The following is a 52021-nucleotide window of genomic DNA, read 5'->3' as shown; positions in this document are numbered from 1 at the left end:
TTTTAGATGCACAAATCGTCTCTGATGATACACAAGAACTGACATAGTGTTCGCCTGGGAGAAAGGAATTGACTCACTGGGGCTGCTCTGGGAGAGAGGCTCCCGTGAATCCTTTGGTACCTTTTAAGATTTATTCAGAGTACAGGTGTTGTCTCCTCAAACAATAATACATATTGTGAGATGGTGTCTAGCTCTGACGCCCAGGCTGGAGTGCAGTGGCGTGATCTCAGCTCACTGCAAACTCTGCCTCCCAGGTTCAAGTGATTCTCCTGCCTCAGCCTCCCAAGTAGCTGGGATTACAGGCACATGCCACCATGCCCAGCTAATTTTTGTATTTTTAGTAGAGGAGGGGGTTTTCACTGTGTTGGCCAGGCTGGTCTCGAACTCCCAACCTCATGATCCGCCCACCTCGGCCTCCCAAAGTGCTGGGATTACAAGCGTGAGCCATCACACCCGGCCAATAATTTATTTTTTAAAAACCAGTTATTTAGAAATCATGAATTCACAACTTTCTCTAATTGCCTATTCTGCCATTTTATTTTTGGGTCTTTAATAAATATTTCTTACGGCCAATTTTTTTTTTTTTTAAAGGCAGCAGAATCAGTTGGAACATAAATGATTCAGTGGGATGATAATTCAGAGCCCAGTTCCTGCAACTCCTGTTTGGACTCTGCTGTCCTCGAATGGCAAGCAAGTGACTTAGTTTAATGATACTCAGCCTCACTTTCTATTGCGATCCGTTGCCCCAATGCTGAATCTGCCAGCCAGCCTAACACATTCGCACCTTCTGCACAATGGCCAGGCCAGGCGAGTCGCAGCCTCTGGGGCTTGCCCCCTCCTCCTTTGGCTCTTGGCAGCTTCCCACCCCACCCCTGCTCCTGTCTCTGTCTCCTGTTCTCCTTCCTGCTTCCACCCTCCAGGGCTGCACTGGAAGAACCTCGGTTCCAAAACCTCTTTCTGTTCACCTCAGGTTGACCATCCTGCCCTATTTCTGACCCCAGGGGCCCAAGCCCCATGCCAGCGCCTCAGCTGACCACTGGCAGAACACTGGCGAAGCCTCCATGCAGGGTCTTGGGGTCCTCCCTTCACAGTCACACGCGTCCCCTCCCTGCCTGGTTTCTCTTTTTCCCCACTGCCTGCTTCAGCCTGGCTCTTGGCATGGCCCACACAATAGATAAAGAGGAATAGGATAGCCTGGGAGGGTTTGGGAGGCTGATGTGCAAATTCAGGTGGGAGCTGGCATGGCCAGAGCAGACACTTCAATGGGGCATGCCAAGGGTCATTGAGTGAAGATGGCAGAGGCTGGACATGAGTACAGGGCCGAGGAAGGGCAACCAGGTAGCCAGAAACGTCTCAGAGCCAGGGGCATGGTGAACAAGCAGGTAACATGAGGATCCACATCACCCTCAGCAGCTCTGATCTGCTCTTAGAGATGCTCTTCCTGGCCTGGGGCTCCCAACCAGCCCACAGCAGCTCTTGTTTCTAGTAGTTTCTGCCTGTCCCTGCCCATGATGCATCTCTCCTACCTAGAATCATGCTCAGCTCCTTATTCCCACTTGAGACAGTGCATGTGTAGCTCCAGCCATTGGAAAAGCAAGTACAGCCTGGTACTGAATTTCTCCCGATTCGCTTTCCGCAGTTTAGAGGAGGGGCGTTTACCTGCCACTTTGCAGAAGGTGAGAAAGGCACCTCAAGAAAAGGAATAAGCCAAAGTGAATACAATTAATATTCACATGCTTTCTTGTTTTTATTTTCTTTTTATTTATTTTTTTTTTAGAGACAGGGTCTTGCTGTGTTGCCCAGGCTGGAGTGCAGTGATGCAGTCATGGCTCATAGCAGCCTTGAACTTCTCCTGGGCTCAAGTGATCCTCCCGCTTCAGCCTCCTGAGTACCTTGGACTACAGGTGTGCACCACCATGCCCAGCTAATTTATATTTTTGAAGAGATAGGGTCTTCACTTGTTGCCCAGGCAAATTCCTGGCCTCAAGTGATCCTCCTGCCCGGGACTCCCAAAGTTCTGTGATTAAAAGCATGAGACACCATGCCTGTCCTTGCTTTTACTTTGAAGTCAATCAGGCAGCATTAAAAAAAAGTCCAGGAGAGGCTGGGCACGGTGGCTCACGCCTGTAATCCCAGCACTTTGGGAGGTTGAGGTGGGTGGATCACAAGGTCCAGAGATCGAGACCATCCTGGCCCACATGGTGAAACCCCGTCTCTACTGAAAATATAAAAATTATCTGGGCGTGGTGGTGCGCACCTGTAGTCCCAGCTACTCGGCAGGCTGAGGCAGGAGAATCGCTTGAACCTGGGAGGCGGAGGTTGCAGTGAGCCGAGATTGCACCACTGCACTCCAGCCTGGTGACAGAGCGAGACTCTATCTCAAAAAAAAAAAAAAAAAAAGTCTTGGAGAAACACATCAAAGAGCATACAGCTAGCCAGGCAAGTAAATCAGCCTTTGGTTGCCCTGTTCCTCACCTGTGTACAAAGGTGTGAACGTGCATGTGTTTGTGTGCATGTGCATACATGCCTATGTGTTTTAGGGGGCTTATGACACCTCCCCACCCAGAGAGAAGCCTGCTCCCTCTTCTGTGATCCCCTTCCCAATTCTGTCTTGCAGTGGACAAAAGTCCTGTGGTCATTCTGTCCAGGATTCAGAGCCCAGCCCCAGATCTAACCTCTCCTGTCATCTTGGGCAAGTCACCTGAATTTTTTTTTTTTTTTTTTTTTTTTTTTTGAGACGGTTTCGCTCTTGTTGCGCAGCCTGGAGTGCAACGGTTCGATCTCGGCTCACTGCAACCTCCGCCTCTGGGGTTCAAGTGATTCTCCTGCCTCCGCCTCCCAAGTAGCTGGGATTATAGGCGCCTGCCACCGTGTCCAGCTAATTTTTTGTATTCTTCGTAGAGACAGGGTTTCACCGTGTTGGCCAGGCTGATCGCAAACTCCCAACCTTAATCACCTGACTTATCTATGCCCCTCACCTGTAAAATGGAGAATAATAACACCCGTTTCTCCGAGTTGTTAGAGTAAATGGAGGCAGAGCACTTAGCATCCTCTCTGGCATATGGAGACAGTAAACAGGAAGGACTATGAAGGTGTCTCTCAGCCCTGACGGTGTATTTGTGTATATGTTAAACATTCATTGGCCCCTGCAGAGACAAAGGGAAAGCTTCCCTTTCTCCTCATGAAGGCTCACTGAAAATCGACAGACAAAAGGAAGATTAATTGGAGAAAAGGCAAAATGTATTTCAACGTGCAGAGCATGAGGGAATCACAGAATGGTTACCCAATAACCCAGTGGGGTGCAGGTACATACGCCCTTCTTCGTGGGGGAAGGAGAGATGGGGGACACGTGGCGATTTGAAGGACAGTCAATGGTTTTTAGGGGGAAACGAATGAGTCCAATGTCTAGACGATAATTAATAATTTCTTTGGACCTTGAATGGGAAAGAGAGCAGATAATGGTTTGGGATGAAGTTTGGGCTCTAGGTGTGGTGTTTAATGTTCAGTCTCATATCCTCTGGGATATGAGTTTTAACCTCTGGCTAATGATATTCCAGAAAAGGTAACTGTGTTCCCCTTTGGCAGGTCCAGTTTCTAGGAAGATAAAGAAACTTCAGAGAACAGCGTCATCCTGCACTTTGAGAGAGACAGAGAATTCAGAGAAGGAGGCAGAGAGGTCAGATAGACCTCGAGGCTGCTTCATGTCAGAGCACCGTATTTTAGGGCAACGCTTTCTGAGCCCCAACACCCCCATCCATGTCAGTTGCTGTGCTGGTGCCAGGACAGGAAATATGAATAAGATACGTTACCCCTCAACGGTTTACAGCCCAGCCAAGGGAGGCAGGCAGGGCAGGTGCAGGGCAGGAGAGCGGTAACTGTAACAATACAAAACCGTGGTCAGGCACAGTGGCTCAGGCCTGTAATCCCAGCACTTTGAGAGGCCAAGGCAGGTGGATCACTTGAGGTCAGGAACTCGAGACCAGCTTGTCCAACATGGTGAAACCCCGTCTCTACTAAAAATACAAAAATCAACCAGGTGTGGTGGTGCGCACCTGTAATCCCAGCTACTCCAGAGGCGGAGGCAGGAGAATTGCTTGAAACTGGGAGGCGGAGGTGGCAGTGAGCCGAGATCACACCGTTGCACTTTAGCCTGGGTGACAGAGTGAGACTCCATCCATCTCAAAACAACCAACCAACCAACCAACCCGTGGATTTGGTGCTTATCGGGTCAGTTTCTGCTCTCAGTGCTATGTATGAATCAAATCTTTTCATCCTCACAGCAATCCTATAAAGTGGATTATTGCCATGTCACAGATGAGGAAATCCAGGCCCCTCTGCCCACACTCACGGCCAGGGAGTTGGAGGTCAGGGTGCTCCGGAGGCTGCCCTTTGAACCGTCCCCTGCTGCAGCTCTCCCTGGAGCAAGGGGGCACAGTCCAGGGAATTCATAAAAGGGACTATGTGCAGGTGTGGAGGTGCCTCTCAGACCCAGAACCAGCCCCCCCAACTCATGGTGGTTCTCTGTGTTTCCACTTCTCAGATACTCCTCGCCACGTTGTTGCCAGGGTCCATGTCTATCCTGCCCCATGAGGCGAATGCCCCCTCTCGGGGCTGGTCTTTTTTTTTTTTTGAGACGGAGTCTTGCTCTGTCGCCCAGGCTGGAGTGCAGTGGCGCGATCTCGGCTCACTGCAAGCTCCGCCTCCCGGGTTCACGCCATTCTCCTGCCTCAGCCTCCCGAGTAGCTGGGACTACAGGCGCCCGCCACCTCGCCCCGGCTAGTTTTTTTGTATTTTTTTTTAGTAGAGACGGGGTTTCACCGTGTTTGCCAGGATGGTCTCAATCTCCTGACCTCGTGATCCACCCGTCTCGGCCTCCCAAAGTGCTGGGATTACAGGCTTGAGCCACCGTGCCCGGCGGGGCTGGTCTTTATCCTCCATGCCCCCAGATCCTGCCACAGGGCCTGTCCCTAGGAAGTGCCCTGGAACGAATGGAGGAGACAGGCTGAGTGTTGGGAGTGGGCTGGGTGGGGGACCTGGACAAAGGCAATGGGAGTAGAGGTGGAGGTCTGACCGGCTGTAGTTAAGTGGGACAGAGTCTCAGGTTGCTTGCTGCCAGGTCTGGGCCTGGGTGACCCACAGGTGGTGACTGTGCATGCTGAGACAGGGGACACAGGTGGAGGAGCAGGGTTGGGGCCTGGCAGGCCACGACTCAGGGGTCTGAGTTCAGGAGGAATCCAGTTGCGGGAGGCCCCGATTCCAGAGTCACTGGCTCAGCACAGTCATTGAAACCATCCGAACGGTGGCATTATCTAGAGAGCAGGCCCGCCTTGAAGTAGGCCGAGGCAGACTCCAGAGAACAGGGACAGGAAACCAGAAGGGCAATCAGCTAGGATTCAGTATCGAGGACCTGAGGACCCCAAAGTCCTAACAGTTTAAGGGCAAGGAGCTCCTGCAGGTATCGCTGTGCAATCAAGGGATCAAACAAAGCCACTGGAAGTTCAGGCAAGATCAGCCTACCACATTCCACCCCTACCAGGTTAATAGGCGAAAAATTTAGTTGCTTAAAATAACACTTTCTGTTAACCTGAACATTTCAACATTTCATCTTCCCCCAAATGATTCATCCTCCATAAGTTAAGGATAATAAAGCTCCACTGTGCTTATATAGCTGAGGTTATTTCAGTAGGTATGACAGCTGACTTCATTTTGAGCCTTACCTGATGTGACATCACACCCACACTGGGCATGGCAGAACTGAGTTTGCTCCCATTTTTCAGATGAGAAGACTGAGGCCCCAACAGGAAGGCTCTGGAACGCAGACCTTCTGGGGCCTGGTGCAAAGCTGATTCCACAGCACCAGGACCAGATCACTGCATAGATCCATATTCAGCCCACTGTGTGGATGGGGGCTTTGATCCCTGGCGGCAATGACCCAGGAAGTGGAAAACATTCCAGCGCGGCTGGTTAGGTGAGGTTGGGAAACGCATTTCCAACTGTTCCTGACACAGAGGGGGCGCCAAGCAAATATTTGCCAAGTGGATAAAAATTTCATCATTCTTGTTGCTCAGTGTTGCAAGCTCCTGCCTCGAACACACAGGGTGGGTGGGGCAGGCCCTGGCAAAGGCCAGGATCCTGCAGTGAGTGGTTAATTATTCTAGGAGTTCAGGCTTGCAGGAGGCCGGACAGAGCTGGGGGGAGGGTGTGTGCCTAGTTCATTCCTAACAAACTCCTGCAAAGTTAAGCTGAAGTTCTGTGAGTCCTAGAAAGGTACAGCTAGATCTCCCACCTCTGGGCAGGTCACCTCCGAGCCTGTCCATACCCAACGAGGACCATCCCAGGAGAAAAAAAGCCCAGGGCTGGGATCAGCCTTGGTTTCCTTGCTAGAGGTTGGACTAGGGTAGGGGAAGGGCACCTAACCCAAACCCGTTGATTGAATTCCACTGCTCAAGGTTTCCCTGTGGAGCTGAGAAACATGTGGCCATCTTCCCTGAGCTTCTCACGTGTTTCTGTTCTTACTTTGATCCCGGAATCTGGAAAACCATGGCAGGCAAGATCCGCTGGAGAAACTCTTTCCCTGGAGAATTCTAACTCCAGTTAGGTTCTTCTAGCAAACTAGCTGTGTGCCCTGAGGCGAATCACTGAACCTCTCTGAGCTTGTTTTCTCACCTGTAAAATTAGTCTGTTGTGAAATAGATCATTTCACAGCACCCCCTTCTCTCTGGAAATGTACTCGAAAAGACTAGTTTCTCCTCCCTAGTTTGAAAGCTTTGAGAGGGCTGGGACACAATTCTATTTGTCACTCTCTCTCCTCCAGGGCCAGAAGTGCAGAAGGCACTTAACAGGCTGAATAAATAAAACTCCTTTAAAACTAACGGAAAGAAACACTTGATGTTTACTCTGCACCAAGCGAAACAGTTTCTATGGATTATCTCATGTAATCCTCATACTGCTCAAAAAGGTACTCTTTTTTTTTTTTTTTTTCTTTTTTAAGATATGCTCTCGCTCTGTCTCCCAGGCTGGAGTGCAGTGGTGTGTATTCACAGCTCACTGCAGCCTTGACCTCCTGGACTCAAGCAATCTTCCCACCTTAGCCTCCCAAGTAGCTGTGACTACAGGCATATGCCACTCTGCCTGGCTCATCTTTTTTCTTATTTTTTTGCATACAGATGAGGTCTCACTATGTTGTCCAGGCTCGTCTTGAACTCCTGAGTTCAAGTGATCTTCCCACCTATGCCTCCCAAAGTGTTAAGGTTACAGGCATGAGTCACCATGCTGGCCAGGAATGTACTATTGTGCCTGTTTTAAAGGTGAAGAAACGGGTCTGGGCACTATGGCTCATGCCTATAATCCCGATGCTTTGGGAGGCAGAGGTGGGCGGATCATGAGGTTCAGGAGTTTGAGACCAGCCTGGCCAACATGGTGAAACCCTGTCTCTACTAAAAATACAATAATTAGCTGGGCATGGTGGTGAATGCCTGTCATCCCAGCTACTCGGGAGGCTGAGGTAGGAGAATAGCTTGAACCTGGGAAGCAGAGGTTTCAAGGAGCTGAGATCGTGCCATTGTACTCCAGCCTGGGCAACATAGCAAGACTCTGTCTTGGGGGGCGGGGGAGGGGAGGGGGAAGAAATCAAAGCCTGCAGAGGCTGGGCAGCATGTCTGAGGTCAGGCAGCCTTGTGTGGAGTGGCTGGGACCAGAAGCTGGATCAGAACCTCACATGTTTGCAGACAAACTTGTCTCCTCCAAGGGGCAGATCCATTCCAGGAAGAAAAAATAAAGCTTGTCTAAGACCGGCCAGCAAGAGGGGAGTGTCCAAATTGCTTCATTTCCACTTCTGGGAGAAGGTGCTCATGATGGGGATTGGGCAGCCCCTCCACGTTGGGTTCCCTGTCTACGCTATTCCTGACTGCAGTGGCCAATGGTGTTATTTGCCCCTAGAGCAGTGGTTCTTAACTGGGGGTGATTTTTGCCCCCCAGGAGACAGCTGGCCACATCTGGAGACTTTCGGTTGCCATAACTGGGCGGCGTTACTGGCATCTAGCGCAGAGGCCAGAAACGCCCTCTCTGGTCTTGTTTCCAAAGGAAGGGCCAATAAGGTATCTCCTCAGTGCTGCCTGGCAGGACGCTGCCCCTGCCTGCTGAGATGGTGCCTGGGGGCTGGGAAGGCGGGGAGGGGTGATCCAGGTCGTGATGGGCAGGGGGGAATTTGGGGCCTTCTCAGACACCGACATCCACCTCTGCACAAAGGATAAATCCAGGGCAAGGACTATGGAGCCCCTATCCTTGGGAAATGGGGAGAGATGTTCTCCTTGAGCAGAAAGAATCAAACTCCCTGGGTCCACCCACTCCGGGAATTCCAGAGACCAGCCTCCAAGTGTGCGCTTCCAGAGTTTAGAGCCAGGTTCTCCTCTAATTCAGCCCAGTCAGCCCTTCCCTAGAATATCCCAGCTGGGCTGGAACATTCCTCCTTGGCATGGCACAGGCTCCTGTTAAGCTCTGGACCCATTTCCTTCTGGAGATGAGATGTACTATTTACCTGCTAGAAGGGCAGGTGGTGGGAGAGTAGCTTTGGGTGGGATCACAGACATGTCACAGCAAAATTCACCTTAAACAGGCCAGATGCCAGAAGGGAGAACGCCCGGGATTATGGGCTAAGGGAGAGCTTGCTAGGTGCTAGCCCAGTCACGGGAGCGGAGAGCTCTGGGGCCCCAGCACTGCTCAGAAGGCAGAGACAGGATGTCCAAGACCCTCAGGCTCCCCAGAGTGACCTTTGCTGGGCATGACAGAACCCCTGGCTCCTTAGGAAAACCAAGGCAGCCCCAGCGCTACAAAGATTTAGCACTTGTTGGTTTTATTTCTTCAAAAATAAAACAGAAAGGAGGCGGGGCCCCACCTCAGCACCATGTGGGCAGCTCAGAGTTGCAGCCTCCCTCCTCCAGGGCTCGCCTCTGCCTTTCCTCCCACCCCCACGGGCAGCCAACAAGTCAACAGGATTCCTGGCCTTTGAGATGTCACCCAAAAGTCACCTGAGTTGAATGAAGAAACACTCCCTCGGTTAAAGCAGAGCCAGAGCTACCAGGCCAGGCATTGCTGGTGGCCAGCATCACTCGAGCTTGCCTGCGTCCTGCCCAGCCTCAGTGGCTCTTCCCTCGGCCCTCTGAGATGATATCTTCGGGCCGGGCACGCATGTACCACTCCACCCAGGAGCCATCATAGATGGGCACGTCGGGCTTGCCGCAGAGGTATGCCCCTAGTGCCACGTGGCAGGCCGTGACGCCAGAGCCACACGTGGCCACCAGTGGCTTGGACAGGTCCACCTTCTTCTCCTGGAACAGATGGCGGATCTCCTCAGGGCTCTTCTCCAGCCCCTCCTGGGTCAGGAAGTCTGTGAAGGGGATGTTCACGGTACCCGGGATGTGGCCAGGTTCAATGCCTACAGCAGGGGAGCAGGGAGGAGGCGACAAATAGAAGGGTGCTATGAATGGTGCCTCGTATTTGTGGTGCCCGAGATATTGAGATCATGCTGTGCAAGCATGGTGCTAAATCCTTTCTATCCACCATCTCATTTAATTGTCACAACCATAAAACTCGAGCACTGTTTAGAGGAGTCCCCATTTTATACACGGTGATACTGACGTTAAGTACCACCTAAGGCTAATGCATCTACCAAATTGCTGACTGAACTTTGAACCTAAGAATTGGCCCCCAAGGTTTCCTGACTATACACCCTAGGGACAGCAAAGCAATAAACAAGACCCCTGCCTAGCTAGAACGTGCAGCACCTGCAGGCAAGGAGTTTTAATCTGACAGGGCAGACAGGCAACTGAATACTTACAAGCATAATGGGTGTTCCAAAAATGCCCTACTGGGTGGCCTGGGGCATGTCAAAAAAAATAACACCAGTAGTAGCAATAGCTGATACTATTACTGAGACAGGGTCTCATTCTGTTGCCCAGGCTGAAGTGCAGTGGCATAATCATGGCTCACTGCAGCCTCAACCTCCTAGGCTTAAGCAATCCTCCTGCCTCAGCTTCCTCCTGAGGGGCTGGGACTACTACAGGCACATGCCACCATGCTCAGCTAATTTGTTTTTTTTTCTTTCTTTTTTTTTGTTTTGAGACGGAGTTTTGCTCTTGTCGCCCAGGCTGGAGTGCCGTGGCACGATCTTGGCTCACTGCAGCCTCCACCTCCTGGGTTCAAGTGATTCTCTTGCCTCAACCTCCCGAGTAGCTGGGATTACAGGCTAATTTTGTATTTTTGGTAGAGACGGGGTTTTACCATGTTGACCAGGGTGGTCTCGAACTCCTGACTTCAGGTGATCCACCTGCCTTGGCCTCCCAAAGTGCTGGGATTACAGGCGTGAACCACCGCGCCTGGCCTAATTTGGTTTTTATAGACATGGGTTCTCACTATATTGCTCAGGATGGTCTTGAATTCCTGGCCTCAAGCAATCCTTCTGCCTCGGCCTCCCAAAGTTCTGGGAATATAGGAGCTTTGCCTGGCCAATAGCTGATGTTACTGAATGCTTACTTTGTGCCACGCACTGTTTGGAGATGGTCAGCTATTGTTTCTCCTTTAATACACCCCAAAATTCTCTGGGAAAGAAATGATTATCCTCTTTTGTACAGATGAAGAGAATGAAGTACAAAGACTAGCTTGTGCAAGCTAGCAGAGGGCAAGGAGGAGTAAACCCAGGCAAGTCTATGCCTCCCACCATCATGCCACACTGGCTGGGGGCTCAGCGGGTGGAGGAAGTTTCTCTGAGAATGCCCCGAAGGATGAGCAGGATTCAGTCACATAAAGGGGTCTGGGTGGATGGAGGCCTAGAGCATCCCAGGCAAAGGGAATCTGAGAGGCGAAGTAACCACCTGTTGCTCGGAGGGGTTTTAGGTCATTGTAGAGAAAGCCCAGACAGTGAGGAGGCAGAGGCCCAAAGGGGAAGCCAAAGGGGATGGAAACGCCTTAGCAGGCCTGGAGTTAAGACTTGAGGGCTTTGACCTGACTGCAGGGGGAACTCAGGTTTCTATGTTTACTTTTTTACTATTACTTTTTCTTTCTTTCTTTCTTTCTTTTTTTATTGAGAAGGGGCTTGCCATCATGTCCAGGATGATCTTGAACTTCTGGGCTCAAGGGATCCTCCCACTTCAGCCTTCCAAAGTGTGAGAATTATAGGTAGGAGTTACCTTGCCCAACCTAGATTTCCATTTTTAAAAGATCATTTTGATTGTAGCAGAAAGAATGAGATGGGATGCCTGGCGCGGTGGCTCACGCCTGTAATCCCAGCACTCTGGGAGGCCGAGGCGGGAGGATCACGAGGTCAGGAGATCGAGACCATCCTGGCTAACACGGTGAAACTCTGTCTCTACTAAAAATAAAAAAAAAATTAGCCGGGCATGGTGGTGGGCGCCTGTAGTCCCAGCTACTCGGGAGGCTGAGGCAGGAGAGTGGCGTGAACCCAGGAGGCGGAGCTTGCAGTGAGCCGAGGTTGCGCCACTGCACTCCAGCCTGGGCGACAGAGCAAGACTCCATCTCAAAAAAAAAGAAAAAAAAAAAAAAAACAAAAAAAACAAGAATGGGATGGGAAAGGCCCCTGCCTCTGCAGACTCCCAGGGTAATTTTTGTTTTTACTGCCCTACCTTGAGGCAGGGGTTACTAACATTCCCATTTTCATGCAGGACTGGGATTTGCAACAAAATAAACATTCACAACTAATGCTTGGACCAGGCACGGTGGCTCACGCCTGTAATCCCAGCACTTTGGGAGGCTGACGGGGGTGGGCAGATTACCTGAGGTTGGGAGTTCGAGACTAGCCTGACTAACATGGAGAAACCCCTTCTCTACTAATAATACAAACATTAGCCGGGCGTGGTGGCACATGCCTGTAATCCCAGCTACTCGGGAGGCTGAGGTAGGAGAATCACTTGAACCCGGGAGGCGGAGGTTATGGTGAGCCGAGATTGTGCCACTGCACTCCAGTTGGGCAACAAGAGCGAAACTCCATCTCAAAACAACAACAACAAAAAACCCAAACAAACACCCCCCCCCCAAAAAAAAACTAATGATTCAAATCTGAGCCATTCAGACTCTTGTCCAGCTTCTGCCTTGGTTTCCCTCGGCACTGGAGTGACAGCCCCATGGGAGCTGCTGGCCCATGTATCGGTATCTATTCTCAGACCCTGGCATAGAGACGGCACTCCCGAGTCCACGGAGAGGCTGCAACGGGTTACGCATCCCACTTAACAGACACAGAAACTGGGCTTGGTCAGATATCACATAGAGACCAGCTCAGAGCAAGGAAGAAAACAAACTCTCAACCCAGGGTGGTGACTGTAAAGGGAGGGCTGTCCCTACACCTTGAACCCCCACCAAGCAAAGCATGCTTCTCCTGCCTGCTGGACTGGTGTGGCACATCACAAAGGCCACTTGGCCAGGCCTCAGAATGTGGAGTGGGAATGATGATGACAGTGATATTCATCACTGATCCAGCTGCATTGAGCTTAGTTTGTTTTGACAACAAGCCCGCTAGGCGTGTATCACCTCCCATTCTATAGATGAGCCAGTACGACTGAGATGTGTTAGGCACCTTCTTGTGTGCAGCACACTTGTGCATGAAAACCCGGAGCCGAGTGCTTTACACACTTGCTGTCCTTGCCCCTACCATGTCTTTATGCTCTGGGTTACTGCTCCCAGTCTACACAGGCAGAAGCTGCGGTTCAGAGATGAGATGACCCATCATGTGTCACAAAGCCCACGTAAATGTGGCACCACCAGCTAGCTCCCCTGTGCTGCTCAGCCTCCTGGGGCTGAGATGGAGAACCCAACAGGATCAAGGTGGTGCTCTCATTAGGCGGAACCACACGAAACTGACACCTGTGTAGGTTCAAAAATGGTTGGATATCAGCTGTTTCCTATGGTTCTGATAACATCAACATTGCTTTGCAGGATTCCATGTGACAGGGACCTTCTGAATTCACCAGACCTCTCTGGCACATGGACTCTGTGCCAGGTACTGAGCTAATCTTCAGGATGCATTAAGAGCAGGGACAGTCCTTGCCCTCAGGCCATCCAAAACAATGCTGGTGAGCCCAAGCGGCTCCAAACCCAATCTGTAGGCCTGGTAATGCTATTCAGAGAGCTCCCTCAGGGCAGTGGTCAGTTTCTTGCACTCTTGAAGGCACAAGAGAAAGGGCTGGGGAGTTCCTGGTTGCTCCCGAGTCTGAATCCTGACTGGGTTGTTTCTTGAGACACTGGGCAAGGCTCCATTTCCTCCTCTGTACAATGACAGTATATACTTACACGGGATGTTTGAAAGACTCACACCAGTGTGACCACTGACCAGTCTGCTTTGTGGGGACCCCTCCCCGCATTATATAGAACTTACCCACAGGCTTCTTGCCTGAGGAAATCCAGCCCACAGGCAGAAGGGTCTGCCCTACCCACTTCTGTTTAATCCCCCTTCCGCCCTCAGCTCTCCAAGCTTTGGTCCCTGGGAGAGACTTCCTCTTATGCAGCCCCCGACGCTGCCCTCATTCCACCATCCTCAGGGGCATGGGCAGCCCTGATCAGAACCATCCCTCTGGGGCTTTCTCTCACACTGGGGCCTGCTCCCCAACATTCCACAGTGATCCCCCACACCTCACTCACAGTTCGAGGGAAAGCTGTTTGGGCAACCAGCGTTCCCAAGGAGCCAGGGAGAGTCACTGGCCAAAGCCCAGGAGGGGTGTGGCCAGTATTATTGCTCTGCTTAACAAACGAAGTCACCCAGGCAAGTGGAAGTCAAATCTCCTTCCCCATCTCATGCAGTGGCCTTTGAAGGCGAGGTCAGGCTGAGGGGCAGGGTCACCTGAGCCCAGGAGGTTGGGGTTGCAGTGAGCCATGATTGTGCCACTGCACTCCAGCCTGGGGGATAGACCCAGACCCTGTGGAAAGAAGGAAAGGGAAGGCAAAAGGGGAAAGGAGGGAAGGGAAAGAAAAAGGAAATGAAAGAAAGATAAATTTAAAAAATAAAAGAAAGGTCAAGTCCAGGAAAACGCTCAGGACACAGGCCATGCCCCCGACTACCTCCCGTCCCCTTCTCCCGCGTTACCGTCTCGGGGCTCGGGCTCTTTGCCGCGGAATCTGCCGGCGGCTCGGGAGTCCACCACCTGGAAGCGCCGGGATTCCAGGTTCTCCCTGATCTCCTCATAGGTCTTGATGAAGGCGGGGTCGAGCTGAGCGCGGAACTCGGCGGGAGCAGGGTAGCTCTTGCCGGAGCTGAGAGGGAAGTTCTGGCGCAGCCAGTGGCGGAGGCCGCCGTCAAGCAGTGACACCGCGCGGTGGCCGAAGGCGCGGAACATCCACCAGACTCGCGGGGCGGAGTAGAGGCCCTGGTCACTGGCGTCGTAGATCACGACGTGGGTGGTCGCGCCCACGCCCAGGCGGCCCGCGTAGTCTGCGAAATGCTGGGCGCTGGGCAGCATGTGGTCGTAGGGCGAGGTGCGGTCGCTGCACTGGTCGATGTCGAAGAAGGCGGCGCCCGGGATGTGGCGCTCCTCGAACTCGCGTCGCGCATCGCGCCCCAGCTTCGGCAGGTACCAGGAGGCGTCCAGCAGCTGCAGGGGCTGCCCAGCGCGCGGGGTCTGCAGCGCCTCCACCACCCACTGCGCCGACACCAGCGCGCGGAAGAGCTGTGGCGGAGCCATGGTGGCGACACTCGGACTACGGGCCTGGGCGACAGGGAGGATGTCAGGAGGGAAGCAAGGAGAGGCTGCCGATGGGGCTGGGGCTGGGGCTGGAGCATGGGCGAGGGCCGGCACAGGAGGTGGGGCCCGTGCAGGGCAGAGTCCAGAGAACGCAGAAACCAGCGGTGGTGAACCCGGGCACAGAGGTGGGTAGCCAGCGGCCTCCCTCTGCCAGGCTTCATATAAACACAAGCTCCGAGTGACCCAATGACCATGACCTCATGGAGAGCCCCAGGATGCGCCCCTCACCTCCACCTGCTGGGCAGGAGTGTGGGTGGAGGTATCCTAGGGCAAGGCTCTGCTGGCTTCAAGGCACAAGCAGGGGCAAAATCTCCACTCCTCTCTAAGATGCAGCTCGGCTTTATTTGCAACCAAGTCCCAAATGGAAGTCATTCATTCACTCATCAAACATTTATATTGGCCACCTAATAGGAACAGTAGCTGGAATTTACTGAGTTCTTGCTGGGCACCACTAAATCCTAACAATATCCTAGAACAATGCCTGACATAGTAGACTCTCCAGTATGTGTTGAATGAGGGATCTTAAGAAGCTTGGTATATTATTGTCACCGTTTCAAGGAGGACACTCAGGCTCACTGAAGGGCACTAACCTGGCCTCGTGCAGTGGCTCATGCCTGTAATCCCAGCACTTTGGGAGGTCAAGGCGGGTGGATCACCTGAGGTCAGGAGTTTGAGACCAGCCTGGCCAGCATGGTGAAACCTCATCTCTACTAAAAATACAAAAAATTGGCCGGGCGTGGTGGCTCAAGCCTGTAATCACAGCACTTTGGGAGGCCGAAATGGGCAGATCATGAGGTCAGGAGATCGAGACCATCCTGGCTAACACGGTGAAACCCCGTCTCTACTAAAAAATACAAAAACAAAAAAAAACAAAAAAAAACAAAAAACTAGCTGGGCGAGGTGGCGGGTGCCTGTAGTCCCAGTTACTCGGGAGGCTGAGGCAGGAGAATGGCGTAAACCCGGGAGGCGGAGCTGGAGTGAGCTGAGATCCGGCCACTGCACTCCAGCCTGGGCGACAGAGCGAGACTCCGTCTCAAAAAAAAAAAAATACAAAAAATTAGCCGGGCTTAGTGGCGGGCATCTGTAATCCCAGCTACTCAGGAGGCTGAGGCAGGAGAACTGCTTGAACCCAGGAGGCCAAGGTTGCAGTGAGCTGAGATCGCGCCATTGCAATCCAGCCTGGGGGACAAGAGCGAAACTCTGTCTCAAAAACAAAAAACAAAAAAGAAAAAGTGCACTAACCTGACCCGGTGGTGCCAGGCTTCTCAGTAGGCAGTCAGTCCGGCACCAGAATCCGGACTTCTCAGCCACACACTCTGTGCAGGCTCCGGGAGTCTGGTGAGGCCAGGTTTTGTCTGTCCAGCCTGGGCTCTCTCTGGCCCTTAGAGCAGCAGCAACAGTGATTTCGAACCTCCCTCCCTCTCCTCTCCATCTTTCCTGCACGCCACAGACTGACAGTGTACCAGCTCGCCAGCCCGCTATGCTGGGCCAGCCCACAGCCTTCCTGGGTGTAGACTCCCCAAACACTTTAAGCCCTTCGTGCTGGGAAGCCACCACTGCGCAGGTGAGAGGAAAGGGCCCCTTCTGCCAGGCAGAGGCTGAGCCCCCACCAGGGCACATGGCTGGGTGTGTGGAGTAAGGGCTGCAGGTCAGCCCTCACTTATCCCCTGTGTGAGGTCCAACCTTGACACCCATTGCAGGCAGTCCTGCCGGTGAAATGAAGGGGGCAGGTAGAGAACAACATCTGTGGACTGAGTGCCTCTGTGGGCCAGGTCACATGTTAGGCACCGAAGCCTTGGGCAGGTATTAGGATGCCTGCTTTATGAATGAGGCCACTGGCAATTAGAAGAATAAGTGCCCTGCCTGTGGTCACAGAAGGCAGCCTCAGGATTGGCAGCCAGAATCTGACCTCCTCAGGCTGGACTTCCCCTGCCCCAGGTGCCACGATGACTAGGGCCTAATGAGTTCTAGGGTGACACCCTGTGCCCATCCCCACAGTCTCGCGGCAGCTGGCTTTTAGGAACCCACTTCACCCATGCAGTCAGGCCCTGTGTGGGACACTGAGCCCTCTTGCCTTTGCCAAGCCCTGGGGGTAAAAATCAGGCTGCAGGCAAGAGACAGTGAAATTGAGGACAGTTTAGAATTCAGTGTTGAGCACAGAGGGCCCCTGTGTCAGCCTGGGGTGGCAGCAGAAGAGGTGGGAAAGCTTCCTGGAGTAGGAGGAAGTCCAGACTAATCTGACTTTTCCAGGGGCCCAGGAAGGCTCAGCATGGTCTTTAGAGTAGGGAGGCTGCCAAGGGATCTTTGGCTAAGGGGCAATCCCCATTATTTGCGTTACATCTCAGCTAGGGGGCGCTGTGCTGGCAGCTGCTGCAGGTTCCTTCCTGAGGAACCCTATTGTGGGAACCACAGCAGCCCTGGTGTACCCCCCAACACTGTCCCCCATTCTTGAGGATCCTTGTTTCCCTCACCCAATTATCCATTTAGAGTAGAAAGAGCCCTGGCTTGGGAGCCAGAGAGCCCCCAAAATCAATGTAAACCCCACTCCACTGCTTAACTGGTTGTGTGACAGTGGCTGTGTAGGGTCTCTGGGTAGTTTCTGTTCCTTATAATGGAGCTTCCCACCTCCACCTCTTAGAGCCAAGATTAAACAATAAAGGTAGAGGGGCAACCGTCATGCATTACATCTGGCTGGTTTTAATAATCATTAAAAACGGTTTAGGCCGGGCGCGGTGGCTCACACCTGTAATCCCAGCACTTTGGGAGGACAAGGCGGGCAGATAATGAGGTCAGGAGTTCGAGACCAGCCTGACCAACATGGTGAAACCCCATCTCTACTAAAAATACAAAAATTAGCTCGGCATGGTGGCATGAGCCTGTAGTCCCAGCTACCCGGAAGGCTGAGGCAGGAGAATCACTTGAACCTGGGAGGCAGAGGTTGCAGTGAGCCGAGATCGCGCCACTGCACTTCAGCCCAGGTGACAGACTGAGACTCCATCTCAAAATAATAATAGTATTGCATTATTTCTTCCATTACTCTCATTGGTGGCCCTGGAACTGACAGCAGCAAATCTAAAATCTTAGAATTTCAGGGCTTGGTGGGACTTCAGAGATCTGAGGTCAACCTGCCCCAGTCTCCCTGCTTGATTGGCACTTCTCACAAAGGACTGTGGGCCATAAAGGAGGGTGTGAGGGCAGGCTGTGGGTGTCAGGGAGGGGTAGAAACCAGGTGCCTGTGTGATTCAGGAGCCAGGATCACCATAGGTGGGGGTGCCCTGGGAGTGGAGGACCCTAGGACATAACCACCCCAGGCTCATGTCAGGAGGGTACACAGCTGCACTGAGGCAAGCGTGAGTAGCAGGCTGGATCCAGGGTACCCATTGAGGAGCAGAGCTTGGGCACTCCTCTAGGACCTCCCTACCTGGTCCCTCCTGCCCACCCCCTCCCCCAACCACCAGACACTAGGCTTTGAGGATTGCTGTGAGCATTTTAGAACAAAACCTTTTTTAAAAAAGGGGGATGAGGCCAGGGACCGTGGCTCATGCCTGTTAACTCAGCACTTTGGGAGGCTGAGATGGGCAGATCGCTTGAGCCCAGGAGTTCAAGACCAGTCTGGACAACATGGCGAAACTCCATCTCTACCAAAAATTTAAAAATTAGCCAGGCATGGCGGCACATGCCTGTGGTCCCACCTACTTGGGAGGCTAAGGTGGGAGGATCGCTTGAGCCTGGGAGGTGGAGGTTGCAGTGAGCTAAGATGGGGCCACTGCACTCCAGTCTGGGCCACAGAACCACAGCCTGTCTCAAAAAACAAAACAAAACAAAACAAAAGGTCGGAGTTGGGGAACAAGGAAAGCGTTCCAGGCTAGCCTCTGCAAAAGCTAGGGAGGAGCAATGGAGTCCCCCACGGTGAGCTTTTCAGGAATTTTGCCAACTGGTTGTTAAACACAGCTATTATTAAAAATTGAATTACATCAACTTATGATTACATGGTCTAAGTTAAAAACAAGCAATTTTTTTAAAAGCACGAGGCTTCAGGGAAGAGCCAGGTAAGCAAAGGCAACGGGTACTACGTGGGCTTCAGACCAGGATCAGACCCGGCCTGGCCTCAACTCTGGGTGTGTCCTCCAGCAACTCGCTCTGCCGCTCTCTCCTGTCTTAGTAAGTTTCTGGCCTACTCCTCAGTTATTGTGGGAACTAAGTCACACCACGGGAGAACCCAGCAAAGTGCCACACCAAGCAGGCCTTGACAACGTTAGTTCCTTTCACTCACTAACAAGCTATTGGCTAGTGGCTCTTTCTGGGGCCTCTGGGTCACCGGGGTCTCGTCTCCCTGTCCTCCTCTCTCTCTCCCACCCTCTCTGGTGGTACCAGGCCACCCCACCTCCACCCAAGGCTCCCCACCCGTCACTCGCCACGACCCCACCCGGCAGGCCGCCCCAAGCGGACAGTCACCCTTAGTGCCAACGTAGCGGCGCGACTTCTCTCCTAGACTGCGCCCCCTCTTCCGCCCAGGTCCCGCGCGGGAGCCCCGCGCCGCGCACCCCCAAAGAGCTACTCCCTCCCGCTCCGGAAAGGCAAGCCGCCACGCCGCGGCAGTTACCAGGATCTCGGACTCCTGGCTTCCCGGCTCCGCCATGGCCCCCGCAGCGCGGCGCCCCCTCCCCGCGCCCGCAGCTGTCCCCTCCTCCAGCCACCAACCTGCAGCTGGCCAAAGGGAGGAGACTCCGGCACAGCCCACCGCCGCAGCCACTCGGAGCCGCTGCTGCCCGCGCCTTCCACAGGCCGGGCCGTGGGGGAACGCCCGCTCCGCCTAGCCCGGGCCCGCGCCACCCCCGCGCCACCCGGCGTCCCCCTCAGACCCCCGCGGGTCCCGAAGGCTCTGCACGCGAGGGTGGCGGGTGCGGGCGCTGAGCGGCGGCGCGGGGGCGGCACGGGGTGGCGGCGGGCGGAGCAGGGTCCCCCCTCTGGCGACGGCGCGGTGGTGCGCGCCGCCCGGGGAGCTGCGGCCGGGGGTTTGAACCGGCCAACTTCTCCAGCGGGCCAGGGCGAGCGCCGGCGCGGCGTCTGGGGCGAGTGAGTGCGGGGCGGGGGCGGCGGCCGGGCGCCTGGGCCGCCGGCCGGGCCACCTGCTGCCCGGGGAAGGATAGGGTTGCGAGAGTGGGACGGGGTGCCCCGGGAACCTCTGAACCACCTAGGGCAGAGGGCAGTGAGCCGCGGGCCGGACTTGGGCACTCTGGAGGCGGGCGAGCTCGGGCTGCCTGGGGAGGCCGCAGGCGATGGCCTGTGCGCGGCCCGCGGAGCTTCCTCGCCGTGCGCCCACCCCCTCTGCCTTGGAAGGAAAGGGGATTATAAGCCCAAGATGCCATCGCCCCCCATCCCGGGCATGTTTTCACTGCTCTTTCCTGGCGGGATCGAGTACTGTAGCTTCTAGGAGCCAGACCCCTGTCCCAGGAAGCACCCCTATCTGGAGTCCTCGGAAACTCTTGCCCCATCCGCTTCTGCGCTGGGCCCCCGGGCCCGCTGGGAGGGGCGGGGCCGGCTTTCCAGAGGGAATCTGCAAACTTATCCCGCTGCACGCCACAGCCCCGCTGGCTTGCAGTAAACAAGGAACCCGGGGGAGTGCGGAGTGAGAAAGAGCTTCTCCCAGGCGTCACCCTACTGCACACACCGACTTCCTCACGCCTGTCTCTCTTTCCTGGTTCCCACCCGTGCCAGGTGACACGCAGAGCTGAAGCCATGGTTCATCAGGTGCTCTACCGGGCGCTGGTCTCTACCAAGTGGCTGGCGGAGTCCATCAGGACTGGCAAGCTGGGGCCCGGCCTGAGGGTGCTGGACGCGTCCTGGTACTCACCAGGCACCCGAGAGGCCCGCAAGGAGTACCTCGAGCGCCACGTACCCGGCGCCTCTTTCTTTGACATAGAGGAGTGCCGGGACACAGCGTCGCCTTACGAGATGATGCTGCCCAGCGAGGCTGGCTTCGCCGACTATGTGGGCCGCCTGGGCATCAGCAACCACACGCACGTGGTGGTGTATGATGGCGACCACCTGGGCAGCTTCTATGCTCCCCGGGTCTGGTGGATGTTCCGTGTGTTTGGCCACCGCACCGTATCAGTGCTCAATGGTGGCTTCCGGAACTGGCTGAAGGAGGGCCACCCGGTGACATCCGAGCCCTCACGCCCAGAACCGGCCGTTTTCAAAGCCACACTGGACCGCTCCCTGCTCAAGAACTACGAGCAGGTGCTGGAGAACCTTGAATCTAAGAGGTTCCAGCTGGTGGATTCACGGTCTCAAGGGCGGTTCCTGGGCACCGAGCCGGAGCCGGATGCAGTAGGTAGGTGTCCCAGTGCTGGGTGGTCCCTGGGGAATATTGCCCCGTGGAAGGATAGGGAGTAAGGATGACTAGGGCCCTCTCCAGGGTCCGTCCCATGGCTTCAATCCTCCCATGTAGGCCTCAGTCTTTCCATGGATAAAACCAGAAGGTGGAGACAAACCTAAGGCTTTTTCAGCTTGGATGCACAAAGACCCAAGAATGTGTCTCCATAGCCATGTGCTAAGAAGCCATCTAGCATCTGTGTGGAGTGACATCAGCAGAAGTCACTGGTGACATGTCCACCACCTCCACTCCCAGGCACCAGCTGCCCCACATGTGCTAGGATATACCTAAGGGTTTCATGCCCCTGAGCCAGCATTTGCATTGCTGTACAGAAACCTCCCACGGACATTTCCAGCTTCTCCAGGCCTCTCTTGTCCCACAGAAACCCTTACAGACATCAACAGTGTCCCTCCCCCAGGATCCCCCTCTCCCCAGAGCTAGCTTTCCTGGGGCCCCTGACTGGTGTTTGCAAAGGCCGTGTTCCCTAACCTTTCCAGGTAGCTGCAGCCTGTCTGCAGAGCTGTAACAGCAGCTGCCATTTCATGCCAGACACTTGGTACCGCATTATCTCAGCGAACAAAGCTCAATGCCCCTGTTTTGGCGGCAGGGGGTTGGGGAGACTGATGCCAGGACATTAAGTTACTTGCTCAGTTAAGTGGTGGAAGCCAGGATTCAAACCCAATGCTGCCTTGTTTCAAACCAGGGCTATAAACCCGGATGCGCCCCGTGCTGCCCTACCCCTACTTCCCAGGGCTAGGAGGGTGTCCCCTCTGCTAGTTGCCCCAGGAAGGCGACTCAGAAGTTCCCCTCCTGTGGAAGGGAAGGCCAGGTGGATTGGAGGCTGAGGGCTTGAGGGCTGTTTCTAGAACTCAGGAGAGGAAATGCTGAGTTCTAGAACCTCCTAACCAGAGAGAACCTCAGAGGTCTTCCCTTTTCTAGATGCAGGACTGGAGTCTCGCTGCCATCACTCCTGCTGAGTGCCCTCCAGCCCCTGCCTGGCCATCTCCAGGAGCAGGGTCCTCTCTTGTCCTCTGGGCACCTCCTTGGTGGGTCTTTCCTCAATCAGGGCTCCTCTACAGAATCTAACTCATGTGCAACATTTTGCCTGACTTGTTGAAAAACATCTCTTCCGGTCTGTACCTCCCACAGAGAGAATTCTGGGAAAACTGTTTTGCACACTCTTAGAGCTGGAGAGCCTGAAAGGTGACCTCATCTGACAGAGGGGAGACTGAGGTGCACAGGGGCAAGGCCGTGTAGCTAGTGACAGAGCCAGGACAGCAAGGTCTCTGCCCTTTCCAGCGCAGCTTTTCCAGGCCCCATATTTTTCTTGCCTGCTTGCTCTCTGAAGGTCTGGAGTTGAAGATTCAAGTTCATTTGGCACCTCCCAGAGAATCCCAGCTGGGAACGCCTGCAGGCCTCTCCTGGCCTTGGTTCAAGATACCTCTTCTCCCTGGGATTTAAGCTGTCACTGGGGGAGGATCAGTGGAATTGGTTCTCTTGCTGCTTCCCAGCCTGCCCTGAAGCAACCTAGGAAATAAATGGAAGGGACAGGTTGGAGGTACCAGGCCCAATGTCCTCATCCATTTTACAGATAAGGAAACTGAGGCTCAGAGGAGGAAAATGGCCTGCAGTGGGTAATGCCTCCTGAAGGCCCAGGATGCTGAAGTTCCTCCTCTGTGATCCTGTTCCCACCTCCTCCAGTTTCCCTCAGGAGCACCAGGGAACATAGATTCTCATTTCAGTTCAGCCACTCCTCCTTGGGGTGACCTCAGTCCAGTTGCTTGGCCTCTCTGGGTTTCCTTATCATAAAATGAGAAGAGTCACGACAGCCCTACCCACACGAGTATGCATTTGTTTAAACGTAGAAGTGGCGGCCGGGCGTGGTGGCTCACCCCTGTAATCCCAGCATTTTGGGGGACCGAGATGGGCGGATCACGAGGTCAGGAGTTCGAGACCAGCCTGACCATGGTGAAACCCCATCTTTACTAAAAATAAAAAAATTAGCCAGGCGTGGTGGTGCGCACCTGTAATCCCAGCTACTTGGGAGGCTGAGGCAGGAGAATGCTTGAACCCGGGAGGTGGAGGTTGCAGTGAGCCGAGATCGCGCCCTGCACTCCAGCCTAGGCAACAGAGCAAGACTCCATCTCAAAACAAAAAGAAAAAAAATGTAACAGTGGCTGGAAAGGGATTTCGAGAAGGGTAAGGAACAATACAAAACCTGGCAGGTGTGGCATTTCCCCCCCAACCCCCTCCTCCAAGAGGCTTTGCTGACCTGCCATACAGGATATTTTGGGGACACAAAGGCACGTGAGGTTCTGCCAAGTTTATGGTTCCCAGCTTGATGTGGGATCGAGGAGGTACCCTATAGCTTCAGCGGTCCAGGTGTAACACACAGGGGCATGGGGGTGGCAGGCCTGTGGGATCAGGCCTTGGGCCTGATCATCTCTGGAAGAAATGGCCCCAAATGGAGCGGGAAGCAGAGCCTAGACACCTGGCAGCCACTTCCTGCCCACCTTAGGCAAGCACCTTCCTCTTTGACTGTAGTTTTGTCCTTCCACAAGCCCTTAGTCCTGGAGTCAGCCAGATGTGAGGTTCCATCCAGGTGTGATACCGATGCGTAGCCTCAGGCTAGTGCCTTCGCTGACTGTTCTTCATGAAAGGAGCACTGCTCACCTGAGAGGAGGGCTGGAGGAAGCGAGAGAGGCAGAGTAGGAGTTTATCCAGCCCAGTTTCTTTATCAAGTTAATTTTCTTTGCCTCCCTTGGAGGGAGTGAGGGTGAAGAAGGGAGAAGGGTATCGACCCCCTAATGAGCACTTTTATTTACAGAACCCTTTTTACATAGTCTCTTCTGGACACCTGCGGCAGCCCTGCAAGGGGAGGCAGGCAGGGGTAGGGTAGGCTTGGTCTCACTTTGTGGGTGGGGACAGGGAAAGGGCTTCTCTGTTAAGGCAAAGTGGCTGAGACTTGACCCCAAGTTGCCAGGCTTCAAGGTGGGGCTGTTTCCCAAGGCTACTGCTGTGGGTGGGGTGAGCTGTAAGCAAACCCAGGGGCTGAGGGAAAGGTCACAGCTCCACGGTGTGGCTTCCAGGCTGCTGTATGGGACTGAAAATCCACTCTGCGTGTCTCTCCCTCGCAGGGCTGGGAGCTGGGCTGAGGGAGCGGGGAGGGTGCGGGGCTGCCTCCTCCTGGCCAGAGTTAAGGGGTTGCCTTCTGGGGCTGCCTGCTCTGGATTCCTTAGTGAAAGCAGAAAGGGCCACACCCCTTTTCTTGGCCTTAAAAATCCACACCTACCAGCGGCCTGAGGGATGTCAACTCCAGTAGTTGAGCATAAGAGGTCATCTCATCCATTCCCCGCCTCAGTCTCCTTTTCCAGGGAGGCTCAGGGTGGTCAAAGAACACAGGCGTTGGGGACTGACCAATCAGACTTCACTTACCTTTGCTGTGTGTCCTGGGGCAAGTGACCTTACCTCTCTGAGCCTGGGCTCCCCAGCATTGCTGAGAGAATAATCTCCCCTGCTTTGTGAGGATTGAGGAGGATAACGTTCTTGAGAGCACCTGCCGTCAAGTGCCTGGTGCCACAGGTTATGGGAATGGGGGGATGCCTGCTGGGGGCAGGGAGAGCCAGAAGCCTTCAGCTAGACTTGGGAAGAGAAGCATGGGAGCCTCTGCTTTCCAGCCCAACCTGCCTTTCCACCAACTGGCTGTTCTTGAAAGTTCTCTGGCCCAGGTTCATCTCAGCCCTTCCCACAGTTCATTTAAATGCCCCAGACAGGCCCTGAGCTCCCCTCGCTTCACCCCGTCCAGCTGGCCCAGTGTGGGAGGCCCGCTCTACAGAAACTCCCTGACTTCATCTTTACTCAGAAGAGGTGCCCTTTATGTAATCAGAGGAACACAGTGGGGCTGTGTCATCAGGTTTGGGGGCAACAAAACAAAACAGGATTCAACCCTTTGTGCTTTCAAATGCACTTCAATGCAGCCCACTGCCTGGATGTGGAAACATTTTAAAGCTGGGTTTCTTGGGAAAGAATACCCTCGATGCCAGCGGATCCATTGTTCCTCATTGGAAGGGTGGGTGCACATCTTAGATTCAAGTTTCCAGGCAAAACAGATGAAATACAACAGGAAGAAATGTTCCAATTTTATACATTACATTCAATCAAACTTTCTTTTTTTTTTTTTTTTTTTTTTGAGATGGAGTCTTGCTCTGTCACCCAGGCTGGAGTGCAGTGGCCGGATCTCAGCTCACTGCAAGCTCCGCCTCCCGGGTTTACGCCATTCTCCTGCCTCAGCCTCCCGAGTAGCTGGGACTACAGGCGCCCGCCACCTCGCCCGGCTATTTTTTTGTATTTTTTAGTAGAGACGGGGTTTCACCGTGTTAGCCGGGATCGTCTCTCGATCTCCTGACCTCATGATCCGCCCATCTCGGCCTCCCAAAGTGCTGGGATTACAGGCTTGAGCCACCGCGCCCGGCCCAAACTTTCTTTTTTAATTCATTATTATTTTATTTTTGAGACAGAGTCTTGCTCTATCACCCAGGCTGGAGTGGCATGATCATAGCTCACTGCAGCCTCCTAGGCTCAAGTGATCCTCCTACCTCAGCCTCTCAAGTAGCTGGGACTACAGGTGCACGCCACCACGCCTGGCTCATTTTTATTTTTTATTTTTTTTCTATAGAGATACGGTCTTGCTATGTTACCCAACTCCTGGGCTCAAGGAATCCTTCCATCTGGGCCTCCCAAAGTGCTGGGATTACAGATGTGAGCCACCATGCCTGGCCTTTCTTATTTATTTTCAGGCTATTCAAATGAAACAGTGGGAGTGGAGAAGGAAGAAAGAAATCTGTAACTGGTGATCAGTTGATTGTAAACACCACTGCCAATCAAACTCGACTTGTACTAATAGATTTTGGAATCCGCTTTGGCCCCAGGATGAAAGGAGCAGGACGTAACTGGAATGATGACATACCGAATCATGTGCCTGCCAGGGTCACTGGGTTCTTTTAGCTGCAGTAGTTACACTTCCCCACACACCTTTGAGGTAGGTGGGGTTTACTTTTTTTTTTTTTTTTAAGACGGAGTCTCACTCTTGCTGTCTAGGCTGGAGTGAAATGGGGCGATCTTGGCTCACTGCAACCTCCGCCTCCCAGATTCAAGCGTTTCTCCTCCCTCAGCCTCCCAAGTAGCTGGGATTACAGGTGTCTGCCACCATCCCCGGCTATTTTTTTATATCTTTAGTAGAGATGGGGTTTCACCATGTTGACCAGGCTGGTCTTGAACTGACGTCGGCCTCCCAAAGTGCTGGGACTACAGGCATGAGCCACCGCACCCTGCCTAGGTGGGGTTTTCTCCCCGTTCTGCAGGAGGGAGACTGAGGCTTGGAGGTTCAGGGCCTGCTTGGCTGTACACAGCCCCAGTATGTGCCTTGGCCACATTAGTCAGATCCTTCCCCTCCCACTCCTGCCACCCTTTTCCTGCCCTGTCCCATAATCCAGGTTGAATGGGGTGGGGATCTGGGGAGCAAGGAGGGCTCAGAGAGCTGGAGATAGGCCTATGTCAGGCCAAAGTGCAGATTGGGCACTGGGAGTGGGGCCAACCACGGAGCCCCCACCCCCGCCAGGGTGTGGGCTGCTTGAGGAAGAGAGGAGTGGCCTGGGGCATGTGTGGGATTGGCCTGTGGCCTCACCTTGTTGGTGGCACCAGCTCTGGCCGTGGCCTGTTCCCCTTTGTCCCAATTCCTGACTCTTTTGAAGCCAGATTTGGCTGAGGGCCCTCACTGGGTACTGAGACAGTTCCAGAAAGGACCCTAGAGCCAGCCTAGTCCCTCCACTCTGCTTCCATCCAAGTTCTTGGAGGGGACCAAAAAGGCCCACACTGTCCCTGTTCTCCCCCTACACCCTCGGTAGGTGGTGAAGTGGCCGGGGGTGCAGCATGGCAGCGTGGGTGGGCCAACCTCCAAAGCCAGCACTTTCCTTGTGCCATCCGCTCGGTACAGCAGCCTGTACCCAGTGGGTACTCTCATTTCCATTTTTCCTATGGAGAAACTGAGGCTCAGAGAGCTGACATAACTTGCTCAAGGTGGGATTTGACCTTACGTCTGACACCAGGTCACTTGCTCTTTCTGCAACTGTGTGCTTCACAGAAAACCAGAGGCCCCGATGTGATCCGGGGTCTGCCTTCATCTTTCTGTGTGGCCTTAGGGGAGCCGTGTTGTTTTGCAAAGCCTCAGGGGATTCATCTGTAAAATGAGGTGACATATCTGATTGGTTATGTGGTTATCTATTTAGCATCTTTCTTGTTAGACTGGAATCTCCCAGAGGGCCTGGCTGTGTCTCTCCCTTTCACCGCTGTGTTCTCAGCACGTAGCATTTGCAATAAGTTGTCCCATTTGCTCTTCTCAACATCGCTGTGAGATAGGTATGTACCACTGAGCCCATTTTACAGATGAGAAAACTGAGGTTCAGAGAAGTGAAATGATTTGCCCAAGGTAAAGGTTAGTGGAGCTGAGACTCATGCCGCTGTCCTCTCAAGCAGGTGTGCTTTTGGGCATCTCGACTTTAATACAGGTGTTAGGGGAGGAGGTGCAGGCGTCTTAAGTCATGAGAAATGATAGTAGGTGGGGCTGGGAATAAATTGAGCTCCAAGCAGAGCAAAGATGTGATTTTTATTTGCAAAGCTATCTATCCTTCCAGCTACAGCTGATTGAATCCTCCAGGCTCCATTAGTCCCCACCCCTCATACATCCCCTAACCTGTGTCCTCTGCCCTGCCCAGGACTGGACTCGGGCCATATCCGTGGCTCTGTCAACATGCCTTTCATGGACTTCCTGACTGAGGATGGCTTCGAGAAGAGCGCAGAAGAGCTCCGTGCTCTGTTCCAGACTAAGAAGGTGGATCTCTCGCAGCCTCTCATTGCCACGTGCCGCAAGGGAGTCACTGCCTGCCATGTGGCTCTGGCTGCCTACCTCTGCGGCAAGCCTGATGTGGCCGTGTACGATGGCTCCTGGTCCGAGTGGTTTCGCCGGGCCCCCCCAGAGAGCCGTGTGTCCCAGGGAAAGTCTGAGAAGGCCTGAGCCGTGACGTCTCCTGCTTACTGTATAACTGCGGCTGGTTTAGTAACCCCATGACTTGCAGCCGGTTCATACCTCTTAGGTGAAGGAGATTGATGTGTTTTTAGAATTGCTGTGCAAGGCTCACCCTCTCTCTGTCAACACTGGAATAAACTTTGCCTTTTCTGAGTAGTTTGCCTGCCTCTCCTTGGGTTCCATCCTTGCCCCCAAACTTCCATCTCTTTCAAACTCTGGAGACTCCACCAAGGACAGAGACCACCATAGCCCCTCCGGCTCTGGAAGCCATACCGAGGACACCGCTTTCACTCAGTTTTGGCAGAAACAGCCTCCTGCTGTCCCATGTCAGGTGAACTCTGTCCCAGAGCACACTGGGTCCTACCAGGAAGACAGGTGGAAGGGGAACCAGAAAGCCAGAGAGCTGAAGCCCCAGCTGCTGTAGCCCCAGCCTCCTGGGGAGGGGTGGGGGGACAGGTGGCTTTGCCAGTATGTCCATAGAGGTGTCACACGGCCCCAGGGCCTCTCAGGCCATGCTCAGGAGCAGGTGAAAGGATGGTGGCTTCTGTCTGGAGCACCCTTCCTGGCCCAGAGTAAGACCCCCTGGGGAGCGGTGGAGGGAGGAGCTGGAGAAAGCTTTGGCCCTGGGACAAGGTCCAGGTTCTGGCAGGTGAATCAGGAAGTCACAGTAGAAGAAAGCAACCTGGTAGCTTGGCCCCATGTGGCTGGATTTCGAGTTTCCCAGAAAGAGTCTTGGCCCTCCTTTGGGGTTGCAAGAAGAATTCTGGGCCCCACCTACTGAGGACTCCCGGCTCCCCACTATCCAGCCTTCCCAGTGAAGGCAGGATCCTGGAGGGCCGGAGACCAAGTCTGTCCTTGGCTTGGCACTGGGGCAAATAGGTGCTCAGGAGATGCTGAGGAGGTTGGCTTTGGGGCTGGCAGGTTGGGTGACGGGGCTGAATGCTGAGGCTGGTGGGATCTGTAGTGGAGGGACTGGTAGTCTGGAGGGTTGACCCCTCTCACTTCCATGCCACTAACAAAACAGTCCTCTTCCCATCTCACATATGGCTCAGACCCTACTGTGGAAAGAGGAAGCAAATATACATAGTATGTCAGATGGCGATAAAGTCCAATGGTAGAAAAGGTTGGAAAAGAGCAGTAGGGAGTGTGGGGTGGGCTGGGATGCTTTTTAAGAAAAGGTGGTCTGGGAAGGTGAGCAGAGTCTTGAAGGAGGTGAAGAGGCAAGCCATGTAGATATGTGGGGGAAGGAAGTTGCAGGAGAGGAGAGGGAACAGCCAGTGCAAAGGCCCGGAGGAGGGACTGTTCTTGGTGTGCCCCCCAAACAGCAGAGCCTGGCATGGCAGGGACCCAGGGAGCACTTGGGAAAGTGGGAGGAGCAGAGGTCAGAGAAGAAGGTTGGACACGTTGGGTAGGGCCTTGTAGACAAAAGGGAGGAGGTCAGCTTTTACTGTGGTTGAGCTACTGGAAGGTTTTGATTAGGGGGTGACATATGATCTAACACATAGGTCTTAACAGGATTGCGGGGCTGTTGAGTGAGAAAAGACTGTCAGAGAATATGGTGAACTCCAGGGTGGTCCCCATATTATCTGCCCCCTCATGTTCATGCCCTGTGTGGCCCTCTCCCTGTCACTGTGGGTGGGACCCGTGACTTGCTTTTAACCAACAGCCTATGGCAAAGGTGACAGATGCCACTTCTGTGATTATGGTACACAATATTGTAATATCCCATCTTACAAGAGAACCCTCTCTTTGCTGGCTTTGATGAAGTCAGTGTCATGCTGGGGGGCCCAGATAGCAAAGAACTGAGGATGGCCTCTGGCTGACACTCAGCGAAAGCCTGAGACCCTCAGTGTAACAGACTGCAAGGAACTGATCCTCCCACGGCCACATACGCTTGGAAGCATATTCTTCCCCAGCGCAACCTCAGATGAGACTGCAGCCCTGGCCAATACTTGGATCATAGGCTGCTAAAACCCCAACACAGAGAACTCAGCTAAGCCGTGAGTAGACCCCTGATCCAAAGAAACTGTGAGATAACAATTGTATGTTAAGCTTTGAAGTTTATGGCAAGATTGTCATGCAGCAATAGATAATACGTAGGCAAGCGATGGGGGTGGCTTGGACCAGGGAATTGGGGGAGTTGTGGAGGTGGACGAAGGCATCCAAGTCTAGTGTACTTTGAAGGACTTGCTGATGGATTGCTTGTGGAAGTAGCTTAGAGTTTTGTGATGTCTCTGTGCAAGGCAATGTGCTACATTTTGCAAAAAATCATTTTATTCATCCGTCACCCTTATCCTTAACATTGGGTGATATCTGTTTCACACATGAAGAAAGTTCAGCCAAAGAACTTGGCCAGTCTCTTGTCTAATAGGTGACAGGCCCAGATTCTGGGGACTCCAAGTTTAAACACAGTACTCTCTGTTTCCTGGGGAAACCCTGAAAGTTTGCAGGAGGCATTCGCTATACCCACTCTTTGTCCAGGCTGAGCAACAGCCAGGCAGGAATGGGCCAGTGCTGGCACCAGTGGCTTCTGCCTCCTTCTTCTCTGCAGAAAAGAAGTCACTTAACTTTGTTGATCTCCTTCTGTAACCCTTGCTATTCAGGAATAGAAGAGGGGACTCTCACTGTTCCATTCTTGCTTTAGTTTTACTCCCAGGTCCCTGATCCCTGGGCATAGAAATCAGACAGCCCCAGATGCATCTTTTTCCTTCCCCATTGATCTTGACCTACATTTATGCTGTTATACACATCCATGCCTTTAATATTCTCATCGCTTCGAAACTGTTAAACTCCTAGGCATCCTTCAAGATCCAACTCAAATGGCTCTTTCATAAGTCCTTCCTCCTTTTTCCTACACAGAGCTAGTTCTTCTCTCTACTTAGTGCTTTGAACTCCCAAGAACATCTTCTGCACTTGGTAGCATCTGAGCCTCCTGGGCCTGGCACACACCTGGCACGTAGTGGGTGCTCAACCGACATTCTTGAGTGGATGAGAGAGTGAACAATACATGAAGCCCCTCCTACCTCCTCAGTCCTGGCTTTCTCCTGGCCTCTTTTCCCTAGCAGTGGGCCTGTTAGCCCTCTGAGGTAACAGAGCCCTGTGTATAGTGATCACCATGGCAACTCCAATGAACATCTGGGGGAGGGCCACTTCCCAGCAACCATCCATTGGTCTTTACCAGTAGTTCTGCAGCGGCGATCTGCACTCCTGGGCTTCAGCACACATCAGTGTGGTTCACGTGTTTCCTGCTGTTATGAAAGAGATTGGAGAGGTGAGGCAGAGACTTATGAAGGGCCAGGGTCCTTCCAGGACATGGGGTTTCATCTTCCTTTTCCCCATTCAGAGTTGCTTGTGAGTGAAGACTGCCCAGACTAGAACTACCTTCCCGCCCTCTTTGACCAAAGTTCTTGGGATCTCTCTCTCCAGGTCAGAAACTGGAAGTGAGTCCACACTTCTACTGTAGCCCGTCCAGACTGCTCTGGACTGGCGGTGCACGGGGACGTACAGAGCTGCTGTGGACACATCAGGTGGGTGGCTGGGGATGGGGGATGGGGATAGGAGGAGAATGACAACTTGAAGGAGCTAACTTGAACTTCACCTAGCTTGAAGATGTGCAACTTAATTTTAGCCCCACCTGGTGAAGTCCTGTGCCTTTTCTGAGCCTCATTTTCTCCATCTGTGAAAGAGGATACGTTAGTAGTGTCTCTGAACACCTTACTGGGTATTTGTGAAGACAGACTAATTTACCAGATGTGAGAATGCTTGACATAGGACTTGTGTTAGTTACCTCTTGCTGCACAACAGATCACCCCAAAACTTAATGGGCTTAAGACAACGTTTACTCTCTCATAGTTTCTGTGAGTTGGGAGTACTGGTGGAGTGTTGGTGATTTTTCTGTCCTAGGGTCTCTCACAGGCTGCAATCAAAGTGTTGCTTGGAACCCATTCACATGGCAGGATCCAGCTCCTTTGGAGCTGTTGGCAAGAGGCCACTCTGAGTTCCTTGCCCTGTGGACTTCACCGTAAGGCAGCTCACAACAGGGAAACTGGCTTCCATGAGAGCAGATGAGCTGAGGAGAGCTGCAGAGAGTGTGTGAACAAGACAGAAGTCGTAGTCTCTTATAAGTTCATCATGGATGTGACATCCCTCATTTTTGCCACATTCCATTCATCACTAGGTCCAGTCCACACTAAAGGGGAGGGAATTATACCAAGAAACAGGATGATTAGGAGCCATGTCCACTGCCTACCACTGTCTGCCCTCTGGCCACCAATAATGTACATCCCTTCCACATGCAAAATACATTCATCCCCTCCTAAGATATTTAAAATTCTCATCCTATTAAAGCATCAGTTTAAAAGCTAGAATCTGGTCATATAAATCAGCTCCAGGTGTGGCTGAGGCTCCTCCAGTGTTGTTCCTTAAGTACAGCTTTTCAAATTCAATTCTTCTCCATCATAGATCTATGAAACTAAGTAATTTGCCCTGAACACACCTAACATACAATGATGTGATAGGCATAGGATAAGAGCTAGTGACATTCCTATTCAAAATTGAGGAAAATGGAGACATGGAGTCAATGGTCCATAGCAGTTTTGAAATTCAGCCACACAAATGTTGGACACTCCTTGGTTAGGTTTCAAGGCCTGGGAATAATTCTCCATGGCTCTCAGCTCTGCCTTCTGGACTCTTGCTTCCACTCTCTGACTCGTCTTTTTTATTTTTATTTTTTTTTCCAATGGTATCTTTTCATTTTGTACTGTCTCTATCCCTTTTACCCCAAGCTGCCGGCATTTTGCTGATGTTGTTTTCTCAACAGTAAAGCTTACAGGGGTTCACTCCACTGAACAAAACTCACACCCCTTTTTAACTGGGGCTCCTGTTGAGGAGCCTTAAGCTTCCTAGAGGTCCTATAGTTCTGTTAAGAGGATACATCAGGCATATCGTTAATGTCTTTAAAGCACCGTTTGTGTGATGGAGTAATATCCTGATCCTTTGATCTTTCTGAAGTTTTAACAACAGGTCGCACAGTCACACTCTTGGGCACACTTTCCAGACAGTTTTCTGAAGCCATTTCTTAATTTTAGCATCTTTTTGGCAACTGGAGAGGATGAGACTTCAGAACCATTAGTTAGGTACTGGCATCTTTTTCTTTAACAGTCCCTTCTTCAATTCATCTCCTTCCTTTCACATTTCATTACAAGCAGCAAGAAGAAACTAAGTGGCAACTGCAATCTTTTGTTTGGAACTCTTTGGCTAGATGACTCAGTTCATTAGTCAGATAGCTGCAGATGACAGTGTCACTGTTTCTGCCACTACATAACAAGGGCCTTTCTTCTGCTATTTCTAGTAATATATTCTTCACTTCCATTTGGGCCCTCACTGGCAGCTTCTTCCAACTCCAGATTTGTGCTTAAAAAAAAAAAAATCTGTTTAAGGTGATTTAGGCTTTTCCTATCATGCTTCTCAAAATCCTTAAAGACTCTGAACACTGCTTGGTTCCAAATTCAGTCCAACATTTTTAAGTATTAATTACAGCAACACCCCACTCTTAGTACCAAAATATGTATCAGCTATGTATTGTCACATAACAAATGACCATAAAGCTTAGAAGCTTGACACTGCATGTTTAAAACAGTACAAATTTATGATCTCAGAGTTTATAGGGGTCAGGATCCTGACTTGGCTGGGTCCTCTGGCCCAGGGTATCCCACAGGCTGTAACAAAAGTGTCATCTAGGCTGTGTTCTCATATCAAGGCTCAACTGGGGAACAATCCACTTTCAAGCTCACTCAGGTGCCAGGATTCATTCAGTTCTTTAAAGACTGTTGGACTCAGGGCTTCTATTCCTTATGAGCTTTTGGCCAGAAGCCACCCTCAGTTTCTTGCCACATGTGCTGCTCCACAGGGCAACTCAAAACATGGCATTTGCTGTCATCAGAATGAGCAAACCAAGGAGAGCCAGGGAAAGAGTGCAAACAAAACCAAAGTCATGGGCTGGGTGCAGTGGCTCATGCTGGTAATCCCAGCACTTTGGGAGGCTGAAGCAGACGGATCATGAGATCAGGAGATCTAGACCATCCTAGCTAACACAGTGAAACCCTGTCTCTACTAAAAATACAAAAAAAAATTACCAGGGCATGTTGGCATATGCCTGTAGTCCCAGCTACTACAGAGGCTGAGGCAGGAGAATAGCTTGAACCCAGGAGGCAGAGGTTGCAGTGAGCCGAGATTGTGCCACACTGCACTCCAGCCTGGGAGACAGAGTGAGACTCTGCCTCAAAAACAAACAAACAAACAAACAAACACCTGAAGTCACTAATATAATCTTGGAAGTGACATCTCACCAGTTTTGTCATATCTTTTTTGACCAGAAGCAAGTCACTAGGCCCAGCCTACACTCAAGGTGGGGTGGGATCATACAATATGTGACTCTCAGAAGGGTAGGATTATTGCAAGTTATATCAGAAGTTTCACAATCATCAAACAATGATTAAGTGTCCAAATTAATAGAGTGTTTTCCTTGGCGGTTTTTTTGAGAATAAAATTGACCTGTTTTTGAGCTTACCAGGAAAACAACTTACAGGATGATCTTAGAGTCACTCTCCCTCTTCGGGTCTCAGTCCTCAAAAATCCCTTCCAGATCTGACTTGTGTCTATTCCTCCCTTATTACAAGGACACTTACCTTGTAGTAGTGTCTTTAGGGCCAGATTTGATTTATACTACAAAATTCACAAAAACCTGGGAGTGGGGGGAGCGGTGGAGGGACAACCCACATGGAATAAAAGAAGAGAACATAAATAAGAAAAAGAGGCCAGACATGGCGGCTGTAAGCCCAGCACTTCAGGAGGCCGAGGCAGGTGGATCACTTGAGGCCAGGAGTTAGAGATCAGCTAGGCCAACATGGTAAAACGCCATCTCCACTAAAAATACAAAAAATTAGCCAGGCATGGTGGCACACACCTGTAATCCTAGCTACTCGGGAGGCTGAGGTGGGAGAATTGCTTGAACTCGGGAGGCGGAGCTTGCACTTGCAGTGAGCCGAGATGGAGCCACTGCACTCCAGCCCGGGTGACAGAGTGAGACCCTGTCTCAAAAAAAAAAAAAAAAAAAAAAAAATCACATAAGAAAACAAAACACAAGCACGAAAGCTACAGAGCCTTTTGAAACTACCCCTCTAATTTGAATCAAAGGCCTTAGGGAGAAGACTGAGTTTACAACAGAGCAAAGTGTGGGTTCCTGCTCTTGGCTCTTCTTCATGGTGGCTAAGCTGCTTCCCTTCCCTGACCACGAATGACCAGTCAGCAAATGGATACAATCCTATTTGCAGGAAGACAAATGGTTGCCAGGCTGGGGGCCGGGGCAATGGGCTTCACAGCCAGGGGTCTGCTAGGGTCTCCTAGGGTGGTGGTGATAGGGGAGAAGAGGAGGAGGAGATGAAGAGATGATGAAGGAGTAAAAGGAGCCCAGGGTCCCAAGGCTACTTGAGAAAGGCCTTTGAGGACTGGTGGGGTGGGGGTGGCCAGGGCTTTTCAGAGAGGGCAGGAGGCAGCCCTGGGCCAGGGGTGATGAGTAATGAGGCAGAGGTTCCGTGGGTCTGGGCAGTGCCAGAGGGCACCAGGAACAGCTTAAGAACCTCTGATCAGGGGTGGGCAGACAGCCACAGGCCTTCCTGTTCAGCTCCCAGCTCATCCTTGTTCACAGAGACTCTGTGTGTCATCTGAGATGATGGAATGTGGTGCTTTGTTTACAGGACTAAGCTTGGAATTGCCTGTCCCACAGCAAGAGGCTATGGAGCTGGGCCACCGAGCAGGTAAGACGGGCAGACCAGGGATGTGCTGAATGCACATCCAGGCTTCTGGAGGGACTCCCTGGGGCAGCAGGGCACAGGCCCTTTCTCCTCCCCTTCCGTCTTGCGTTGGCCGCCAGACCCACCATCGGCCCTGGCTTCCTAGGGTGCATTCTGTTGGAAGACAGAAGGAAAAAGAAGGGATTGGTATTGTTGAGCCCTCCCATCCTGCCGTGTGTAGGGATTATTCACCCCGATATGGTCCCCATCCTGAGGGGATGACTCAGGTGGTCTGAGTCTTGTGTGCACCAGAAGGGCAGGGCTGTGGGGGAACATGGTGAGGGGTCTGGCCTTGGTGGGTGGGAGGTATATACGGGGTCACACGTGAGCCAAGACCAGGGTTAGTGTAAAGCCCAAGGAGTGGAGGGGAGTGTTCCAGGCAGGAGGAACAGCTCAGGCAAAGGCCTGGAAGGGAGAGAGGTCTGGCACTTTCAAGGAGTCCTGAGAGCAGGGACTCTGCCCTGAGGACAAGAGGAAAGATTTCAATGCAGGTGCGGGACGGAGTCAGGCCTGCTCTGAGAAGGGTCCCCGGGGTGAGTGGAGGGTGGCTGGGGCTGGCAGGTGGGATGGGGCGAAGAGAGTCCAGTGAGTTGGGGCAGCACTCCTCCTAAAATCTTCCTCAAATGTCGTGATTGCCCACGGGCCTTGTTAGACACTCAGATTCCAGATTCAGGGCCTTTCTGATGTAGCAGCTCTGAGAGGGGCCCAGGAATCTGTATTTTTAATGAACGCCCAGGGAATCCTGATACATAGCCACATTTAGATAAACTCTGCAGACTAATCATTTGATCTTCATAATAGCAAATGAAGCAGGGTTCACTCTGCCCGTTTTACAGCTGAATGAATGGAGTAGAGGAAAGGTGTCAATGAGATTCTTGAAATGGCAGAGCAGGTCTTCATTCATTCATGCATGCATCCATTCATTCATTCAACAGATATTCAACACTGACAGGATAGGGGTTGGCCTGTTCAGCTTACTGTTGTGTCCCCGTCGCCTGGCATAGCACCTGACACGTAGTTGGGTCTTGCTCAGTTGATGAGTTGGTGAATATCCTGGCTCTCCAGGTCAGAGACATAAGACATATTTGGGCCATAAACGTGCCCATAATCCCAAAGGGTAGGCTGAGGGTGAGCTGGCAATGGCGACAGCACGTGCTGATAGAGGAGGCAGTGCAGGACTGGCTGTCCTGATCCAGGAGGAGCCCATCCCTGCCCTGGGCCCTCAGTCCACCCAGGAGCAGGGGGAGGGGGCTGAGGTTGACCAGATGGGTGGTCTTCCCGCTCTCTGCCTCCGCTCTTTTGAGGAGGGTCATCATGCCCGTCCATCCTGACAGTCCAGCTGTCTCCGGAGGTGCCCCTCTGCTTGGCTGCCTGCTGGTTGAGGCACAGCCCAGTACAGGAAGAAGGAAGTCTGGTCTTGGGGAACAGGTTTTCCCTCTGCCTGTCATGTAGGTGACAAAGAGCCATGACAAAGGCACCAAGCGGAAGGAAGACGAGGAGAAAGTGGGCAGGGAAGCAGAGAAACCTCAGGTCTCCGTCTCCCACTGCCCTGGGGAAGGGTCTGCAGTCCCCCGAGGGGTAGGCGAGAAGGGCCCTTCCCTACCTCCATCACTTGTGACAACAGAGCAGGGATCCGTGGGAGTGAAATAAAAACCACAGTGGCTGCCAAAGCCTGATGTCTGCAGCATCCTTCTCTGAGAAACTAAACTGGGCCCATCTGAATGTTCCCCAGTGGGGTGGTGGTGGAGGCCTGCAGGGCTCCGAAGGGAAGTTAGGGCTGTCTCCACTACCTTGAGTAGATCCCCAAGGCAGGGTGGTGCATTGAACAGCAAGTTACAAAGCAACACACTACTCTGGTCTCATTCAAACACAAAAGCGAAACAAAGTTATGTACTTTTTTTTTTTTTTTTGAGGTGGAGTCTCGCTCTGTTGCCCAGGCTGGAGTGCAGTGGTGTGATCTCAGCTTAATGCAACCTCCGCCTCCTGGGTTCAAGCAATACTCCTGTCTCCGTAGCTGGGATTACAGGTGCACGCCACCACACCCACCTAATTTTTGTATTTTTAGCAGAGGCGGGGTTTCACCATGTTGGCCAAGCTGATCTCGAACTCCTAACCTCAAGTGATCTGACCACCCTGGCCTCCCAAAGTGCTGGCGTGAGCCACCATGTACAGGCATGTCATTAATGACTCTTACAGGTGTGAGGCCCTTAATGACCACTTACAGGTGTGAGTCACTGTCATGCACGTGAAGAGACCAGCAAACAGGCTTTGTGTGAGCAATAAAGTTTTTTAATCACCTGGGTGCAGGCGGGCTGAGTCCGAAAAGAGAGTCAGCAAAGGTGGGAAGAATATTACGAAGTACCTTCCTAAGGGCGGGGGAGGATATTACAAAGGACCTTCTCAAGGGTGGGGAGGGCGTATCCTACAAAGTACATTCGCAAGGGTGGGGGAACATCACAAAGTACATTATCTCAAGGGCCAGGAGGCTGTATCGTCACAAAGTCAATTGATCAGTTAGGGCAGGGCAGGAACAAATCGCAATGGTAGAATGTCGTTAGTTAAGGCAGGAACTGGCTATTTTCGCATCTTTTGTGGATCTTCAGTTGCTTCAGGCCGTCTGGATGTATACCCACAGGCCACAGGGGATATGTTGGCTTAGCTTGGGCTCAGAGGCCTGACAGTCACCATGCCCAGCCCCTGTGTATCTTTTAAGAGGACTGGAGGACTCATCTTGAGGTTTTGGAGGGAAGACCACCAAACACATTTACAGCTGTAATCTGGGGTGGAGGATGGGGCCAGGCTGTGAGGCTGAGAGCAAGAGACCCAGAGGAGTGGAGGCCGTGGGCAGGGCCATGGGAGACAGGGAGAGGTGGGGAGGAGAGAGCCTGGGAGGTGAGTGGGATGGTGCCACTTCTCAGCCCTGGCGAAGGGAGGAGGTAGGTATTGGGGAGCAGCCTTGCATTGGAGGCAAAGTCTGGGAGTCCCATCCAGCTCCAGTACTTCCCAGGCATGTGGCCTGGCCCCAGGAACGCCTCTGCCAGTGCCACTGCTGCCAGATTCTCACTGCAGAGAGTAAGGGGGAGGTTTCAAGATGGAAAAGTGGGGAAAGGAACTATCCAAATGGAGCCAGGGGCATGCAAGTGCAGACAGGCCAAGTCCCTTGCTTAGGGTCACACAGCTAGGCCTCAAGGCGGGACACGCTTGGGGGGTAGCCCTTGTTGCCCCAGGCAATGTGGACTAACCCTGCCCATGGGAGGCATGGCAGGCTGACCTGTCTTCTCCCTTTGTGTCTCCTAATTTCCCACCCATGCCTCTGGTCCCTCTCCCCTTCTCTGGCTCCGGAGTTCTGGGGCTCTGTGCCTGTCTGTTCCCCCTCCTCACCCCCATCTCTGCCCCTCTCCCCATCCTCTACTTTCTGCCCTTGTCTGCGTGTCTCTCTCCCTCCCCCTCTGTTTCTCTTTGTCCTGTTCAGGTACAACCTCTTTGACCAAGGCCCACCTGAACGACAAGGAGGACCAGCAGAACTTGGACCCCTGGAAAACGACCTGCAGTTCCTTGGACACCTCCAAGTTCAAGAACCAGGGTCTGTCGCCACCACAGCCCCTGCCCCGGGGAGCCAGCACTCAAGGCAGCTCCCTAGGGCAGTGCCACTCGAAGGAGATTCCCCCTCCACCTCCGACTGCTGCCAGAAGGGATTCTCTGGGGGTGGACCCACAGTCCAGGTCCCTGAAGAACGGGGGCTCTCGATCCTCCTCAAGAGAGAACAGGGCCACCTCGGGAGAGGGGACTCAGCCATGCCAGGGGACGGATGACGTTCCCAGCTTGGGGGCCCAGGACCAGAGGAGCACACCCACGAACCAGAAGGGCAGCATCATTCCTAATAACATTCGCCACAAGTTTGGGAGCAACGTGGTGGACGAGCTGGTCTCCGAGGAGCAGGTGTCATAGCAGGGGCCAGGAGGGTGATGCAGAGTCTTAAAATGAGGACACAAGATAAACTCACTCTTGAGTACAGAGTCCCTATAATAATAACACTAGAAAGCAGTATCTCCTGAGCACCTGCTGTGTGCCAGGCACTGTGCACTGTTTAAGCTTCACATATAACAAGCTGTTACATCTTCCCAGCAACCCATGAGGAAGGTACTATTATTCTCCTCATTTTATGGTTAAGGAGCCCGAGGTTTAGAGGGGTTAAGTCAGTCAACCAAATTCACCCAATTGTGTGAGACGAGGGTGCAAACTGGGTCGGCAGGTTCTGGAACTCTGGCCCTTAATGACTTTGCAGTTAAAAGCCTTTTGTGTGAATTGGATGTTTTCCATTTGAACAAGTCTCCCAAAGAAGACAGCATTTAGTGGATGGATAGCATTTACTGGGAATCGGAAGACTTGGATTTGAATCCTGGACCTACTCCTAAATGCTGGGTGACTTTGGATAAGTTACTTACCCTCTCTGGGCTTCAGTCTCCACATCTGTAAAGCAAGGCAGTTGGACTAGGTCAGGCTGACAAATACACAGTGTGTATATCACAACCCTCCCAGCCTGCATTCATGGCAGACATCGCTAGTTGATGCCGGCACTCTTTTCCACCCGATATAGCATTCCAGGCAGTCACTACGAATCAACTGAAACTTAAGATAAAATTCATTTACCATTTTTGGCCAAATGCTGTGTTCTTTCTGCCCTGGCATTCTGAGACATACTTTCAAAGCCAGCATCTCAACCCTCATAGCAACTGCATTGTGTGGAGGGTCGGGCAGGAGTTACTGCTTCATTTTTAACAGATGGTATAACCAAGTCCCAAGGAGGGGCTTGGGTCACAAAAGCTGGGGGTCAGGCTTCTCCCAGGCTACCCTTCCACTCTGTCATCTTAAAGTGCGGTGACCCCACCACCAGCAAGTCTGGAAGGTCACAATCTTGACATGTTCTGCCCCACTTGGAGGAACTTGTCCCAATTTGAGGTTGAGTCTATGGCCACTACCTCTCACCACCCTGCCCAGCCTTGGGATATGTCCTTTTTTTTCTTCAGCCACCATTGTCCCTGGCTGGAATCAAGAAATCTGTGTTTTCTGCCCACCTGTAACTTATGTCACAAGTGTCATTGAGCCAGCAAGTGTCAGAGCTGGAAGCCACTTCAAAGAGCATCCAGTTCCACCCTGCCTTCACATTTTACATGTAGGGAAACTGAGGCCTAGAGCAGGGAAGAGGCTTGCCGAAGTCAGCAGCTGATATATTGCAGAATTGGAACTCAAACCCAGGTGTTCTGCCCCTGGGCCTGGGCTCAGCTTCTCTGCGTGTCAGTTTCCCTGTTGGTATGAAGAGGGAGTTGGCCTTGTTGAAAGCTAAGCACCCACCCAGAGCTGCCCTGCGTGATGCCTCAGTTGTAGGAGGCAAGCCAGGGCTCTGTGGCCTGCCAGCCATGTGAATTGGGTGATCTCGGGCCTCCAGAGGCCCGCTTTCCTCATTTATAAAATGGTGGGAAGAGTGGCACCCTATAGATACCCCCCACCCCAGTGTTGCATGTAGCAGGTGCTTAATGCTTGGAAGAGGTTTTATGATCGTTAACCTGATGCCCCCCACCCATGGCAGTGCAGCTGAGAGGGGTTGGGGCTGGGGCCTTTGTATACTCCAGCTCCCCAGCCCTGTGAACAGGTTGAGGGCTGCAGGCTGAAGGTGGGATCGGGGTGGGGAGGGCAGGGTCAAGGGAGGAGGGGTTGGAGGGAGACATGGGGCTTGACACTGCTTTCCCATCCCCGGTCTGTTGTCCCTGCCTCTCTGCTTAGGCTCAAAGGGCTATTGATGAAGCCTTCGAGGGCCAGAAGAAGGCAAGCTCATGGCCCAGCAGGACCCCGAATCCTGTGGAAATCTCCTCCGTCTTCTCAGACTACTATGATCTCGGCTACAACATGCGGTCAAACTTGTTTCAAGGTCAAGTCAAAGGGGAAAAGGGTGGGACCGGGAACACCCATGGTCTCCCAGGCATGGGGCAGGGAAGGCCTTTACCCCAGGGCACATCTCCAAGGACACTTATTTCATGCCCATGTGTCCTCTATGTCAGCTTGCGAGTGCTGGGAGCATCCAGACCCCTGTCCTGGATGTGTGGATGATTCATCCCAGTTGGCAGTCAGCCCCTCACGCTCCCAGACACCTGTGGCACGTTCCCTTCCTTTCCATTCCCTTCCCTTCTCTTCCTTTCCTTTCCCTTCCTTTCCCTTCCTTTCCTTTCCTTTCCCATCCTTTCCCTTCCTTTCTCTCCCCTGCCCTCCCCTCCCCGCCTTCCCTTGTCTTCCCTCCCTTCCCCTCCCCTCCGCTCCCCTCCCCTCCCCTCCCCTCCCCTCCCTTCTTGTGTTTTTTGAAGTCTCATTCTGTTGCCCAGGCTGGAGAGCAGTGGCACAATCTTGGCTCGCTGAAATCTCCACCTCACACGCTCAAGCAAGCAATCCTCCCACCTCAGCCACAACCCTGCCCTGACAAGTAGCTGGGAGCACAGATGCACGCCACCATGCCTGGCTAATTTTTTTTTTGTTTTGTTTTTTGTATTTTTGATAGAGACAAATTTTCATCATGTTGCCCAGGCTGGTCTCGAACTCCTGGGCTCAAGTGATCCACCCACCTCGGCCTCCCAAAGTGCTGGATTACAGGCGTGAGCCACTGTACCCTGCCCACCTCTGGTTCTTAATTTGCCAGTAGGAGGCCCAGGACTCAGTAGAAGGCCCAGGACTGCTGCTCCCCACCCCCAGCCCCATCCCAGGCACCTTTGATCACAGTGACAATATCAAGTTTTTTTGGTTCAAAACTCAGCTCACTAGCTGGGTGTGACCTTTGGTGAGATCCTCAACCTCTCCAAACCTCCACTGCCTTCTCAGTACAGTGGAGATGATAATGAGAGTATGGCCCTCGCTGGGTCATTGGCAGGACTTTATGAAGTGCCACACGAAGGTGCTTGGCCAAGGCAAGTCGTGAGCACTCAGTAGCTGTCAGGCTATCATTTTTCTTCTCCAGAGCCTGGAGGTGGCACTACCTGGGAAGACAGGAAGGGTGGGTTGGAAGATCTGACATTTACAGAGGGTTTCCATTGGGTCATTGTAGTTCTGTTTGGTTGGGATGAGGAGAGTGCTGTTAGCTCCATTTCACGGGCAGATTTCAGATCATTTGCGCTAGAACTTTTAGTAGTCTGCATTGTGTCTGGGACTCAAAGTCAGGTGTTCCTTCTGCCTCCACAGCCTCATAGTCTTTTCTTGACCACTAAGTCTCTTCTCAAGCTTTGATCCTGTTCCCAGGGTCTTCTGGATGGCTCAAATGCCCGTCACAGCACACAGGACTTCTCTCTGCCCCACATTCTGATTTGGCCTCATTGCAAAATGAGACTCTTTCTGGTGCGGCTCCTTCCTCTCTCCTCACTCCAGGCCCTCTCCAGTGTTCCCAGAGGCCTGACAAACCTCTTCCACCTGGCTTGGATCCCTGTCACCCGAGGAACCAGACACCCACTGGAAGCCTTTCTGGATTTTTCTTTGAGCTTGGAGAAGGGATGGTGCTGGGGGAGGAAAGCAAGAATACAGTTCTGCTTGCTCTCTGTTCTGGGCCTTCCAGATCCTGCCTTCCAGTTCTCTCTTTAACAAGTATCGGTCACCAAATAGCTATTCCATACAACTTTGTATGATAATGTCTACTTAAATGTAAAAGAATCTATTTTTTAAAATGTCCATGTCCCATCATCCCACCTGGGAAGTAGAACTGTGCCAAGGATGTGCTGGAGCTCCTAGCAGCTTGAGCCAGCTCACAGGAGGCAATTGTTTCGCTGCACTGATTGGCACATAAATGCTGTCTTAAAATTGGCTATGCTAGTAGTATTTACACTCTGGAAATTGGCAAACACTATGAATCAGGGCTTCACCCTGCAGCACAGTACTGTCAGTGTGCCCATCCATCTGTCCCTCTCTGTCTCCACCCACCCGGGGTTAGCCTTTGCGCTTGCTGTTTGAGGTTGGTGAGACTGGTATGGCTGCACAAGAGTGAGGCAGAAGACATCAGAGGAAACACACTGGGTCGTGAAGCCTGCTGGAAGGTCTTTACTCGGAGTGAGATGAGAAACCAAGCCAGGGTTTTAAGCAGGAGAATGGTCCTGTTTGGCTCAGGTTAAAGGCTCACTCCAGTTGCTATGGGGAGAATGGACATAGGGAGCTGGGGCAGAAACAGGGAAACCGGTAGGAGGCAGCTGCAAAACTCCAGATGGGACAGATGATGGTGGCTTGGTCCTGGAAGCTGGGCTAGTGCACTGCACGATTCTGGAAGGCACCATTGTGCAATATAGCAGCTCAGGGAGGTAATGGTGAAGGTGGCCTGATGTAGTAGGATTCTGGATATTTGTATAAGGCAGAGAGAAGAGAATATGCTAATGAATAGATTTTGGGGTGAGATACAGGAATTAAGGTTGATTTCAACGTTTTTGACCTGAACGACTGGAAGGATGAGATGGCTATTTACTGAGTTGGAGAAGGTGCTGGGGGAGCAGGCTGAGGGACTCCTATCCTATGCTGAATCATAGAGATCATCTTTTATACAGTCTTCTAAAATATTTAGCTTTGCTTTTCACATTTAAGTCTTTAATCCACCTGGAGTTGATTTTTGTTTTTAGTATGAAGTAGGGATTCATTTTCAAAAACTGTAGACGGCTTTTGTGAGTTTTAGCCACTTAAGAAAGTAGTAAAACTAGGCTTGAGGAAACTTTCGGCAGCTTGCCCAGCTGTATAAAAAGTGAGATGATGAGCTCGGGCACTCCTTGGGCATCTATGTGCCCAGCCCTCAAAATAATGGAACAACAACAACAAAAATCTTTCCCTAGTAAGGATTCATTTTCAATTCCTTCTTTATGTGGATTACTGATTCCCTCAGCACCTTTCATTGAATAGGCTCATCTTTCCTCCCAGTGACCTGCAGTGGTACCTCTGTTATCCATCAGGTTTTGACACATGCATAGATCGGTTTCCAGGCTCTATTCTGTCCATTGGTCTAAGACTACGCTTTTAATCACTAAGGTATTATAAGTGACCTGATATCTGGTCAGGCAATACTCCCACTACCACCCCTCCACCACCATCACCAGTTAATGTCTTAGGTTTCTAGGCCCTTTACTCTTCCATACAAATGTTATTAATATATGGAAATTTCCATGAAAAACCCTGTTGGGATTTTGTTTGGAAGTACGTTGAATCTACAGCTCAATTTAAGGGCTGTTGTCAGCTTTATAATGAATTTTCTAATATATGAATATGGTGTATACCTTCACTGATTTAAGTCTTCCTTTGATATCTCTCAGTAACATTTTGCAATTTATTTTTCTATAAATATCATGCAGGGTTTTTTTTGTTAGACTTATTTAGGAGAATCTCTTTTTTTGCTGCTTATTGAAAATGATATATTTTTAAAATTCTATTTTCTAACTTTGCTTCTGATACTGTATATGTAAATGCAATTTTTTGTTTTTGTATATTAATCTTATATCCAGAAGCTTTATGCAGCTCACCAATTAATTCCAATAATTATTTATAGATTCTTTAGGAGTGCTTTGAATAGTAATAATGGCTACATTTATGCATTGTATCTAACATATGCCAGGTACTGGTCTAAATACTTTATACATATATTTTATTCTCCACATGAATCCCATGTGGTAAATGCTACAATTCCCATTTTTTTTTCCGGATGAAAAAAATTGAGTCACGGAAAAGTTAAATAACTTAATTAAGGCTACACAGGTAGGAACGGTCAGAGTTGGGATTTAAACCCTGCCAGTCAGAGGCTAGAGTTTAAATTCTTAAACACTAGGCTTTTCTCACCTTTATATCAGCACCTGGCTGACCTTTCTAGGACAATGGTGTATATAAGCAGGAAAAACAGGCATCCTTATCTCCTTCTTGATTCTACCATTACACCATTAAATATAATATAGTCAGTTTTCACACTGCTGATAAAGACATACCTGAGGCTGGGTAATTTATAAAGAAAAAGAAGTTTAATAGACTCACAGTTCCACGTAGCTGGGGAGGCCTCACATCATGGCGGAAGATGAAAGGCACGTCTTACATGGTGGCCGACAAGACAGAATGAGAACCAAGTGGAAGGAGTTTCCTCTTATAAAACCATCAGATCTCATGAAATTTATTCACTACTATGAAAACAGCATGGGGGAAAATGGAGCTGGCTCTGGGTTTTAGTCTGGCTTTGGGTGTCCTGAGAGTTTAGTGAACTTCATTCGGGGAGAGTGTTGTCATGGCTGTGAGTCCTGGGTATATAGGCTTCCCACAGCCAGGCACCAGACAGGGCTGCGGGGGGACCATGTGGGATGGCCTGCAGGAATATGGCCAGGGTGAGTGGCCCTTTGTGTATTTTCTGCCTCCCAACTCACCGTGGCTCCAGCTTCAGAAGGAGGTCAGAGCAGAACACCCCTGTGGGCTAACATGAAGGTCCTCATCTGCTCCAGGCAGCAGGGCTGGGAGGGGAGAGTAGAGGGTGAGCCCATGGTAAGGACAAGCCAAGTACAAATCAAAGCCTGGACTGGGCTCACCTGGACATTGTGTCTTTGAGTCACAGAGCAGGCAGAATGGTAGCTTATGTCCTTCCATTTCCCTCTGTGTCCAGGTATCCAGGGATCCCTGAACCAGCTTACCAAGGATTTTTTTTTTTTCCTACTTCTTTCCATTGTTGGAATTCTGATTTCCTCTATTTGGTGTCTTCCTCTTTCTTGGTTTGCTCTCTTGTCTTTGGGGTGGATTCAGTCTCCTAGCTTGATGTCATTGTCATTGGAGAACACAGCCCTGTAATGATGTAAATCCTTTGAAATTGTTCAGATTCACTTTAGAGCCCAGTAGATGGCGATTTTTGTAGATGATCTGTGTGTGCTTAAAAATAATCTCTCTGGGGGCCAGGCACAGAGGCTCATGCCTGTAATCCCAGCACTTTGGGAGGCCGAGGCAGGCAGATCACGAGGTCAGGAGATCGAGAACATCCTGGCCAACATGGTGAAACCCTATCTCTACTAAAAATACAAAAATTAGCTGGGTGTGGTGGCATGTGCCTGTAATCCCAGCTACTCAGGAGGCTGAGGCAAGAGAATTGCTTGAACCAGGGAATCGGAGGTTGCAGTGAACCAAGATTGTGCCACTGCACTCCAGCCTGGTGACAGAGCAAGACTCTGTTTCAAATAAATAAATAAATAAATAAATAAATAAATAAATAATCTCTCGGGAGGCAGAGGCAGGCAGATCACGAGGTCAAGAGATTGAGATCATCCTGGCCAACATGGTGAAACCCCGTCTCTACTAAAAACACAAAAATCAGCTGGGCATGATGGTGCACGCCTGTAATACCAGCTACTCAGGAGGCTGAGGCAGAAGAATTGCTTGAACCAGGGAGGCGGAGGTTGTAGTGAGCCAAGATCGCGCCACTGCACTCCAGTCTGGTGACAGAGCAAGACTCCGTCTCAAAATAATAATAGTAATAATAATAATAATAATCTCTTGGGTAAGGGATTCTGCATTTGTCTAATAGAACAGGCTTGTTAATGATTTCCATGCAAATCTTCTAATCCTTATTAATATTCTTTGCTTGATCTATTAGTTACTAAAATATGTGTCTCTAAATCTTCCCCTATAATAGCAGCTTTGTCCATTTCTCCTGTGGCTCTGTCAATTTTGCCTTATCTATTTTGAAATTACCTCAATGTAGCAAGTTCAGAATCATTGCATCACCTTAATGAATTGCGGTTGTTTTTGTTTTTCATCATGCCTTTGCACTACAGTCTATTTTGCCTGATATAGTTAGACCAGATTGCTTTTAGTTAGTGTTTGCCTGGGTGTATCTTTTTCTGTTCTTCCACGTTTATCCTCTCTTTGTGTCCTTTTAAATATGCTTTCAATGATATATACCTGGAAAACATTTTCGGTAGTATCGTAATCTGGTTTTTAACGAATGGGTTTAATTTATTCATATTGATTCTCGTTACTGATATAGACTATTTGGATTTATTTCCATGATCTTATTTTGCGTTTTCTATTTGTGCTGCTTTTTCTTTGTGGCTTCTTTTTCTTTCTCTTTTTGGATTTGCATCAGCTTTCTTATTTTTCTCAATCTGATATTTGTTCTTTTCTACTCCTCTTATTCTTTGAGTGGTTACCTTTGACATGTTTATGTGCATAGTTAACAAATTATAAAGTTAATCTAGGCATTTGTGTTTTCCTGAACACTATAAGGTCCTTAGAAGGCTTTAACTTTGGTTGGGCACGGTGGCTCACACCTGTAATCCCAGCACTTTGGGAGGCCGAGGTGGGTGGATCACAAGGTCAAGAGATCGAGACCATCGTGGCTAACATGGTGAAACCCTGTCTCTACTAAAAATACAAAAATTAGCTGGGCGTGGTGGTGCACACCTATAGTCCCAGCTACTCAGGAGGCTGAGGCAGGAAAATCGCTTGAACCTGGGAGGCGGAGGCTGCAGTGAGCCGAGATCGAGCCACTGCACTCCAGCCTGGTGACAGAGCAAGACTCCGTCTAAAAAAATAATAACAAAATAAAATAAAATAACTTTAATTACTCTCCCGACCTCCACCTCAGCTTACATGTTATTATTTTATAGAATGTATATATACGTATATATAGAATATATATATTATATATATATATTTAGAGATTGGTTCTCGCTTTGTTTTTCAGACTGGTCTCAAACTCCTGGATTTAAATGATCCCTCTGCCTCAGACTTCCAAAGTACTGGGATTACAGGCATGAGCCACTGTTCCTCGCCTAGAATTAGACATAAGCAAAGTACTTTAAGCTGTGGAGCCTAGAGCCACAAGGTCTGGGTTTGAGTTCTAGATCTCATGTACCAGCTGTGTGACTTTAGACAAGTTACTTAACTTCTCTGTGCTTCAGTGACTTCAACAGTAAAATGGGCATAATAATTATATCTACTTCTTAAGAGTCGTTGAGAAGATTCAATGGGTAGTTCATGTGAAGCTCCCATCATCGTCACCATTATTATATTATTCCATAAATTAGATGCTGATGCTGTTATTATAATGAACATATATTTAGATTTACTCTGTTTCCATTTTCTTTGCTTCCTATTCCTTCTTGTATCTCAGGCCTTCCTTCTGGGATCACTTTTTCTCTTCCTGAAGTATGTTTAGAAGGTATGTTTAGTGAGGTCTTGTTGCTGGTGAACTTTAGGCTCTGTTTCTCAGAAAAGTCTTATTTTGTCCTCCTTCTTGGAAGGTAGTTATATTATATATAGATTGCTGATTGTTTTCTATTAGTACTTTGATATTGATCCATTTTTTTCTGTCTTTGATGATTAATCAAATCAATTATTATTCTTTACAAGTAATTTTTCTTTTCTCCATGGCTACTTCTAACATCCTCTTGTTTCTGGTGTTCTGAATTTTACTTGGATGTACTTAGATAAGGAATTCCTTTGACTTACCCTGATTAGAGAATAATGATTCCTTTTTTTTTTTTTTCCGAGATGGAGTCTTGCTCTGTTGCCCAGGCTGGTATGCAGTGGCACAATCTCGGTTCACTGCAAACTCCTCCTCCCAAGTTCAAGCGATTCTCCTGCCTCAGCCTCCCAAGTAGCTGGGATTACGGGCGCCTGCCCGGCTAATTTTTTTTGTATTTTTAGTAGAGACGGGGTTTCACCATATTGGCCAGGCTGGTGTCGAACTCCTGATCTCAAGTGATCTGCCTGCCTCCGCCTCCCAAAGTGCTGAGATTACAGGCGTGAGCCACCGCGCCAGGCCTATGATTCTTGAATCTAAGACTTCACATCTTTCAAGTCTGAAAAAATTTCACCCATCATCTTTTCAAATATTGTTTCTGTCCATTTTTTCTAGTCTCGCCTTTTAGAACTCCATTGAGATGTGTTTTGGGCATTCTCATTTAACCAGCATCTTAACGCCTCTTTCATGTTTTCCACATTTTTTTCTTTTCTTTTCTTTTCTTTTTTTAATTGAGACAGAGTTTTGCTCTTGTTGCCCGGGCTGGAGTGCAGTGGCATGATCTCGAGTCACTGCAACCTCCGCCTCCCGGGTTCAAGCGACTCTCCTGCCTCAGCCTCCCAAGTAGCTGGGATCACAGGCATGCACCACCATGCCCAGCTAATTTTTGTATTTTCAGTAGAGACAGGGCTTCCCCATGTTGATCAGCCTGGTCTCGAACTCTGGACCTCAGGTGATCCGCCCGCCTCGGCCTCTCAAAGTGCTGGGATTACAGGCATGAGCCACCACGCCCAGCCCACATCTTTTTTTTTTCTTTATATTGCATCCTAATACTAATTTCTTCAGGTGTATCTTCCAGTTTACCATTTTCTCTCAGCTGTATTTGATCTGCTATTTTACCTGTTAATTGAATTTCTTTTTAAACTTTTATGATGGCAATTTTCAAGCTTATGGAAAAGAAGAGAACTTAGTTTATGAATAGATGTTGCTCATGCCACCCAGCCTCAACAGTGATGAATACATAGCTGATCTTGTCTCATCTTTTCTCCCACCCATCCGCTCCCATCCAAGATTATTTCAAAGCAAGTTTCAGGCATCTTATTATCCATGAAGTTTAATTTTTTCAATTATTACGTTTCATTTCTGAAATTCCGTTTGCTTCTCTTACTAATCTATCTGCTCTTTCTGGATGGTTTCTTATTCTTTCCTTATATTTTTATTCTCTTTTTTATGGTTTCAATCATTAAATACACTTATTTTGTATTCTGTATCTGATCATTCAAATCTTTGCTAATTTGGGAGATTTTGTCCTTTGGTGTTTCTGCTGACTCTTGATCATTGTAACGTATTTGCTTGTGCATGTTTGAATTTTGAATATAGAGATGTTTTCTTAAGTTACAGGTATTAGTTGTCACTTGCTAGATGTCCTGATGAATGTCCAACAATTTTGTCTTCCCAGCCATGCAAAAAAAATCTCATTTCTTGGTATAGCTGAAGACACTGAAGCTCAGAGAGGTTAAACATTTCTCTGAGGCCATACTATCTGTAAATAATGGAGTTTGGGTTTGAACCCAAATGGCTTTACTTTGAAACCCTTCCCACTCCCCTTCCCTTCTGCAATTTACCATCTGTAAAGGAAACTGACACCCAATATAAATTATGGAGTACCCGACTGCCACTGAATTGGGCACTCGGGGTTTCTTCATGGCATTCCACAGGGGCTGCTGAGGAGACAAAGAGCCTCATGAAGGCTTCCTACACACCAGAGGTCATTGAGAAATCAGTTAGGGACTTAGAACACTGGCATGGCAGAAAGACGGATGATCTGGGTAAGTGAGGAGCTGTGGGTGATGGGAGGCAAGGACTGTCCTCCACAGGCAGGGTGTGTTGGCTCTAAGGTTCAGAGAGAAATCAGAGCAGGAGACAGAGCCAGGGGTGGACTTGGAAGAGGTATGAGTCATCCCTGGGGTCTGGGCACTCCAGAGACTGCTGGATGATCTAATCTGTGCTGGCTCCTCTCCTGCTCTCTGTAGGACGGTGGCACCGGAAAAATGCTATGAATCTGAACTTGCAGAAAGCACTGGAAGAGAAATATGGAGAAAACAGCAAATCCAAGAGCTCAAAGTACTAGATTTGACACAGTAGAGGTGTCTTGTACTCAAATAAAGTGCTAACAATAAGGAAAGGCTCAGGTCTGAGTCCTTCTGTGCTTGGTGACTTTCATCACATTTGAGTGGAAGCCCATGTATCGTGTTGGAGAGACCAACTAGGGGAAGATAGAAGCCCTGAAGGCCCAAACTATTCCCTAGTCCTCCTTCCTGCACATGCGTGCACACACACGCACTTTCATCTGTTATCCCAGGAAAGGACATGAGAGCTGGGCATGACTCTGTCTCAAGCCCAGGGTTCCTGGCTTCTCCTACATGCCCTATGTGAGGGGGGTCCTATAGTGGGCACTGCTCGATCTTACCCTACATGCTCTTCCTA

General features: G+C 51.0%; 3 protein-coding genes and 1 long non-coding RNA gene across 6 annotated transcripts; 2 read left to right on the top strand and 2 right to left on the bottom strand.

Moving 5' to 3' along the window:
- Nucleotides 1-6800: 6800 nt before the first annotated feature.
- LOC105464501 (mercaptopyruvate sulfurtransferase) lies at nucleotides 6801-19567 on the bottom strand. 2 transcript variants are annotated; one of them, XM_011712475.3, is made up of 3 exons: nucleotides 19443-19567; nucleotides 14087-14705; nucleotides 6801-9433 (listed from the first exon to the last, which is right to left on the bottom strand). In XM_011712475.3, the coding sequence occupies exons 2-3, from the start codon at nucleotides 14679-14681 to the stop codon at nucleotides 9135-9137; spliced, it is 894 nt and encodes a 297-aa protein (XP_011710777.1). In that variant the 5' UTR covers nucleotides 14682-14705; nucleotides 19443-19567; the 3' UTR covers nucleotides 6801-9134. The 2 variants fall into 2 exon arrangements, with proteins under 2 accessions (XP_011710777.1, XP_011710776.1); XM_011712474.2 differs by having other exon boundaries at nucleotides 19345-19475.
- Nucleotides 19568-19741: 174 nt separating this feature from the next.
- LOC105464503 (thiosulfate sulfurtransferase) lies at nucleotides 19742-28354 on the top strand. Its single transcript, XM_011712476.2, has 3 exons — nucleotides 19742-19817; nucleotides 20460-21075; nucleotides 27888-28354. The coding sequence occupies exons 2-3, from the start codon at nucleotides 20481-20483 to the stop codon at nucleotides 28184-28186; spliced, it is 894 nt and encodes a 297-aa protein (XP_011710778.1). The 5' UTR covers nucleotides 19742-19817; nucleotides 20460-20480; the 3' UTR covers nucleotides 28187-28354.
- On the bottom strand, nucleotides 22512-24722 carry LOC139358726 (uncharacterized). 2 transcript variants are annotated; one of them, XR_011614128.1, is made up of 3 exons: nucleotides 24586-24722; nucleotides 23631-23802; nucleotides 22512-22644 (listed from the first exon to the last, which is right to left on the bottom strand). It is a non-coding gene; the product is annotated as an uncharacterized lncRNA (long non-coding RNA). The 2 variants fall into 2 exon arrangements; XR_011614129.1 differs by lacking the exon at nucleotides 24586-24722 and adding an exon at nucleotides 24410-24543.
- Nucleotides 28355-31318: 2964 nt separating the features above from the next.
- Nucleotides 31319-51719, top strand: CIMIP4 (ciliary microtubule inner protein 4). Its single transcript, XM_011712477.3, has 7 exons — nucleotides 31319-31469; nucleotides 31625-31725; nucleotides 35953-36012; nucleotides 39521-39987; nucleotides 41830-41974; nucleotides 51253-51363; nucleotides 51568-51719. Exons 3-7 carry the CDS (start codon nucleotides 35991-35993, stop codon nucleotides 51663-51665), a joined length of 843 nt encoding a protein of 280 aa, XP_011710779.2. The 5' UTR covers nucleotides 31319-31469; nucleotides 31625-31725; nucleotides 35953-35990; the 3' UTR covers nucleotides 51666-51719.
- The last annotated feature ends 302 nt before the right edge of the window (nucleotides 51720-52021 follow it).

This window comes from Macaca nemestrina, chromosome 15 (genome assembly GCF_043159975.1).
Source record: "Macaca nemestrina isolate mMacNem1 chromosome 15, mMacNem.hap1, whole genome shotgun sequence".
In the NCBI taxonomy this organism is placed as follows: Eukaryota; Metazoa; Chordata; class Mammalia; order Primates; family Cercopithecidae; genus Macaca; species Macaca nemestrina.
Note: the sequence above shows the minus strand (reverse complement) of the source record. Positions and strands in the feature narration are given on the sequence as shown.

Bases quoted from the DNA above. Each gene is read 5' to 3' on its own strand.
- LOC105464501 (XM_011712474.2), bottom strand. From the start codon at position 19,380: ATGGCGGAGCCGGGAAGCCAGGAGTCCGAGATCCTG. The intron at 14,706-19,344 runs GTAACTGCCGCG...CCTGTCGCCCAG, and splicing joins GCCAGGAGTCCGAGATCCTG to GCCCGTAGTCCGAGTGTCGC. The intron at 9,434-14,086 runs GTAACGCGGGAG...CCCCTGCTGTAG, and splicing joins AGAGCCCGAGCCCCGAGACG to GCATTGAACCTGGCCACATC.
- LOC105464503 (XM_011712476.2), top strand. From the start codon at position 20,481: ATGGTTCATCAGGTGCTCTACCGGGCGCTGGTCTCTACCAAGTGGCTG. The intron at 21,076-27,887 runs GTAGGTGTCCCA...TGCCCTGCCCAG, and splicing joins GCCGGAGCCGGATGCAGTAG to GACTGGACTCGGGCCATATC.
- CIMIP4 (XM_011712477.3), top strand. From the start codon at position 35,991: ATGGAGCTGGGCCACCGAGCAG. The intron at 36,013-39,520 runs GTAAGACGGGCA...TGTCCTGTTCAG, and splicing joins GGAGCTGGGCCACCGAGCAG to GTACAACCTCTTTGACCAAG. The intron at 39,988-41,829 runs GTGTCATAGCAG...CTCTCTGCTTAG, and splicing joins AGCTGGTCTCCGAGGAGCAG to GCTCAAAGGGCTATTGATGA.